The sequence below is a fragment of the Notothenia rossii genome, assembly GCF_949606895.1.
Source record: "Notothenia rossii genome assembly, chromosome: 3".
In the NCBI taxonomy this organism is placed as follows: Eukaryota; Metazoa; Chordata; class Actinopteri; order Perciformes; family Nototheniidae; genus Notothenia; species Notothenia rossii.
Window position 1 is genome coordinate 30,374,858 of NC_136901.1, and position 61,047 is coordinate 30,435,904.

The following is a 61,047-nucleotide window of genomic DNA, read 5'->3' on the forward strand; positions in this document are numbered from 1 at the left end:
GGCTTAATGAGAGGACAGAGAACAAGCTGCTGCAGAGCGAAGACGAGGAGGCATAGAGGAGAGGACACAAAGGACAGCTTAGAAAACCCTGATGTCCCAGCTCATTCAGAGTAAAGTGCCTCATCGTGTTGCTTTTGTCCGACTCTCGTCGCTCTCTATAATAATGACGAGGGATTCATTTGTTTGTTTCTTTACAAGAGTTTGTTTTAACGGTCGTCACCTCTAAGTAGCTTTTCTGCTAGCCCCTGAGGGCGGATGCATTTAAACAGGACCACTTTATTATAGTGTAAAAACTCATAATTTCTAAACTTTTCTCAGCTACTGCATATCCTGGAGTTTATCTCAGGTTCAGTTCAGTTATCTCAAAACATTGCGGCATGCTTCCACCTCTGAATAAAGTATTATTTTACCTAAATGAATGCACTGTATTTTTTTCTCACCATCATCCATTTTATAGTTTTAATGACCAATCACCAATTGATCTAACACCACTGGGTGGAACTCTTGTAGGCCTAATTGGTAATTAGCTTTTAGCCTGTTAAGCTAATAAGCTAACGCATGTTTCCTCTTCCCCTCTGAATAGCAGGTTTTAGTTTTTCATCCTGAAATTTGACAAATGTGTGTTCCTTTCTTAAAGCGGGTGTTTGATCCTCTCAGGCAGGCAGGGGGTCCAGGAGCCCCCCCCCCCCCCCCCCCCCCCCAGGGATGACATCCCTCCCAATGGGATAATTGTTTTTACCCCAGCTGTGATTCACTTGTGCTGCTACATCTAATCCCAAATACTATTCTGTAAAATCAATGCATAGACTTGTCTTGTTAAGGTCGGCCTGGTTTCCTACAGCCCCCCCACCCTCCCCCTGTCTGAGCCTCGCCAACAAAACAACCCCACTCCCCAGCAGCGGGACACTTCCTCCTGCAGCTCATGAGATGAAAGGATGAACACAGTGCAGCACAGAGTAAAGAATCTTTACTAAAGATGGACCAACAAAAGCTGCATATAACATCAAAGTGCTGTTTCTGAAGGGGGGGGGGGGGGGTAGGCACTGAGAAAAATACATGGTGGATGTTCAGGTAACAACACATCTGTGTTTCAAACTGCGATACCTTTCATTAGACTGCACACACTTTCACCTCTTACAATCTGTGTATTCAGACCACATCTCACAATCCTGCTACATTATTTCATGAGGAACAGATCATGAGGTGGTATAAACCAGAGACTGAATTAACTGATGGGCTTTGGCTTGATTTGAATGTGAATAAAAAGGTGTTTGTCCTCTGTTTCAGGTGGATTTACCTGCAACACGATCGCTCTCTGACCCGGTGAAAGCACAGGAACTGGCTCAGCTTAATGAGGTGTGAACGTCTTTAAACAAGGAGCTTCTTGTGCTCATGTGGCTCTTATTCTTAAAAACCCAAATTTCATTTAATAACAACTTCTTCAGCTCCATACTGTTCCCTTGACTGACATCAATAAATGTTACGAACGCTCGAGTGTTACACTCTTCGTCCACCTGCGTTTAGCCTACAGTTGGCTAACATTAGCGGTCGCTGGGAAGTTTAAGCCACTGAGTTTTTTACAAACAATGTCCCGTCATGCATATTCCTCCACAAATGTATATTTTGGTTGGTTTTAATTCACAATGTTTGGCATCAAAGCACTGCAAAACGTTTCTCTGCATTACAAGGATGGTGTTAGCCACCGAAGTGACTGATCAATAACCCGATTAAGAGCCACAAACTAAATAATACTGGAGTTAAAAATGCACTAAATATTATATAAACCCCAGGTCACAATAACTGGGAATTTAATTGGAAGCATTGTTTTGTTCGCGATAGGACCGAACCAGTCCTAGAACCGCTTTGGTGGAAAAGGGGTATGAATGAACAGAAGGCCCAAAAGTCAGTGCACATCAGGATCATCTATTTTATACAATTTAAAGTGTCCAGTGTTTAAAGAAAAGTGGACATGTCTCCATGTTTCAGGCAAGATAAAATGATAATAATCAAATGAAACACAAAATCATAGCCTATAAAATATTCCTGCATGTGCATACTGTAAATGCAGCTAAAAACATGATTAATCTTGCTTTTGATTGCACTGAATCCTCTTCTGTTTTTGCCAATTTAAGCGTAATACTCATACGTTCTTTTGCAGATTAAGAAGAGGAGCTCCAACATGCCCGGTGCTGCTCGTTGTGTAACCGCAGATGTGTGTGCAATCAGATTGTGCCATGCACAGTGTGTTTATTGAACGGCTGCAGTGAGGTGTGAGGAGGCAGAATGCAGAACATTCCCCATTCTAACCAGGGAGTGTCAGCAAAGTGATAACAACTATAAAACAATGCTAATCTCTAATCTAATACAAACCCACATGCACTTCAACATACTTAACACTCAGTCATGAGGAGAGTTTACTCGCTGTACATCAGTGCAGTACAAATCCTTCATGACCTCAGTGCCCCCAGCACTTCCTGCTCAACATGTGCGATGACAGTTAGAATACTAATGTGAACATCTGACAGCAATTTTGGAAACGTGGAAAAGTTTGTTCCACGTTATTTTTTATCTCCCAGCATGCCTTATTCCTTCCACCTGACTGTGTCTCATATATTGGTGTGAGCCTCCATTCAGGACTCCTTTTCCAGGTGAGTGACTCTGAAACACTGAGGGCGTAATCCCCAAGTGTTTGCCTGTGTGAGAGGGGGGGGCCTTGTAGAAACCCTGGGAGTCCGGCATCAGATTCACTACAGGACGGAGAGTCTGTAGCTCGTGGAGGAAAGTTACTACAGTACATCCTCTGGGGAGCATGATTGCTGAACCTTCACTCCTTCTCCATGTTGGAGGAAATGAGCAATGAGCCCTGTCATGCTTCGTTGTGATTGGCTGCAGATAAGGACCACCACCCACATTAGCAGCAGGTCATTATTTTGATTTCTTCAGCAGGTGGTGATGGAGGCGGTGATCAGACTCCGGGGCATCTCCAGATAAACATCGCACACCAGTCCCTGCGACGCTCACTGGGAGCCCCCATATCTCTGCACAACACGTCGTTACACTCTGCGTACTATGGGTTGGTGGGGGGGCTTTACTGCACCAGCATGGGAGTAAAGTGCTCTCTAATGGACCAACAGCGTCGATGGGAGGAAAGGGAAATGTACCTTGATAACCTTGTAGCTTCCCTCTCTTTTTAAACAGGATTAACCCAGAGACAGTGCAGCTTCATTGATATTCACGCATTAAAGATGCATTTAAAAAAGGCACAATGACTAACATCTGTGGTTTGCAGACTTCCCAGAATCACTCTCTTTCAAGAACGTTGCGCCCGTTATTTGTGCATTGTTTCAGCGCTTTGTATGCCATATTCCTATCTTTGTCGTCATGACTACTGGCCCCAGATCAGCACTTTTTCATAAAGTCTGACAGAAGGAAACATCCCAAAAAACAGCACAAATAAAAGTATATAGTTAATGCGTACTGGCCCCAGGTCTGCACGTTTTCATAAATCCTGACATGCATGCAGAGAGAAAATCCTGCCATTTATTACATCACTGCATTTAAGCAAAGTTAGGTAGTCAGTATGTAGTCCTCTACATGGACATGACTTCATATAGATCAACAGACCAGCTGTAGACTAAATCAGAGAATGTTGATCAAAACACCACAAATAAAGCAGAACTGTTCTGCTTTAGTTCCCTTAGTGATGCAGTCATTCATTCAGTAGCATATGAAGAGTTACTGTCAGCACTAATTACACCAAATGAAGCTTGTCTAATGGGAAACAAATGAACAGCAGATCAGTGCTTCACACCTCCCTCAGTCTCAATGGGACAGAGTTATTCCGGCACTGACTGTGCACCGAGAACATGATCTGTAGACATGCATTTTGTCGTTGGTCCGCAATAAATAAAGTTGAATTCTCACACACACCTCCGGCAGGTTTCCTATTGTGTGCCGCCCCACCTCCCCAGGCCTCAGAGGTCATGAGAAATGTTGACTTAATCCTTTCTGCCACTGAGAGTCAAGGAAAAGAGCCTTTGTTTGTCCACAGGCTGCAACAAAAGGAAGGATTGGGAGCAGCGAACACACCACCTGCAATTAAGAGCTTAGCACCTCGCTCTGAGGAAACGTCCAGATTAGTGCGGAGCGACGAGGGAAGCAGAGCGAGGTGTTCCTCTCAGAGTATACAGTCATCTGATAACTGTTGATCACAATGAGGCGCTTTAATGACCTCATGAACAGGCCTCTGTGTGTGTCACCATATGCTGAGTCATGAACACATCTGCTGAGGGACAGGAGGTGGCAGTCATGAGAAACACACACTCCTTTAATATACAGTAACTAAAAACTGTGTGTGTGATGTGAAGCAGGAAGTTCATCAGGATTAAAGAGGGTCACATGACTGGAACAAGTAAAAACCAGTTGATATAAAGTATCCTTAATCAGGAAAGCATGTAAGAGTTCAAGATTAATGATTTTATTTATGGATGGCCTTCTGCAGTTCTGACAGACATTATTACCTATTATTATTATTATTATTATTATTATTATTATTATTATTATTATTATTATTTTTGAGTTAATCAGAACATGTTAGGGCAGACAGTATTACATTTACTTCATATACATTGTTTGATGGAACATGAAATTATTTACGAAAATAGGGCAGGACTTAAAGTAGGATTGATATGGTATAAATATATAATATCCGTTTAAAAGTTATAATACTTGCGGAATAAATGAAATAAGTTTGTGGATAAACATCTTCTTTTTTTTGAAGCAAAGTTGGCATGATCAAAAGATTTATATAAAATATCTACTACTTCAACAACCTGTTTTAAAATATCAAGCTTGATATAGCTTATCTACAGTTGGTGTCCAATTGCACATGCCTCCGTTATGTCTTATGAACGTAATTGTATTTTTATGAAACTTCTCGGTTCGTTATCATGTTCACACAGACTGGTGCTCCACACTCTCAGCTTCATCACTGCACATTATAACTGAAATCTGCTAATATGTTTATGTTCTATAATAAGTGTTTCACTGATGCTGGATGTTTGAAGCTTCCTCAGTGACACCGAGCTGCAGCTCCAGGATCTCTGTGGTCTTCTCTAACTCTCACAGTCATTTCTCCGTGTGGCGCCTGGACCCGGATCATTTAGAAACCCCCATGAAGACATGCAGGTGGCTGCTGAGGGGGGTGCACTGTCCCAGGAGGGCGTGTGGATGCAGCAACATAAATATATGCTATAAGTGCTAAGGAACTAAAATCTTATATTAAATATATTATATTGATTCACACAGATCAGACAGGCCTTTCAATAAAAGAGCCGCATCAAATCTAAAAAAAAAGCCACTATAAATATTTTATGCTCTGCAGGCTGGGCTAACTTTTGTAGCCTGATAGACATGTGAGATACATTTGTTGTTAGTTTTAAAATAATATCTGTGCTGATCTGACACTTTTTAATGTATGCAGAGTTAAACAGCATGCAGGGTGATCATTTCCCTGCAGTAACACCAGGTGGAGACTGCAGCACAAAGTTACTCATAGAATTTAATGTTTTTATATTCAGAAAGATCCACCATATTGTCTTTGGCCACAAGAGGCTGAAGCACGTTCTCATGTTCTGAAAACTAAAAGCATTCATGTCTTCTAACAGGTGAGTTTAATCGCTCTTACAATAAATCAATAACATCAATTATTAAAACACATTTTCCTGTTCATTCCTTTTCTCATTCTCAACTCCTCTCATACAGATGGTTACATCTTTTTCGCAGGTTTAACGTGGTGAATTCAAACAAATCCAGTTGGTCAGATTTATAAAAGATTGTGTTTTGGTTCGCAAACAATAAAAGTATTTATAGTTACCTTTTAGATTCCCTCAGGACATGATATGATATCTTCTGAGGTAAAGTTTGTTTGATAAGTCTTTCCTCTGATAGTTTTTGTAATTGAACAATAGGATTAATAGATGAGCATGTGCCCAACATTCGTCCACTTTTGATGATGTGGAACACTGTGATTGGCTGGTGAACAAACAACCAATTACTGAGCATCTGGGTTGAAAGGTAAAACCACAAATAGCATAATAATGCCTCTTCAAGAAGCAGTAACCAGAAAATAAAGTTCTGAAAGTGATATTTAATCAAGATATAGAGATCTAACACATCTGTTGTAGTTGGTCAAACATGCTAAAGAGTTGTCAGAGAAGCGTCATCTAAATACACTCTGTATAGCTGCAGTTAACTTCCTGCAGCTGTGCAGAGGAGCTGAGAAACAAATTTGCTCCGATTACTTTTAATATTTAGTGTGTGACGATAAAACCATGTTGATGAGTCTAATGTTGGTGGATCATTTTAGTTTGAATAAATGAACAGTTGCTCTAGAGTCTGGATCTTGTGTTGCTGCCTGCAGGCCGCTGCAGTCAGCTGATATGAACTGACTGCTCACATGATGTCTGAAAAAAGGATCCATTCACAGTGTTTGAACCCTGCAGCAGTGACAGGAATGAGATGCACTGAGCCTCTGTGGCCACAGGAAGGCGCCCTGACACCAGTTTACTGGAGACTGCGCTCAGCAGGGATCAGTTTAAAACTACTGCAAATAAAAACACATCATACAATATGAAAATGTGAGTATTTCTACTCTACTACACGATGTGATGTAATGTGTTGTATAACCACCAGGCAGCGCTGTGGAGCTATTTTTATAATATTTTCTATGATGTCATCAGCCAGGTGACACACACACACACACACACACACACACACACACACACACACACACACACACACACACACACACACACACAAAATAGAGCAACATGATCCATCTCACAATTATTGGCTTTAGTGATTAAGATAACATGAAGCAAACTGAAGCAACATCAAGTGTGTGAGAAACAGGAAGTGGAGGAGAAAGGATCAGGGGCCCTACCAGGGGAGGAGGAGGAGGAGTTCCCGGCTGTGAGGGGGTCAGTTTCTCAGAGATTCTGTACAGGAGACAGATCAGACAGTGACTGTGCAAAAATATGAAGGCTACTGAGTCACTGTTTGTCAGTGCTGGACGTCTGCTGACTCATGCCCTGCACAGATGTGACTGTCAGCAGCTGTCTGAGTTGTTTGTGGTTACAGTAATGTTGAACAAGGCGACTGCATGTTAAACATACGAGCACTGAGACATGTGAAGTGTATTCGTAATGTCCCTGAAAGCAGCACTGACCTGAGATCAGGGGTTAAACCTTACAGAACAACTGGCTCAATGTCGATGACACCTGGAGAGTAAAGCCCATCACCATCAGCTTGACTTTATGGTTGATGCTGTTAACAACCCACTAGCAACCCATATCGCACACTTTAAACATTAGCTTTCAAAGTTAACTGTAGCCGTTAGCTTTCAAAGCTAACTGTAGCAGTGATGCTTCAAAGGCTCACCCATCAGCTGCTCTAATGGGCTGTCAGAGAGTCACACCATTTTACTAACTGCGGCCAGTGGGGCGTAGGCATGCACACACAAGGCCTGTCCTCCTGTGTGTGTGTGTGTGTGTGTGTGTGTGTGTGTGTGTGTGTGTGTGTGTGTGTGTGTGTGTGTGTGTGTGTGTGTGTGTGTGTGTGTGTGTGTGTGTGTGTGTGTGTCTCTCTCAGGAGGAGCAGGTTATTCTTACAGAGGGCAGAGAGAGGTCTGCAGCTCTTTAAAGGATCCCACATGGCCTCCTGAGGGCGAGGAGGTGTTATCCAACGAGGAGTGTGAAAGGGAGGAAGGAGGAAATTGAGCAGGTGGAAATGCATTGTGGGTGAAAAGCTACCTGGTGAGTGACCCACTGGTGTAAAGCACAATAACTCAGAGAAGATTAAATGTAATCATGACATGACGTCAATCTTTAATGTCTTTACATTTTCATAAAAACTCATTTTGATCACTTTTTTTGTTGCTTCAAACACACACACATCTCTGTAATTCACTGATCCTCACAGAGAACACACACACACTGTACAAGAGGAGCAGGAACACACAAAGTACACACTGCTGACCTCTGCAGCTCACAGTGATTATCATTGTTCATATACAAACACACAAAGCTCTACAAAATTACCAAAGGAATATACAGTTAGACTTACAGGAATACTTACAGAGAGTTATATGATGGGCATCTCACTTTAAAAACATGATACCCAAAAAAAACACACGCACACCTTATAAATACTTGTTCTAGTAAATCTGCTGCCACACTTGGCTTAAAAAATGTTTGTAGAAACAAAATCATGATATGCATATTAATATTATTATTCATTATACAAACACTGGCTATATGATTTAACATCACAGGGAGGACTGTTTCTCAGCGTGACCCGGCCTCTTCAAGAAGTTTTCTAAGAACGCCACATCAAGGAGTCGTCACAGTGTCACAGGAGTTGTGATCAGTGATGTGTCAGACAGCAAAGATTATTGCAGGCCCAGAATACACACAAAGAGTATTTTATCCAATCATCAATGAGCAAATCACTAAAAATAGACGAAAGAGACTAAACGCTTTCTTTTAGACGCCGAGCAGCTCTCTGCTGTCACACCAAAGGAGACAGGAAGCTAAAATAACGTCAAACTTCACAAGAAATCTCAGCGAGGACCACAGCCGTCAGGAGGGGGGCAACTCCACCCAAATACACCTGTCTACATCTGTCTACATCTGTCCCAGGTAAGAAAACAAAGAGATAAGAAGAAAAATAGAGGACGACTAGACAGGACTACATGTTAGCTCCATCAGGACCACATGTTGGCTTTATAAGGACTACGTCAGGACTACAAGTTGGCTCCATCAGGACTACATGTTGGCTCCATCAGGACTACATGTTGGCTCCATCAGGACTACATGTTGGCTCCATCAGGACCACATGTTGGCTTTATAAGGACTACGTCAGGACTACAAGTTGGCTCCATCAGGACTACATGTTGGCTCCATCAGGACTACATGTTGGCCCCATCAGGACTACATGTTGGCTTTATAAGGACTACGTCAGGACTAGAAGCTGGCTCCATTAGGACTACATGCTGGCTCCATGAGTTCTACATCAGGGCTGAATGTTGGCTCTTTAAGGACTACGTCAGGATCACATGTTGGCTGTACTCGGACTACATGTTGGCTTTACTATTACATGTGGTCTCCATTAGGACTACATGTTGGCTGCATCAGGACTACATGTTGGCCCTATCTGGACTACATCAGGACTACATGTTGGCTCCATGGGGTACCCACACGGAGAAACAGGAAGTAGAAAAGCAGACACACTCTGCTTTGATGCATTACGTCCACTCGTTTTATGATAACTCATTGTTTTATGACTGATTATTCTATGATGACTCATAATTGTATGATGTCTCACACACGGTTCCTTGCACACTTAAACAGGATCAAACATTTCAAACAGTTTCGATTACAAAAATACTTTTTTGTATTTCTTTAAAATATCTAAAAATGTACAGCATTGGGTTTTTTCCTTTTTTTTGCGAAGTCATGCTTAATATGTATGTAATAATCATAATAATAACATTAATATGAATGATATACAGAGTAGTAATAATTATAGTAATAACATTAGCGGGCAGTGCTAACGTTGGGGGAGGGGGTACCTTCACCAGGAGGGAGCACTGCCGCTGCGAAGAGGAGTGTGTAACAGTATAAAAACAGTCGGGGGGCGGGGTGGGGGGAGGGGGGGGGGGTGCTCAATGTGTGATGGAGGCGAGGGGGGCGCGGTCTGTCCTGAGGCCCAGGAGGCTGCTGGGAGAGAGACAGAGGTTACCTTGGAGACCAAACAGCAGCACTGTACACTAATGACAACACAAGGGACACACAGACCTCACAACACACACACCCTAACCTCACATACATCAAACATAATGTCTAATATCTAACACTGCCTCTGCGGTAAACACCAGAGATTTTTAGATAACGACATAACCATGAGAGATGTGATGCTGTATTTTTTAAAGTAAAGATGACATATTCTGTTCAGGTTCATAATATTTTGTGCCTCTACTGTGACATGATTGTTGCCTTATTGCTCAACAAAGTCTTTTTTTTCTCATACTTCCTGTGCTACAGCACCCCTCTGTCTGAAACCAGAGCCCAGTCTGCTCTGATTGGTTAGCTGGCTGGCTGTGTTGTGTTTGGTCAACCGATTAGAGATGTCCAGCCCTTTAGCACATACAATGTGTTGGAGGGCTAGCCAATAGGAGCACGAGTGTTACATAGTGACATCACTATATTACAGAATTAAGCAAATAAGTCCAATTGAGGCGTTTCAGTCTTTGTGGGAGACTTACTGACTTAAATAAAGTTACAGTGACAAAATAAGCACAAATTGATCATTATTAAATATATTAACAAATTATTTCACTGGCTTGAGCTAAAAAAGTTAGGTCTTTCTTCACTCAGATTAAAATAACTTCTGACTACATGAACAAAACGCTGCTACAGTATGTCCCCCCCTCCCCCCTTTCACAGCTTCTTCCTCAGCTCCTCTCCATCAGAGCGACAGAGAGCCTGAGGGGGGAGGAGGTGAGATTTACACCTCCCTCTCTCCTGCTGAGACTCACCGACGGTGCTGCTTCGAGGGGGGGGGGGCAGTCCTCCTCCTTCAATGGGACACGAGAAGCAGCAACACCGTCACAGCCGCACACCATCACACATCAGGAGCCTGCACACACAACGAGGTCCAGTTATACAGAGTGAACATCTTTATCAGCCTCTCCTTGAGCACACTGATTTGTGATACAGTGCATGAAATCAGGGCAGAAAAATATAATGAAATGTTAATTAATGTAATTGTTAGGTGGTCTTTCATGTTCTTCCTTTATAGTTTATTCCTCCTTTTTTGTTTTATTGATTCATATGCACAAATAATCTAAACATTGCACTACACCTGCTTATTCAAACCACACTTCCTTATTGGAGCAATCAGTGTTTGTTAACATGCTACAAGCTACATGCTAATCACAGTAAATACAGCACTAGCAAAGCAGTGGGTGGTGATGGCAAGCTATAACGCCCCACGGATCGATTTAAAAAAGAGGATTTGAGTAATATGATTAATGCGAGCCATTACTTCAATTACTTACAACATTAGAACTTCACACTCTGAAATGTGAACACACTTTTTGTTAAAGTGTAGCCTTCAAACCATGAAGGAGTGACGCTGCTAAAGTCTTAAAGATTTGACAAAGGCATTACACACACAAAAACACACACACAGTGTGACGAACGGGATGTCAGCTGACAGTCTCTCAGACCCGTGTTGAACTCATGAACTAACAGCCATGTCTCCCATGATACCGCAGCAGACCAAAGAGAGGGGGCGACCCTCGACCCCCCCCCCCCCCCCCTCCACCTCACCCCCCAAATGTGAGGCAGGAATAGAAACATCTTGGGGACTGTGTGGAACAATAAACAAGAGAGTAAAGCTCACTCAGTAGGAGGGGGGCTGGTCTGATGCGTGGTGCGTTCAGGGGGCGAGGGAATCAGAGCGTCACTGAGCCGCTCAGTGAGCCGCAGCCTGCAGAGCGCTCTTTGTTCTGCCTGAGACACACGGTGCAGCGGGTTGATCATTGAACACGTCCATGCACATCACTGATGTCAGGGTTAATGAGTTACCTCCAGAAACCAGAGTGGTGTGGGAGAGGTAAACACTGAGCGGCAGTGTGTTCTCATGAAGTGTGTATTATTCTCACACTAATGTTACCAGGGCTGCCATGAACTGACAGCAGGGAGTCCTGTTCAACATCACACTACCGTTCAACACAATGACTATAGTCTGCAGGGCTTGTAAAGTTAACATGTATTTTTCTAGCATTTCATTCTGTGTGATATGAGAATCAGCCACAGTTAACATCAAATGTCTGTTCATTCTTCAAAATCTCATCTCCTGTATGTTGGCTAATAAGGAAGTACATTTAAAACAAATAAATATATATATATATACACAAGATATATTTACGCTCGATTATATGACATAGTTTGTCACTGTGAAGTTTATTTTTGTGCTTTGTACCCTTGTTGTAATTCTTTAATCATTCATTCAAGGGATCCTTGTCAAACATTTACTTGTTGCACACTCACAATGCACATTTTCCTGACAGTTCTAGTATTTATAGTTAATTCTCAAGACGGATGTGCGTGTTTATGTCATAAGGGAAAACATGTTCAAGTTGATATTGAGATTTTGTGCCTCTACTGTGACATGTTTCCATGCTTTAATGTTCAAAAAGTACGGTGGCGCTGAAGTCCAAGACACCACAGCATTTCAGAAAACACTACAGCATTTCACAAAACGCTACAGCATTTCAGAAAACGCTACAGCATTTCAGAAAACGCTACAGCATTTCAGAAAACACTACAGCGTTTCACAAAACACCACAGCATTTCACAAAACACCATTTATATATATTTTTCGAATTTGACCTGATTGAAATTTTTTGTGGGCATTGACCAACACCCAAAATAAACTGGTTTCTAGAATATACTCCTGTCTACAATCCGCCAAGAACCACTTAACCACATATGTGAAAGCCAAATGGGAAGTAGAAGCTAATATTACTATTACAGAAGAGGAATGGTCTAACATATGTAAAATACAATCCACCACCTCCAGCTCTGGCCTTTGGAGAGAAATCTCATGGAAGAATATTATATATCTAACTCCAAGAATAAGATACCATCAGAATGGCAGACCAGAATCTGGACATTGCTGGAGGCAGTGTAGTAATATTATGGCTGATCATTTCCACATATTCTGGAACTGTCCAGAGATCAAACCCTATTGGCTATCTATAATAACGGAAATAAATTCAATTCTTGGCTTTGAGATTCCAAACAGTTTTGATGGGATTTATTTAGCTAATATACCAGTGGAATTTAGTGTTCGGGACAAGTATCTTCTTAAAATATTACTGACAGCCAGCAAAAAGGCAATTACCAAAAAATGGCTTGTGAAAGATCCGCCAACAAAGGGAGAATGGATAAACATCGTAAATGACTTGTTTCGTATGGAGTAGCTGACTTTTTCTCTAAAGGCCCTGTAAATGACTTGTTTCGTATGGAGTAGCTGACTTTTTCTCTAAAGGCCCTGACACATGAAGTCACCAGAGAACTCGCCGACGCCGACTGTTGCGTCACCGTGTTATCCTGCGTCTTGGCCATGTGTCACTCTGGAACAAAATGCAAAGACTTCAGCCGAGCACGTACGAACTGCGCATGAGTGGCAATGAGTGGAAATAGCTCTCCTTACCAGCAGGCGGCGGTAGTGTGTATTCGTCATTCAAAAGAGGCAACAACCGAAGACAGAGAAGAAGAACAGATTGCGTGATCTAAACAAACAACAAATAGCGTGTGCGTTCCATTTTCACTCTCGTCCATCGAAAACATGTTTTGTGCGGTACTGGAGATATCAGCCATTGGAGTGTTGCTTGTGTAAGACATTCTCAAGCAACCGTTTCGCTTCTCATGCACTGATTCGCCACCTGAACAGCCAATCAGAGTGATTTCTTGTCCGACTGCCTGTGGCCGACGCACGGCCGATTCATGTTGAATCGGCCGTGCGTTGGCCATGAAAGGCCAAATAAGGCCGACGGTGCGGGGCACACCAAATTGACAACGGCCAATTTTGGCACCAAAGAACACGTCCCGACGGAACACGACTGTTGCCTCACGTCTCCTGCTTCTTGGCCAACAGTCGCACTGGAACACACCGCAAAGACTTTAGCCGACGGCCAAGTAGCACGTACGAACTGCGCATGCGTGAGTGGCAATAACTCTCCTTACCGGCAGGCGGCGGTGGTGTGTATTCGTCATTCAAAAGAGGCAACAACCGGAAGACAGAAAAGAAGAACAGACTGTGATATAAACAAACAGCAAATAGCGTGTGCGTTCCATTTTCACTCTCGTCCATCGAAAATATGTCTTGTGCGGTACTGGAGCTATCAGCCATTGGAGTGTTGCTTGCGGAAGACATTCTTCGTGCCTTCTTAAAGCGTTTGTTTACATCCCTCATTTCAGTTTCGCTTCTCATGCACCGATTCGCTAGCTGAACAGCCAATCAGAAGGATTTATTTGGCCCGACTGCCCGACCCGACATGAAAGGCCAAATAAGGCGTGTCACAGCCGACGGTGCGGGCACAATAAATTGAGTTTGGGCGACAGGGTACGCTTCGTCGTCCGACTAGCACCGACGCCGATAATCGGCCTGGTGTGTCCAGGCCTTAAGACTCTGTAGTGAAATATTTCACAATTACTGGTCCAAATGGGTTTTGCACATGAAGAGGGGAGTATCATAACCCTGAGATAATTATTTTATGTTTGCTTTACTCCTGTTGGTACAATAGTCTATAATTCTTGCATAACTTTGCTACTGTATGTTTCACACAGATTTGTTGTGAACCCGTTGTGAGGGAGATTTCCCCATATGACAAGAATAATTGTCATTATTGTTAAGACATTACAAAGGAAACAAACAACACATAACATACAGATCAGTCTTCTCTGTGTGTGTGTGTGTGTGTGTGTGTGTGTGTGTGTGTGTGTGTGTGTGTGTGTGTGTGTGTGTGTGTGTGTGTGTGTGTGTGTGCATGTAGGATAAGTCCCTCTTCCTTATTAGAGGGGCCCCAGCTGGCCCTCGGCTCTCCAGTGGGAGTTAGTCAAAAGCTACACAGGAACCACTGGTTTGTCAGCCTATTGGCCAAAAAAAACTCCTCAGGGCAGGAAGCCACACACACACATACACACATCATGTGTTGTCAGATGGAAAATCCAGATTACTCTCCTGCAGGTCACTGCTTTAATGTCCACTGTGATGTGTGGACAGAGCATGAATGTCAGGTTTGACACACACACACACACACACACACACACACACACACACACACACACACACACACACACACACACACACACACACACACACACACACACACACACACACACACACACACACACACACACACACACACACACACACACACACACACACACACACACACACACACACACACACACACACACACACACACACAATCCTTAATGTTGGTGCACCTGTCAGTGTGTGTGCACATTGCACATCATGAGTATATAAGTTATTATGAAGTTGGGATGTTGTTGTTATAGTACTGACCAGGCAGATTACTTCCTGCTGGTTAGATTGAGGAGTAATTATTTCCCCAAAGCCCCTCACTTCCTCTTGTACCCCCCCACAGACAGACAGACAGACAGAGAGAGAGAGAGAGGAAACCCCCCACACAGCAGATCACACAGAGTGTGTGTGTGTGTGTGTGTGTGTGTGTGTGTGTGTGTGTGTGTGTGTGTGTGTGTGTGTGTGTGTGTGTGTGTGTGTGTGTGTGTGTGTGTGTGTGTGTGTGTGTGTGTAGAAGTCTGAAGCAGCAGCCTGAGTGTGTTAGCCTCCCTGAGGGGGGGGGCACAACATGTTGCTTCCTGTCCCGACTCCCGGGAGTAGAGGGAGGAGGACCGGGGACAGGGTGGCTGGCGCCGACAAACAAACAAACACACACACACACACACACACACACACACACACACACACACACACACACACACACACACACACACACACACACACACACACACACACACACACAGCAGTCAGTGTTCAGTGTGTGCACGTTCCTCTCCTCTTATTATCTGATCACCGTGAGTCTGCAGTAACATTAACTGTGTAATTTATCTGAAATAAACCCGTGCTAATCATTTTTTAATAAAGATTCATCAGAGCGACCCTCAGGCTCATGGTTTCACATTTACGATCTCCTCCTCCTCCTCCTCCTCCTCTTCCCTTTACACTCCTCCGGTGTATGTCATAACGTGCCTTTAAATTAAAAAATGTATTTCATCCTGACAGCGGGTGACAAAGTGACAAACACACCCTAATATCTGCTGCACAGTGCCATATTCAGGGTTTTTATGGCAATGTTAGTGTATCATAATCAGGGGTGCACATAACTTTTTTGCCCTGGTTCTCAAAGGAGCACCTGGAGATGTTGCTTGGTGCTCATCCTTAAAATGAAATAAACCGTAACTTTTGAGGGGGTCTTGACTTTATTTGCCACACACGGCACTGAACACACATGCAGAGGTGAACACAGAACACACATGCAGAGGTGAAGACAAGACAACATTAGTACGACCAGTAATCATACAAGCTGTCATCACTACCCTCCTGACTGTTCTCCTGACTGTTCTCCTCACTATCTTCCTCTCCGTCAGACATGGTAGCTGATGATGTAGGCCTACTACTTTCTCTCTGGTTGAGTCTGCGACTAGCTGCTTGCATCCACAAGTCAACAGCTGGTTTTGGGTCGAAAGTCTCTGTTGTCATCTTAGACAAGTGGATGTAATCAAATAAGTATGTGAACATAACCAATAACCTACCATAGCAAATGAATGTAACTTATTTTATTTGTGTTGTTCATTCATATCTTATTTGACCTATTAAAACCCTTCGGTATCATTCAATTGGACTACGCAAATTAGTCATTTGAGACAAAAATGTCCACTGCAAATTACTTTGATAAAAACATTATATTAAAAGGTTTTTTTCACAACTTTTTTGGGTTCAATCTTTAAAGCAACTTCCGCCCTAATAGAAAATACCAAATATGTAATCATTTTCAGGATTTTAACCCTTTAAATGCCATTTTGAAAACATGAAACCGCTGTTTTTTTTCATGATGAAAACAGAGAAAATGAGTTATTTTCCAAAAAATACATATCTGATGACTGGCTCTTTTTTTTTTATCACAGTCTTGGATATGTCAAAGATTAGCAACAACATTGATTTTGGTTGATTATTAGTTTTTGCACAAAATCAGATTGAACAAAAAACTCACACATTAGTCATTCGGGACAAAATGTCCACTTCCAAAAACTGCTCTAAAATGATAACAGATTAATATTTTTTAAAACTTTTTGGGGTTAAATCTTTCAATCAACTTCAGTCCTGATCAAAAATACCAAATGTTAACTTATGTTCAAGATTTTAACCCTTGAACTGGCAGTTTGAAAACATGAATTTGCGTTTTCTATGAAAAACATGCACAAAAAGGCAGTTATTTTCCAAATAATGAATGTTGGGCGGGGGTCGGCTTTTTTTTTATTACAGTCTTGGATTTGTCAGAGATTAGCAACAACATTGATTTTGGTGAATTATTAGTTTTTGCACAGAATCAGATTGAACAAAAAAACTCACATTGGCCACTCGTGTCCCATCCACTCCCATTATAACCACATCTTTTGATCTCTCCGCCATACCGGTATAAAATCATGCATTTTGTAATGTCAGGGTTTTATATTGGAGGAAAATAGTTCAATTTGTCCTTTTTACTGTATATCACCAGATATGACATTTTACCATTGAATTACATGTTTGTCCTTTCTTGGTTTCTTTGCCTGTTGTATAATGGGGCCCATTGTGAGTGATTGTGTGTGAGAATGAGACAGGACTAACGGTACGTCCACACAGCAGCTTTAAAAAAATCTTTCAACGGTTCTCTTCCCATTGACTTTGAATGGGGATGACGTCACTTTGCCTCGCTTTTCGCCGAACTGCATTGTGATGAAGCAAAGCGAAGATTTCCAGGATTTTCAGGATTCAAAAGTTGAGCAATGTTCAACTTTTGAAGCTGAGCTGGAAGCGATAGCCAATCAAATCCCGTTTATGCAAATCTGACAGTACAAGCGCTAGTCAATCAAACCGCGTGCAAGCTGGGAGAGCCAGACCGCAGTTCATTTCCTCATATTCCAAACGAGAAATTACGGTAGCAAATCACCCGGTTCTTTACGACCAGAACTATTTACCGGGATACAAACCGGAGGAACCAGGCATGGAGGGAGGTGGCAGAGACAGTGGGTGAAACTGGTAGGTTTTCGCCTGTTTGGGGACTTTATATATATATATATATATATATATATATATATTGCTTGCATAAAATCCCCGGGGTTTTTTGCCTTGTATGTCGGGGGCGGGAGATTCATGTGATTGGTTGTTGGACGCGTTGCTCGCAAAATATCCCCAAGCTCTCAGACACGCCCAGCTCCAAGATTTTCAAGATTTTTTCAAAGCTGCTGTGTGGACGTACCGTAAGTGTGCCCTCATGGCGTTTTGTTTTGTCAAACAGACATACACAGCGATACATACATTCCTTGAAGTAAATAACAACACCTGGCTGCAAAGCCAAAGCTTCAAATATGTGTAGTTTGGCTGGATGGTCATTTCATTTCTGTGATACGCAACAAGCAGTAAGATGAAGAGGAGCTTCTCTGTGGGACAAGAGGTCTCATGCAACCCGTAACTTCAGCTGCAGGACTCATCCTCTGAAACAGAAACACCCTGAGAAGGAGAATCTGGTGTGGATCTGAACTGTGCTTGAAAGGAGTCAGCACAAGGATAAAACACTTTTTTGCAGTATTTTGCAGTGGACATTTTTGTCTCGAATGATTAATTTGCGTAGTCGATTTGTTACACAGTGAATTAAAGACCGATTTGAAAAATTGGAATTCCAAAATAGATTGAGAAAATAGCCGTGTTACAAAAAAATTAGGCCATTTGCAACAACACAACCAAAGTTATTGCAAAATGAAAAGTGAACCCTCCCTCTCTCCCACGCTCACTCGCACTTTGGCTGTGAGCTGCGGGCGCCAGATAAGCCAACATCCCCCATTTTCATCACTTACAGCGTCCATCGTTTAGGGCAAATGAAACGTGTAACCGTGGTGAAAAGGGTGTTACATTTACTTAATTATGAATATTCTTACATCAAGGCCGAAAATTAGGATGAACACCAACTGTCAAAACATTTGTTTTCCCTCCCAGAACTACCAGCGCAGCGCCTCCCCAGATCTGGCGCCCTAGACGAACACCTATAACGCCAGTGCTACGGGCCGGCCCTGAGTTCATATGCAACTCGCAAATATCTTTCTCTCTCTCTCTTCTCTCTTCTCTCTCTCTCAATGTTGGTACGCAAATGCGCCTTTTTTCAAATGACCCGGTGCTCTTTTTTTGGCGAAGTTATGTGCAGCCCTGATCATAATCATATTAAAACATTTATATTTATAAACACTCAGACTCTGGAGAGCTGGACCTTTGTGTAAATGATAGCAGTACATATGAGGCAATGTCCTTCAGATGTGCAGGAACACCTGATGAACTACATGTCAGCGTGAAGTTAGAAGTGGAGGAAGGCTTCCTTAATTAAAGCCTCACTCATCAATATGTTGAGTTAAATCAAGTTAATTATTTATCTAAGGAGCGGTGCCACGCCTCCACCTCACCTCTGATCACCTGATGAGTTGCTTATACCGGTCAACACATCCAAAACCGATTGTGTCCAAATTCACACACCACCCTCCCTTTTCCCATACATTAATTAATTACCGTTGTACAACCCTACATCCCTTCCTATATCCATTCATCCCTCCTTTAATCTCCTCCCTCCATACATATCCTCCATACATTCATCGCATCCTTCATCCCTCCCTACATCCATTCATCCCTCCCTTCTTACATCCCTTGGGCCCATCATCCCCTCCCTAGACCCCTACATCCCTACACCAATCCCTCCCTTCCTACATTCCTTGATCCAATCAAGTGGATCTACATCCACTGGATCCTTCATCCCTTCCTACATCCCTTCATTCCTCCTTCCTACATCCACTGGATCCTTCATCCCCTCGAACATCCCTTCCTACACCCCTTCATCCCTTCCTACATCCACTGGATCCTTCATCCCTTCCTACATCCCTTCATTCTTCCTCCCTACATCCACTGGATCCTTCATCCCTCCCTACATCCCTTCATCCCTCCCTACATCCACTGTATTCTTCATCCCCTCGAACACCCCTTCATCCCTTCCTACACCCCTTCATCCCTTCCTACACCCACTGGATCCTTCATCCCTTCATTCCTCCTCCTCCCTACATCCACTGGATCCTTCATCCATTCCTACATCCATTCATCCACTGTATCCTTCATCCCCTCGAACATCCCTTCATCCCTTCCTACACCCCTTCATCCCTTCCTACACCCTCTGGATCCTTCATCCCTTCATTCCTCCTCCTCCCTACATCCAATGGATCCTTCATCCCTTCCTACATCCCTTCATCCACTGTATCCTTCATCCTCTTGAACATCCCTTCATCCCTTCCTACACCCACTGGATCCTTCATCCCTTCATTCCTCCTCCCTTCATCAACTGTATCCTTCATCCCCTCGAACATCCCTTCATCCCTCCCTACACCCCTTCATCCCTCCCTACATCCACTGGATCCTACATCCCTTCCTTCATCCCGTTTTGGCATAGTCCTTGCTAGTGAAATAACAAATACATATCTTACCATCACCCTCAGCTCTACGTAGTGTTTTAGGCTCTTTAAGCTCCTTATTTGTTTTTTTCGCCTGCATGTTATAGCTTGCGAGCAGAATATGTTTTGACAGAGTTTAGAGTATGTGGAGGGGAGAGTGAGATCTCATAGTGTGATATCTGCAGGTTATCAGAAGGTGATATTATGAGTTCGTGTATGATGAAATACAGCAGCACCAACATGTAATAATGCCTGATATTAGCGTTTGAATCATGGTAGCTGAACTCTTATAACCACAAGATATATTCTGTTTCACTGCTCTTTGATGGGTGGAGGGGTCTCTGTACCCGAGTCCCCTCTAAATCGCATCTTTCATGTCTCATGATGATGTGGCTTTACACTCCAACCTCTTCATCTCAAAGGATGAAGAGATAGGACTGTGTGTTTGAAGTCCAGCAGTAGAAACGTGACTGATTAGCAGCAGAGACTGAAGGCAGCTGCAACAAGTTTCTCATGAGAGGGGGGCGGAGGAGCCTCAGTAACCCCCCAGATAATCCTCACCTATCCATACAGCTCTGAAACTGTTTGAACCACACTGTACACTGTGTGTGTGTGTGTGTGTGTGTGTGTGTGTGTGTGTGTGTGTGTGTGTGTGTGTGTGTGTGTGTGTGTGTGTGTGTGTGTGGTACTCACACATACTTCAGCAGAACTGCCTGGACTTCCATCCCTGAGGACTTCCATCTGCAGGAGGGAGCCAGCGTATCTAAACACAGAGATACATTTATTTAAGTGCAGTTTATATTAACACACTTTCATTCAACATTACAAAAGTTTGTTTTTTAATCCATAAGGAAAATCTGCTGTTAGCTTAGCTTTTCCACTTGACGGCACTCAATGAAGGGCTAGCTTTTCCCCCCCATTTTCTGTCTTAATGCTTGGCTAAGCTAACGGCTGCTAGTTCTATTTCGTATATGGCTTCGCCCTCTAAGGCTATCGCTATTGGGTAATCCCCCTGCGCCCCCACGCAGCACTGAAACACTTGTAGTCCACGCCCACCCGCAAGGTGGGCCCCTCCCCTCGGGCCTCCTTCCGGTATAAATAGGAAGGAGGCCCGGCAATCTGCTCCCTCTTTTCTTCAGCAATCCAGCACAGTACTGAAGCACAGAACATTTGAGTCATGAGCAACAACTGCGTTCGTGATTGTCCCTCATGTAAGACGGGTTATATCATGAGCTATGACCTACACGCGATATGCGAATCCTGCCTGGGGCCGGAGCACGCGGACGCGGCTCTCAGCCAGCAGGTCGCTTGTTCGCATTGTGCCCGTCTCCCATCAGCCGACAGGAAGCGAAGGGCGGACGCTCTAGCTGCTGCGGCTGAGGAGGACGATTGGCCCGTTCAGATGTCTTTGGAGCCGAGTGCTGGGCAGATGTCGGACGACTCCTACCCCGTCTCCCTCCATGGCTCGCCATGCGGCTCTCCCCTCCCCCCTCGCCCCCGGACGGGGGAGACGGGGTCGGAGCGAGGTACGGATGTGGCGGCCGAGCACACGGTCCCCTTCTCCGTGGCCACGGCGCTGCCGGCGTTGGGTGGCATCATGCTGGAGCTGCTGGAGATCATCGGCAAGGCGGCAGCCTGCAGAGGTTTCCCCGTTCCCCCAGGACGGGAGAGGGTGGCTCTGGTGGAGATATGGCCGGAGTTTTTTCCCGGGTTCAGACGGGCAGGAGTGACCCGATCTGGCCGCGCTTCCCCGCCATTAGGAGGTACCAGGAGGGGGCGGCGGCGAACCCGAGGACCCTGAGGGCTCCGGTGGCCACCTTTGTTCCCTTCACTAAGGTGGAGGGATTCACGGAGGAGGGTTTTCCAACCACCCCCGCTCTGGAGCCGTGCTTGACGGCGTTCTTTGGGGTTAGGCAGGCCAACTTGATCGCCGGACGGCGCCCTACGTTGGCCTCCCCCAAGGACCAGTATGTCGCCTGCCAGGCTGACCGGGCGCACCAGTGTGCGTTTCAGGCATCTGCGGCGGCAAACAACATCGCGCTGCTGGCCAACTCGGTGGTTACGCTGGTGGAGCGTTCCACCACTGTGGCACCGGAGGAGGCGGAGGAGATCGGCAAGGCGGCCAGCACGGCACTAACGCTGTGCGCATCCGTGGCTGTCTCCCAGGCGAGGATCGCTGCGTGGATGACGCAGATCCAGCGCCACCACCAGTGGGGGGCAAAAGGGAGTGAGGTACTCCCGTTTGTCGTCTGCTCCACGAGAGCCGCCGAAGAAACAGAGCCGGCCTTGACGGTTTGGGGGGGGAGTGTGAGGGAAATAAAAAATAAAGCTTATTTCCCAACCTTTTGTCTCAGTCATCAGTTTCAAATGTGTTTCACATCTCCCCCACTCTGGGTGAACCAGCTGCCTATGACCTATCGGTTAATAGCCAGCAGGGTTCGTTACAAAAGCCTGCGAGTTTTAATCCAGAGGCGTCAATTGGGTATGGCAAGGTATGGCAGCTGCCACACCTTGGCTCCAGGGGAAAATGTAAATGTTCGTTTTTAAAAAATAAATTTATGGAATTACTCTGTGTCAATTTGTATTGATTATTCTATTATTTAATACATATAAATTAAATACAAATGAAAATCAGAACAACACAATCGATTTCTCTAGTCTAGATATTATCTTTCCCAATACTTATCGTAACGTATCCCCCCTCCCTATCTTGAAATGTGGTATCTCCTGACGAGAAGCCGCCGGAGGTCAGAGCGGGTCATGTTATCGCGGTTTTTTTAATTTTTCGGCTAAGCTAATTAACTAAAATGAAAAGAAAGCAAAGAACTTTAGAATCTTTTTTTATCAAAAAAAAGGCAGGTGAAGGTGATGGCTCCAATGTTGCCCCAGCAGCAGAGGGAGAAGGACCAGGTAGTGAAGGTGGGATTCAAGCTGTTAACGAGGCTGTTAGCCACTCCAGCACCTGCGCCGGGGATGCAGATGCTAACAGGGAGACGGAGACTACATGCATGGAGGCTGAGAACTCGTCCACACCGACTTCTCGAATTGAATCCGAGTCTGAGTCCCCACCAATTTCTCAGATTGAAAGAGCTGGATCAGACGTGGACAGCGATAAGGAAGGTCAAGGCCCGGGTGCAGCAGCAGTAGCAGCCTCTGGGTCAACTGGAGCAGAGAAGAAGGATATTAGTGGATGTAAAACAGACGGACTCAGGCGTCCTCGTTTGACCCACTTCCCAACTAGAAATGGAAGACGCTTTAATGTCAGTGTGTATCAGGAATATGACTGGGTTGAATATTCTGCGCAAGAAGATGCAGTTTATTGCTTTGCATGCCGTCATTTTGGAGGAGCCTCAACTTTAACAGGTGACAGGCATGGACTGCGTGGGTTCATAGACACTGGATACACATGTTGGAAGAACATGAAAAAAAATCTCCGGGATCATCAAGGGAGCAGTAGACACAATTGTGCTGCATTAGCGTGGTCTAACTTTAAGGCTGTGATCAGCGGACATAAGGAATCCATCGCAAGTCGGATTGACGCAAACAGGACAGATGAGGTGCAGGAGAACCGGGCTCACGTCAAATCCTTGTTCAAAATCACGTCATTTCTGGGAAGACAGGCCCTCCCTCTCCGTGGCCACAACGAGAGAGATGAGGATGAAAATAAAGGAAATTTCCTTGAACTTTTGGACGTTATTGCAACAGATGACAGGAACGTGAAAAGCAAACAGGAACGCAGGTATGCGCACTATTCTTCCCCAGAAGCCCAGAATGATATGGTGAGAGTTATTGGGGAAAATATCAGAAGTATAATCATAAATGAAGTAGGAGAAGCACGGTACTTTTCAGTGTTAGTGGATGAAACGAAAGACCTGTCTAAGAAGGAGCAGCTGGCCATTTTGATCCGTTATGTACATGACGGGATTATAAAGGAAAGAGCCATTGGAACCTATCACATGAAGGACCTGACAGCTGAATCCCTGGCCCAGAAAATAATAAAGGAATTATCGAGTTTAGATATTCAGCTGTGTGTTGCACAATGCTACGATGGTGCAAGTGTTATGCGGGGTAATGTGCGTGGAGTGCAGGCTTTAATACGTGAAAAAGTGCCGCATGCAGCGTATATACACTGTCATGCACATAGACTAAATCTTGTGCTTGTGAGCTCGATAACTGAAATACCAGAGATGGCAGAGTTTTTTGGTGTTGTTCAAACACTATATACTTGTATTGCAAATAGCAATACCAGACACATGCTTTTCATTGAGGCTCAAAAGAAGTTGGGACACAACAAAATACTGCACTTGGAGCGCACCTGTCCCACTCGGTGGCTGTATTGGTATAGGGCTCTACAGAAGATAAAACTGCGCTACGAGGCTATACTAGCTGTGTTAGATGCCACTATTGACGCTCATGCAGAGGGTTCAACTGAAGCTGCTGGACTTCGGACAAATATGCTGACAGTCACTTTTGTTGTGCGTCTTCATGTCCTAGAAAAAATCTTAAATCTCACTTATGGACTGTCTGAACAGCTTCAGACAAAAGACATTGCAATCACGATGGCTTCCAACCTCATACGGAGTACTAAGGCCCAGCTGGAAAAGATGAGGTCAGATAAAGAGTACCAGGACACACTGAGCAGAGCCAAGGCATTTTCCACAGAGCTCGGCCTCCCAAGCAGCGACACTGCCCCTCTGCGACCAGCAAGAGCACGGAGTGTGTCCAAAGCCTTGGCAGGGTTTATTGTCGGATCATCCAGTGGCCAGAGACAAACAGGAGATGACCAAGAAAAAAGACTATACTTTGAAACACTGGACCGCTTCATCTCTGAGTTAGATCGCCGATTTACAGATAATGATGAGCTACTTAATGCTATCCAGGCATTTGATTGTTCATCTCCCCATTTCATGGATGTAGTTAAAATGGAACAGTTTGCACAACTCTATGATGAACTGATCGACACCACCCTTCTCAGTTCCCAGTGTCACACAGCAAAAGCTTTCCTTGAACTTGAGATGAAGGAGGACGTGGAGGAGGAGAAAAACATAATGCTGGCTTTGACACGACTGAAGACCATGTCTGTCGCTTTTTCAGAGGTCATCAAGCTATTCAAGATCGCAGCAACAATTCCTGTCTCCACTGCATCCAACGAAAGATTCTTTTCCGTTTTAAAAAGAGTCAAGACTTACCTGCGGACCACCATGAGCGATGACAGGCTCACAAACCTCATGTTGATGGCTGTTGAGCCTGCTGTCGTAAAATCCCTGGACGCAGATGAACTCGTCAATAACTTTGCTGCTTTGAGGACCCGCCGTTATCCACTTGTGGAATAATTAATAAAGTTCATCTCAAAGTAAGATACCCAAACATCTTATTAATATGATTTCTCTTTCTCTTTTCTTCTCCCTCCCTCCCTCTCCTCTCTCCCTCCCTCCCTCCCTCCCTCTCCTCTTTATATTTTGACTTTAACAGTTTACAGCAGTTTACCTGGTATGTTCACGTGATATTGTTGCAATTACATAGTGAATGAAGTGAACAGAAAGAGTGAAATTGTGTCAGAAAGGCTATTACTGCTGTCTAACCCTGCCGCTTGCTATCCATGGTGCTGAAAACGGATGCGTAACGGCGCATTTGACTGAATTGATTGATTGACGTGCGTAGTTAAGTGTTTGTGTCCATAGTTACTTGCGCTAGCGGGATGTGAGTGAGGCTGCATTTGAAAAAGTTCAAATTTTCCTAACCACACAGAAAAGCTACATAGCAGACTTGTCACTTTTGTTATGATTATTTGCTGGGCATGTATATTGATTGATACTGTAGTTAAGTCATGTGACTAGTAACCTTGCCATACCTTAGCTTTGGCTGAATTGACGCCACTGTTTTAATCTATCGGTTAATTAACTGCAGAGCACGGTAAGTACGCCAGCTGCCTCCAATCTTTTGATTAGTGGGCAGCAGGGTTCGCTGTAGAGGCCTGGTGGTTATAACTTTTCGGTTATTAAACCACAGACCTCGCGGCATTCCTCTGTCCGAGATACGCCACCTACACACGGTCACAATAAGCCCATGAGCGCCGTGGTAACGCCTCATGTGGATGTCACTGCACACACCTCCACTCATCCTCTGAGCGTGTACGCGCTTCATGATGAGAGTCGGAGTGAAACGCAGCGTGTGGAGGCCCCCGCGCAGCCCTTTCGCTCTAGGCCCACCTTGGTTTGCCTCACGGGCAGCGGCGGCGAGGGCTCTGGCGTGGCTCGTCATCATGACGACCACAACACATCTCAAGCATGTGCGCCCGCTCTCAGAGTGTTTCTCAGAGTGGCAGCACGTGTGTCTGATGGACAGATGGATGAGCAGGCTGATCAGCAGAGGATACGTCCTGTCAGCGGGTGTGGCCATGGGCAGAGTTACGTCACACATCTCGGTGTTCACAGACGCATCTCTCTCAGGGTGGGGAGGAACGTGCATGTCGCAGGCAGTGGGGGGACAGTGGCTGGCTCACATGTCCTTCCACATAAACGTGCTGGAATTGATCTCCGTACGGAGAGTCATTCAGCATTTTGCCCCGTTGCTGCAGAATCAGCATGTATTGATTCGCACAGACAACAGAGCCGCGGCAGCCTACATCAACCGCCAGGGCGGTGTACGCTCAGCGCAGCTTCTGAACACAGCCAGACGGCTGTTGATCTGGGTGCGCGCACACTTGCTCTCCATCAGAGCAATGTATGTGCCCGGCGAATTGAACAAAGGGGCAGACCTCATGTCCAGAGGAGGTCCTCGCCAGGAGGATTGGAGCCTACATTCCGAGCTGATCGCCCAGGTTTGGAGCCGGTTCGGGAGGGCGGAGGTGGATCTGTTCGCCGCACGCAGGAACGCGCAATGCACCCTCTGGCTCTCCCCGTCAGCGCGGGACCACCCCCCTCTGGGGGTGGACGCGTTCGCACATCGTCCATGGCCCAGGGGACTGCTGTACGCTTTCCCACGAGTCCCGCTGATTCCCCGGTTCCTGGACCGAGTGCAGGAGGAGCGGCTGTCAATGATCCTAATTGCCCCGGAGCGCACGGGCGCTTCCTGGTTTCCATGCCTACAGCGTACGCTGTCAGGCAGGCCGTTGGAAATTCCGTGGCGCGGGGACGCTCTCTCACAGGTGGAGGGAGCGACCATTCAGGGAGCCAGGGCCGCGTCTACCTGAGCGTCCTACACAGCCAAGTGGTAAGCGTTCCAGCGTTGGTGTGTAGAAAGAAGCCTGGACCCCTTTACGTGCCCCCTGCCTCACGTGCTGTCATTCCTCCAGCTGTTATTGGACAGGAATTTGGCGTTCAGCACAATCAAGGTATGTGGCTGCTATATCATCTTGTCACATGGGTTTCGGAGCCGGGACGTTGTTCAGTCACCCCCTGACGAAACGTTTTCTGCAAGGAGTGCGAAGACTCAGACCGGTATCACGCGCACTGGCGCCTCAGTGGGATTTGGCTTTGGTGTTACGAGCACTAAGCAAAGCCCCATTTGAACCTTTAGAGCAGGTTCCCCTTTAAATGTTATCAGCCAAAGTAGTAATGCTTTTAGCTCTAACATCGGCAAAAAGGGTGAGTGATTTATCCGCTCTCTCTGTGGCCCCGTCATGCCTCCGGATCCAAGGAAATGGCAGTTCGGCTGTGCTACGTACTAACCCAGCCTTTATGCCAAAGGTCATCACAAGCTTCTTTAGGTCAAGAGTGATCACCCTGGATGGGTTTTTCCCGCCGCCTCATAGATCGGAGGAAGAAGCCACATCTCATCTCCTCTGTCCGGTGCGCGCGCTGTCCTGCTATGTGGCGCGCACGGCGGCCTGGCGCCGTTCTCAGCGCCTGTTTGTGCATTATAGAGAGCGCTCGATCGGGCAACCTCTGTCTGCACAACGGCGGTCACACTGGCTGTGTGAGGCTGTGTCACAGGCATATGTCTCCTCTTGGGTGGAGCCCCCGGAGAATATCAAGGCGCACTCCACCAGAGGAATTTCCTCCTCCACGGCGTTTCGCAGAGGAATGTCAGTGGAAGATATTTGCACGGCTGCATCTTGGTCTTCCCCCTGTTCATTTATTCATTTTTATTTGAGGGATGTCTCCCATTCCTCTCTGACGCACCCTGTACTGGGTGTCCTGTCGGAGTGAGTGACGTCAGGGATCCAGCCGTGCGCCTCTCTCCGGCCTCTCGGCACGCGGAGGACGGCCCCGTTATCCCTCTTATAGGAGGGAGGTTCCTTTTTCCTCTGACACACTTTGTACGGAGTGCCTGGTCAGAGGGAGTGATGTCAGGGATCCAGCTGAGCGCTCTCCTACCTGTCTGATACGCAGAGAGCTGCTGTTCCCCCTCTATGATCGCTGGGCAAGGTGGGACCTTCCTATGTATTGTTCCCAGCCTTCACCCCGTCGGGAAGATAGGCATGTTTTGTTATGTTCCAGGGACGATGATGAGCCATTACGCATGTCACAACAGGCAGGGGGTGTTATTGAGCGGGTGTGTCGGTGCTTCTAGTGCCGGGCGGACCCAGTGGGGCGCAGACTACATCATGCTTCGCCCTTAACCCAATAGCGATAGCCTTAGAGGGCGAAGCCATATACGAAATAGAACTGAGGTTACCTACTGTAACCCCAGCTTCTATGAGTAAATGGCGCTGCCCTCTAAGCGCTGGGCCCCACTGGCTCTACGAATAGCTGAAGAAAAGTGATTTTGTATGGGAGCAGATTGCCGGGCCTCCTTCCTATTTATACCGGAAGGAGGCCCGAGGGGGGGGGCCCACCTTGCGGGTGGGCGTGGACTACAAGTGTTTCAGTGCTGCGCGGGGGCGCAGGGGGATTACCCAATAGTGATAGCCTTAGAGGGCTGCGCCATTTACTCATAGAAGCTGGGGTTACAGTAGGTAACCTCAGTTACTATTTCATTACAAAAGCGGCTCTTTAAATCAAAAAAGGGGAATGGGCTGTTTGCTACGCTTAGCACAACGACAAACTCCACATACAGCCCCAGTACATATCTGTAATTTAAACAGCATACTTAAATTTGACAAGGCTAGCTCTTTCCCTCCATTTTCAGTTTTATGCTAAAGTGTGTGTGTGTGTGTGTGTGTGTGTGTGTGTGTGTGTGTGTGTGTGTGTGTGTGTGTGTGTGTGTGTGTGTGTGTGTGTGTGTGTGTGTGTGTGTGTGTGTGTGTGTGTGTGTGTGTGTGTGTGTGTGTGTGTGTGTGTGTGTGTGTGTGTGTGTGTGTGTGTGTGTGTGTGTGTAATGCCAGCTCAGCAGATTCATCTCTCTTTCATATCGTATTCTGACATCATGTGAGCTTCTGCTGTAGTCTCTCTGCTCTGGGCCATTCCTCTTAGATAATCTGAGTCTCTGCATTTTATTTATGTTGAGATGTTCTCCGCAGAGATGAAAGACGTTACTGTAACCCAGATTCTGGAACAAAGCAGGAATAAGAACTCATCAGGGTCAGGCTCCATGAGCAGAAACTCACCGATCGATAATGAACTGAGGTATGAACTCACAGAGGAACGCTGCAGATTAGAGGCCTCGATAACCGGAGAACAGAGGCTTTAATTAACCAAGAGAAGGGGGCAAACCATGATAATTAAGAAAGTGGAGGGGGCAAACCACGATGCAAACACTCAGATGTGTGCATGACGCTGTGATCGGCTAGATACAGTGACACCGTGAGAGTCATAGTCAGCATTTGGTGGTCATCAACCCCTCTGGGTGGTGTGTCTGAGGCAGCAGCTGTGATAGAGGTGGTGGAGGGGGAGTGGAGGGGGTGGTGCAGGTTACCTGAGCGTGCAGCGAGGAGGGGTAGGTGAAAGCGGGTGGCAGTGCCTGGGACAGCTCCGCCGGGTACAGCGGGTATGACGCCCACACATCAGGGCTGCTGGGATAGAGACCCGGCACTGTGAGCTCATCTGTGGAGAGAGAAGAGGAGGGTGAGGAGGGGGAGGGTGGAGGTGCATTACAGCTGAAGCAGCTGCCCCTCGCTACTGACGCCTAGCAGTTCAGAGAGAATTCAGTGCAGTGGGGGGTACAGGTTATTCAGCGCTTTCTGTTCCATTTGATTAAACCCAGATACGCGAGTTAGCATCATGTAGCTGAAAGTGAAAACATTCAATATGTAAGCGAGGCTACCAAACAGCAGGACGCTGAATCTGACACTGTTTTTTTTTTTATACCGCCAATACTGCGACAATTTATTCTCCGTAAGCTTCATCAGCTCTAGAGTGCTTCCACATTGCCGTACTATGTGTTGGTACTTCCTGTTAAAGTTTAATTGCTGTTACTTTGCATAGCAACGCCAGCTTTATCATCCTTTAATTACCAAAGCAACCTTTTTTAAGCTTTAGAATGAACTGTCGTTAAGTTGTATCAGTTGTCCCTCTGTGTCTGGAGAGGAAAACGTGTTTCTGTTGTTATTGTAAAGTGTCTCGTGTGAGCAGGGACACCTTTGAGGCGTAGTAACACTGACTGAGTGGGGGCAGGGATCTCAGACAGTGGATGATTTCCCCCTAAACCCAGTGAAGCTAATGATATTCGGGGGAAACTGAGAGGAATAGTCTGATGTGATGATTGACTTATTGAAGCGAGTAAAGAAGGAGCAGCGAGGTGACAGTGCAGAGTGGTACAGAGTTAAGAGACCCTCCTGCTCTCAGTGTCAGAAAACTGGCTGATATTTAAACATCTCTTATCAGGAACAACAGAAACTCTCCCAGTGTGGTTACGTCATGGCTTCATTAATCCTTTCCTTCCATTCACACTGATACACACCCCTTCTCCCAGATAAGAGTGGTGGTCATGGAGGAGGAATGTACGACCACAGCTGGCCTGTGTTCAGCATGTTCAACTATCAACACACAGTCCCTGACCTGAGAGAAATATTTAACTAAAGAGAGCAGAGCAGCACACACACTGGTACAGAGAGGCCTGCAGCTCTAATAAGGAGAGGTCAACAGCTGATCAATCATTCATCACATCCAGTTAACCATCAGCACAGAGAGCATTCAGATCAGTGTGTTCAGTGAGGAACACAAACACACACACACACGCACACACACTTGGGTATACTCACAGGGGTCTCTGCTGATGAACTGGGGCCCGGGGCTCTGCTGGGAGGGGAGGGGGTTGGGAGTGCCCACCAGCTTGTTCTTGGCCATCTTGGTGTTGGCCTTGGCGAACTCCAGCCGGAGGGTCTGAGGGATCTCTGGATCGAACCGGACCCCCTGTCAACATACAGTGGCAGCTTTATACATCCGTTTATCCTCAGAGAACAACAATCTCAAGTATAATAAACACTGTGGATCATTGCATCATGTTTTAAGATCAGGATCAAAAGAAACTACTAGTTGGGATTATTTATAGCATGATGGGAGGGTGTAGCATTGTAGGGGAGCGTGGGCGGTGTGGAGTCTATTTGTATATAACATTATAAGAGTGATTCTTATTATTACATTATATGCTCATTGTGCTCATGAGATGTTGCTATGACTTTGGAATAAATAGACACAATCACCAATCCCAGGTTCTGATTGGGTTGGATAAGAAGCGAAGGGAAAAGTCATAGAAGAAAGTTTAGCTGCTTAGAAATGATGCAAAGAACCAGGTGCAGAAACTGTAGAGACAAAGAGTTATTGAAAACAGGAGATCACCCTTGCCTTGAACAGTGTGTGTGTGTGTGTGTGTGTGCTTCTCGTCTACGCATAACTGGGAACTAGAATAATGGAAGATTCCCAATATCTATTGCAAAGCAGCTTCAGCAAAACAAATTACATAGGATAGCGACTAGAGTAGGGAGGGAACATTCACAGAACGGCCGAATGCTGATTGGAGGTTGTGTTGTCAAGAGACTTTGTCTAAGTCTATGCACCAACAAGGGAGGCCAAAGTCTAAACCATGGTCCTCCCCATCTAGTCTCAACCAATCCTAAATGTATGGGCAGTGTCCTGAATAATAAAATGTATTTGCCCACGAAGGCTTTTTTTCCGGAAATAGAGTTACAGATGATTACTACGGAGCCCATAAAGGGACATGGAAAGAAAAAAAAAAATGGAGAGAGAAAAAAAATAAAGTCAGGAAAACGGATTCGTTTCTCGTGCGCACGAGAAACAAATCCGTTTTCCTGGCTTTATTTTTTTTGAGAAAGTTACCGATGCACCAAGGAGGAAGTGGAACACACATTAGACAACCATTTCATTGCAGACTGTTATGTTTACGTGGGGAAATGACAGAGCATACATTATTTGAGATGGACTATATTTTGAAGTCAGACTTAATTTTATGGACATTTCGGCCAGGGGTGTAGAGCTATTGGTTTAAGCACCGGATTGGCAAAACAGGAGAGTTTGTAAACCAGTCTGCTTTGATCTGTGAATTAATTTCTGTGACTCGCAGAGTACCTGCTTCCCCCGCAGCTTTTTTATAGGGAAACAAACACTCAGAACACACACACAGAGCCAGTGGCGGACTGCCCCCTCCCCCGTTGACAGTTTACGTCGGCTGGGCAGGGTGAGATTCCCGGGCTGATTTTGAGTCCCAGTCCGCCCATCATGCGTCCTGATGACCGGCGATCTCCTCCATAAAACTAATAAAAGGGGGAGTAATCGGGCAGTTCGGTGTGTGTGTGTAGAGGTGTGTGTGGTTAAAACGGCCTGTGCTCACTCTTTATAGCTGTTCAATGAAGGTAAACACAGAAGGCGGTGCGTAAAAGCTCTTTGAGCGCTGGTGCTGCTCTTCTCTGAGTTACACGTCCCGCTGCCTCCTGGAGTGACCACACACCCCTGGCCAAAATGTCGTTAAAGTGAAGTCTGAGTACGAAATATATCTCAAATAATGCACTGTCATTTCCCCACGTAAATATAACAGTCTGCAATGAAATGGTTGTGTCCTGTGCGCTTCACTTCCTCCTTGGCGCACCGGTAACTTTCTCCACAAAAAAAAGTCAGGATAACGGGTTAGTATCTCGTGCGCACGAGAAAGTCTCTCGTGCGCACAAGATACTAACCCGTTATCCTGACTTTTTTTTTTCTCTCTGTTTTTTTTTTTTTTTTTCATGTCCCTTTAGGGGCTCCGTAGATTACAGCTCTGCTGCCTGTGATTTCTATGACCTGACGGAGTCCTTGGTCAAGTGAAATATATATTTTGCTCTCTTTTAATAAATAGGTGAACTTAGAAGTTGTTTATCTTTCCTGGAATAAAAGAACAGCGGTTGTACATGTTGGAGGAGATCTGAATCACATAGTAGAAACAATAATTATGAATTGACTAGTCCAATTTGGCAAGCTTGCTGGATAGCTAGCTGGATAGCTATCATTCGCTAGTTAGCTTGATAGATGGGTAGCTAATGTAAGCTAGCTAACTAGAAAGACAGATAGTTAACATTCGCTAGCTAATGTCTGCTAACTAAAGTTTGTTAGCTAAAGTTTGTTAGCTAAGTAGCCTACTTGAGTTGGATCTCTAGATTTTTTTTTATAAATGTCAAAACTTTGGATTGTTGTCTGCCCTTCTTGCAGTGAGAGTTATTATAAACTGTCCATATGAGCTTTAGTATGCAGTCTGACCAACAGATATGTTTTGGTACTTTTCGTAGCTCCTGATAGAATGGGCTAAGTACACCACAAGACACTATTAAAAATGTCCTGAGATTTTGGGCTATTGTCATTCATCCTGCAGTCACTAACAGAGGATGGATGTTTCATATATTATTTACACATTTCTGATTGTTTGAATAATTCCTGCAAGGCGTCACAACATAGGCTATTGTTCCCAGTGAGCATAAGACGAGTTTGTTTTAAGACATTTTGCATGTCTCCTGGAATTTCCCCATTTTTGGAGGAGTGTTGAGCACATGATGAAGCTGCAGACGTCACACATTAGTAACAGCAGCAACACAATGAATCACTGAATGTATCGCTGCAGTGCAGAAAGGCACTCTGTAGGATGTGATGAAGCAGATTCATGTAGTGAGGTGATGAAGCAGATTCATGTAGTGATCATGCATGTCCTCCTGCTGCTGCTGCTGCTGCTGCTGCTGCTGCTGCTGCTAAGACTTGTTGTGTTGTGTAGATGCCCAGTGGGACCGGGCTAATATCTGGAACATTTGTTATCCTTTTCCATTTCTGTAACATATACCACTGGCCATGACACATTGGAAGCATCCCAGCTTAAAAAGAGAAAAAAAATTGTCAAATGATTGAGATGCCGACACTACTCCTGAAACACCCAGCTCATGACGAGTGGAGGTTTCTTTCTCTTTCAGTGTGCAATACTTTAAAACTCTAAATCATTTGTCTTCTCAGTGCCTGTGGCCTGAGGATAAAAATGAACATTAACAGAAGTCTTCCTCATCAAAACACAGAGTGGCCGTCTGTCTGCAGGAAGCTTGCCTGACGTTCCATAAGGAGGGCAGATCTGAGGAGAGAACTAGAACTCCTCACCTGGGGGGGTATTTCGACCCAGTCTCATGGCATTTCGTGTTCACCAACACGATTTTTAATCTATTGATTCGTGTTCACCAACATGATTTTCTCCTTTTTTTCGTGTTGCACAGCACGATTTTAAAAGCAATGTATTTCTACTGGTAATGTGTTTCGTGCCTGCAGCACGTCTTTTTCTCCGGCCGGGTCGTGGAAGACCGGAAGCTGTGTGGTTCATAAAAACATGTTCTTACCCAATATCAAGCCACAATTATTGCTTTTATTTTAAATCTTATAATTTCTGACTTTTGTTGCCGTCTGTGAGGAAAATAAATGGGGCTCAGAGCCTCAGAATACTGAAATCTGTATTTTTATATCTTTTTTTCCTTCGAATTTGTTATTCTTTTCAAAATAGCACACTGTTATTTACTCACCAATAACACACAATTATCCTTGCTTTTATTTATTGGTTTAATTCCATAATCTCTGGCTTTTTTGGCGTCTGTCAGGAACTGAATTTCAAAATAAAAATAACCGGAAACAGACATAGGCCTCTAGGAGTTTAGGATGGCCGAAGACACTACACTACCCATAATCCCCAGCTATCGTTTAGGACTACAGTCCCCGTGATTAATCTTCAAGCGCTGGGATTGGATGTTGGAGTGGCAGTGCGCCAAGGTTACGCCGAGCGTCAAACAGCTGTTTGAAATGGAACAAAACCACGCCAGACTATCCAAAACTGGAATCGAACGCCCCCCCCAGAACTACACATGCTGGCTATTGTGTTTCGCAAAATGTTCCATGGGACGTCTCTACTGAACGTTTTCGTTTTTCCCACAATTAGAAGTTGCCAGTATTAAACACATTGGTGTTATCAAATGTAAAAAATATAATTAATAAATGGGTGAAAATTGCTCGTGTCCATAATGCGCAGCATTAATATACAGTATACCCACGTGACAGCTTATTGTTACTTTGTAATTCTACTCCACAATTCAGAGGTTAACCTGATTGCCAAGTGCCAACAATCAGGAGAGATATTTGATAGTTGGTGCTTGAGAAGACTAAACATTTATCTGCAATTTACATGAATGGAAACGAGTAATAAAGTATATTCATTACTCGTTATTCTCTACTAATAGTTAATTAAAGACTCTATAATTGCTATTTTGCACATCCCTTTCAAGATTTCAATATTTTCAAAGGTTATTGACATATCATATACACAACTACGGTGTATGCAATGAATGAAAATCTTGGGTCACAGGTTCCTCAACAGCACATTACAAGACATCTATCAATATGTGTTTGTACCTCCACCATTAAAATGTCATATTCTGCACATTTCTTATACTATATACATACATAAGAGTATAATTCATATGTATAATATCAGTTAAAATAAGTGCTTCAACATAGTTAACATTGCAGAAAAGCAATATATTAGACGTTAAGTACTTTGTCAGGCTTAATATTTATCTGTAGATACCCTCAAAGTTTTTTTCTTATTTAAAAGAGGACCTTAATCTAAAGTATTATTTAATGTTTAAATAAAGGTTCATTCGTTTTTCTGTTTTGCACCTCCTCCTATTAATATCTTTGTAAATCCTGCACTAAACTGTTTTATTGTCGAGATCACTTACAGTATCTTCTTGATTTTTTATATTCTATTTTTCTATCACAGACCTTCTACTTTCCCCCTATGAAAGTATGTACTCTTAATATTTTTTTAATGAAATATAACACATAAAAACAATAATTCAATAACTTGCTTTAACCACTAGGCGGTGCACACAAGGTACACACAGCTATAATAACTTTGTATTATTAGTGTAGGACACTTATGTATGTACAACATCTGAAGATGTGCAGTTTTATTCATGTTTTCACATAATTTTATAGCATATTGCTATACTATTTCAGACTCAGTATTTACATTCTTATATTAAAAAAAAAATCAAAGTCCTTTTATATCAGCTGTGCACCGTTACGGTGTAAATATAACCTATCTACGAATTAGATCAAATATAAAAGTCAGCCGAATTAAGGTTGATACTTCAAGGAGACGTATTGTGTGAAGAGAAATGGAAGATGTTGTTTAATTGTTGATATATTTATGATCCACGTTAAGTATTCAGTTTCGGCGGCATTTCTTCCAGTTTTTCCAAAGGTCTTCTCATCAGGGCTCTATAAATAAAGAACTACGGCAGATCTGTAATATGTAATGCAGCCGAACCGTGTATTACAATACCGTTATGTGATGACTTTCAAAGAGAAAAGCAAGAACACTCGGAATTAAATATTCTTTTATTCTTTTAAAATGTTTTCCGGATTTCCTATCATGTAAACACCAAATCACAGCATGCATTGCGGCTAAAACATCCAATCAGCGAGCTTAAACCATAGCTGAGGATCTTGGGTAATCGCTCGAAATGCCTACGTCTGTTTCCGGTTATCTTTATCTTGAAATTCAGCTCCTGAAGGACGCCAACCAAGCCCGAGATTATGGAATTAAACCAATAAATAAAAGCACGGATAATTGTGTGTTATTGGTGAGTAAATAACAGTGTGTTATTTTGAAAAGAATAACAAATTAGAAGGAAAAAAAGATTTTAAAAAATACAGATTTCAGTGTTCTGAGGCTCTGAGCCACATTTATTTTCCTCCAGACGGAAACAAAAGTCCAAAATTATACGATTTAAAATAAAAGCAATAATTGTGGCTTGATATTGGGTAAGAAAATGCTTTTATGAACCACACAGCTTCCGGTCTTCCACGACCCGACCGGAGAAAAAGACGTGCTGCAGGCACGAAACACATTACCAGTAGAAATACATTGCTCTTAAAATGGTGCTGTGCAACACGAAAAAAAGGGGAAAATCGTGTTGGTGAACACGAAATGCCATGAGACTGGGTTGGGTATTTACTGTGCTGAAACTCCTCATGTGTGGGGGGGGAGGTATTAAGTGGGATTGTCCTGGCTCAGCGCCTCGGTGCTGCTGCAGAGGTGTAATAAGTTTTGAGGAGCTAATGAGTCCGGTCTCCACCTCACAGAGTTCTGCTGCACCCCCTCCCCTTCCTTCAGTTTTATTTCCCATATTTCAATATGCAGATGCAGAATCTAGCTTATCTCCATATATACGACCTAGGGGACGCAGCTTTCCCTGAAAAACACGAGGCGTTCAGCTCCCAACCCCTCTGAGTGACTCTGGAAACAGACGCTCTATTGTTGGAACATGATTTATCTTTTCTTTCTGTCCTGCCTTTGATATCTCCAGATCTGACACAGTCACACTTTAGCAGGATGAGAAACTGTTTCACAGGCTTAAGAAATTATGAGAACATATCTGTAGACCTTCAATAATACAATGGGAAAATAACAGAAAGACAGAGAAGATTTCATATCCTGCCTCATCAAGGCCACTTTCTGCAATAAGACAGCTTAAAATTAAACCCTGGATCAATGTTGGTGTTAAATGAGCTGATGTTGACCTTGCAGCATTTTTCTTTGTTTCCAACAGAAACGTCTTTCTTTCTGCTTGTGATGGGTGGTGTGTGAGTGTCTCCTCCTGTTTAATGCATGTGCACATAGAGATGTGAGGGCACGACTTACGTTCAGGGCGTTCTTCGCTGCCTCGGCCTCTGATCTGCTGTCAAAGCTGACAAAGCCTACCGGCTGGGGAGAGACAGAAACACGCTTTAGGCAAAAACTGAGTCAGCACTTCTGTCTGAGTGACAGAGACATGGTTTTATTATCACACACACACACACACACACACACACACACACACACACACACACACACACACACACACACACACACACACACACACACACACACACACACACACACACACACACACACACACACACACACACACACACACACACACACACACACACACACACACACACACACACACACACACACACACACACACACATACACACACACACACACACACACACACACACACCCTCTCTCTGGTCTGTTTATAAAGAGAGGAAGGCTGGACGCTCACTTTGTCCAGCACCCTTCATCATCCAGCTGAACTATGCCCAAATACGGGCATTTAGAGGCAAACAGAGGGGGGCCAAGAAAGTGCATAAAGAAGGGTTTAGAGGTGAAAGTGAAAGATCTGTGTTATTAATATTTTTAATATGAATGTGGAGCCTATAAGAGACTCATGTCACATCTCTAACTGCTGAAGATTTAAAAAAAGACTGAAGTGTGTGTGTGTGTGTGTGTGTGTGTGTGTGTGTGTGTGTGTGTGTGTGTGTGTGTGTGTGTGTGTGTGTGTGTGTGTGTGTGTGTGTGTGTGTGTGTGTGTGTGTGTGTGTGTGTGTGTGTGTGTGTGTGTGTGTGTGTGTGTGTGTGTGTGTGTGTGTGTGTGTGTGTGTAATCTCTAAATATGTTGCTCCCATGAGGCTCTGCTGCTGGTCCGTGTGATCTTGAGGAGGAGGAGGAAAGGAGAAGAAAGATGAAAAAAGACGTGAGGAGGAGGAGGAGGCAGCGTAAGAGGAATATAAATAGAAAGGTCTGGGATCGGGCTATATATGGAGACGACTGCTCAGGGACCGGGAGACGATCGATTGATTTACAGAAACTTTTTTGAAAAAAAAAACAAAGCGCACATCTGTCAGGAGGAAGGCGGCCATTACGAAGGAATGAGGGTCTCACTTATTACTTTAACAGGAACAACTTAAAGTGAACCCTGAGAACATCGCCTGAGTGGATTTGACTGAGAGTAGTGACAACACGGTGCACTGCGGTACACAGTGACATCACTGCAGCAGGGTGAAAAGTCAAGCATCAAGACGTTCAGGGGGTGTTAGTTGGGGTACCCTCTATTTTAAGCAGAAATATATTAACTCTGCTAATTATCATGGGTGCTAATAGCCTCCTGAAAGTCTTTGACAGCATGCATGCACAAGGAAAGAAGTCCCATAATGCAGCGGGGTTTAGCTGTAGTGTAATCTTTGTTCTTAGATTTGTGGTATTACTCTCGGCACTGTAATCGCTCTAAACCCTCGTAACGAGCTGTATGGAAACAGTGTAATGTGCTCTTGATCACTGACACCTGCCAGCCCGGCTCATTTTCAGTCCCCCCCCACCCCCCACCCCCCAGGCAGAGTTGTCTCTGCTGTTGACACTTCCCCCCCGATCCATCCCACCGGGGTCCAGTGTTTGACTGCAAGCAGACTCTCCACCGCCACAGGCAAGTCACTGCAACAGCTCAACCATCACCAAGATACTTCCTGACAGAGGTGCTAACCCGTCATCGTCCCGACAGAAACACACACAGGGGAGGAAGAGGAGGTGTAAAGCACAGAGGAAGGTGTGACGTGCATCTGTACATACCTGTTTAGATGTGAGTTTTATCAAGGAGCCTTCATATCCCTGCAACACAGAGAGAACAGACTTTATTCAGCGTATGCTTCACCAGCTCTAGGGCACTTTCACAATGTCTTTTATGTGTTGGTATATCCAGTTTAAGCGTCATTGCTATTACTTTTGCATAGCGTTGTCAGTTTAATCAATCTTTACTTGCCAAATAAAAAAATTTTAAGCTTTTAAATGAACCGTTATTAAGATATTACCGTTTTTTTGTGCAAGAAACTAACCATTTAGATTAGCAATATGTGATTACTTTATCCAAAAACATTAGTTTGAGAATTTACAGCGACGTTTGGAGCTATGAGGAGCTGCTGGCTGTATGAGAGAGCCCGGCCTGCTTAAAAAAACATAAACAATGTTTGGAGAATGACTCTCCCTGCCTGAACGGTAGACACGGGTCAGAACTGTAAGACCATAGGATGTAAATAATAATTCTGATTTAAATTACCACCAACTTGGCGATAGCTAACTTTTGGGCCATTGACATATTCATCCTGCACTCACTAACAGAGGATGGGTGCTGTAAAACCCCTGTGATCGGTAAATGATGTCAGAAAATGTGTTCTTTACAATAGTGCTAACGCTAAACCAGAATAACTAACACATAATAGTTAGTACCAGGCAAAACGGGGAGGGGCTATATAAGGTGAATATATATAATTTCTATAAAAACATTATTATTACAGATGTAATCGGACCTGATATAAACCATTTACCCACAGTACATACCATCAACATTTTTACATGCATAGCTGATATGGCATTATTCCCTTTAAGCCACTAAAGCTCATAATGGTTGGGCGATGTTGCAGAAGGCTTGCAACAACTCCAACATGCAGTGACCTGAAGTAACCTCTGATTCTGTGTGTGTGTCGGGACAGAGTTTCTGAGGTGAAGCAAACAGCTTTGTTTTTCTGTGGCAGGCAGCATTTTTCCATGACACACACAGAGGTGCACTTCCTGTGGATAAGACATATTGAAGCCGGGCTTTAGGAGCACTTGCAGGTCTGCCATGTTTCCTCACCATTCATGGAGTCCATGCAGAGAGGAGCTTCCAAGAATAGCTAAGAAAATACAAACATACCTTAAAAGGTCTGAAGAGGAGGTAGAGCTCGCGAGGCTTGATATCCAGCGGCAGCCCACTGACGAAGAGCGTCCGGACCTGAGGAAGAGCAGAAGCAGAGCGAGTCATTGACCTACTCAGGTATTAATAGCTACCTGCAGACACAGAGCAGGTGAGAGCACAGTCTCTAAACTCAGCATCACATCTCAACTGTTCAACTCTCAGATGGAGCCATGCTAGGGAGTCACTGAGAGTGTGTTTGAACAAGAAGGAAACCACATAGGGAGTAGTATATAAGTTATCATCATGTGTTGATGAATACAAGTAAACTCTAAGCAACACCTGCATTCATTACTTTCATTTTTATTTTAAACTGCATATGTAAGCAACAACCTAAAAGTGAACCCTACAAATAAAGTTGAAAATATAAATATGTCAATGGCACTGAGCTAGAATATAAAGTTAAGAAATAAAGTAAGACAGGAAAGTAATGGAGACTTCCTGCCCCAGTTAAAAATACAGTTATCATGAATGTCTGAAGGTAACAAAACTCCTATTAATCCCACTAATTAACAAATATCTATTTCTTTAATCTACTTTCTCTGATAGTTTATGGGAATATGATGTCATCAACAGCAAGTCGCCCATCTTTGGAGGAAACCAGCGGCTCCAACCCGTTGACTTAACCTGTACAGCCCCAGAATGCACCACGGTTCCCATTCCATGTAAGCGAAAATAAAAAGCCACTAATCAAACCTCATACACATCACCTGACTGAAGTTGGCTTGGTGCAGGCTGTGCGCAGTTAGACATCCTCACAATAATGACACAGTGCGTTGTAAACATGTGTTTACGACTGAATATAGAATAAAGAGCAGGTATGATTACACACAGCAGGTTTTTTAGACAGTCGGTACACACAGAGCTGCTGAGCTAACATCACGCCTCATTCCCACAGGTAATCTGACTCCACACACACACACACACACACACACACACACACACACACACACACACACACACACACACACACACACACACACACACACACACACACACACACACACACACACACACACACACACACACACACACACACACACACACACACACACAACACCTTAGCAACTGAGAGGGGGGGGCAGACCCCCACCTTCACTATTACCTCACCTCAATCACACACTGACAGCAGAGAAAATCTATTTCATATAAAGAAAAACGTTTAAAAGGTGCAAAAAACACAGGCAGTGTTAAAGTGTGTTGGCTCCGACTGTAAATCACATTACAGTTATGACATGTGGAATGTTTCTACATGACGTGGTTCCATCTGAAGACATCTCAGTTAGTGCCAAACTCTGATTTAACCTCTGCAGACTGAACAATGGGACACTTCCTGACGTCATTTGTTGTGACACACTAGTGTTTAAGTGTGTAAGTAACACACTCCTGCTGTAGTGAAGTTTCCTGAAGGTCGCAGATGGACAGATAACCCTGTGCCTCTGTTTTATTGGCTTTTAGGAGATATTGGTTTTACTGCTTCCTCGTGAGTCACATACCTTCATCTCCAAAGTGCTGAAAACCCACTGAATCATTGACCATGTATGGCGTGCGCTCACACACACACACAGCAGGATCAGAAGCAGCAACAGGCAGTTCCCTGGCAACGCCTGAGCGGGGTGCAGCGGGGCACGGAGCCCCCGCCCACAGACATCACTTCCTATTAGAGCCACTGCTGCAGCCATGCCAAGGAGATCAATGCACCTCCACCCACAGACCCACCTTTACTCCACCAGCTCTCTATCAGATGCCCTTCTGTTTCTATAGAATTTCAGCTTAACCCAAATTCAAATAAAAATGTAGAATTGTTTTATTAACCAATTACACACACACCGACCAGTAATGGATGTTCCCAGAATAAAATAACACATTGTACGTGATAGGCTAAGGGGTGGGAAATTGCTTAACAGTTGACCAATAACAACAGAGCCGAGCAAAGGCAGAATGAGAAAGAAAAGCTTTCTGAACATTAAAGCATGGAAACACGTCACAGCAGAGGCACTAAATACTAATATCAAAATGAGCACAATAGGGGCCCTTTAAACCAGAGCAATAATCCCTCAGCAATAAACTGAAATCCAGCCTGCCTGTTATAACAAACTATTGCCGTCATTATTAAACTGTTCCCTTTGTTTTCACCTCCCAAAAAGTCGATTTGAAATGAAGTTTTTTTTAACTGAAACAAACCTGTCTGGTTGTCTTACTGCTGTCTGAAACTGTAAGGGAACCAAGCAACCAATACCATTTATATTAAGTTATATTAAGAGATTTCAAGACTCACAAAAATGTCCCTTTTCTCCATCACAGAATGCACTGTGTCTGTCTCTTGATTAATAAAATGGCCTTGGTCCTTGTCCATGTGTCGTTTGTATTCATTATGTGTAAATGTGTTAAACCTTTTTCCTGAAAAGCCTCATTACGCTGCGCCGCTATGCGTGACTCTCTTAGATATCTGATGCTACTTTAACGGAGCGTTATTTTGACCGCTAGTCTGGGCTGGGATGAGGGACGCGACCTTGGAGTACCGTGAGATGATTACTGTGTGGTTCCTCCTCCCGAGTGTGTGTGATGGATGCAGCTCTGACCTTGAAGAGTAGAGGAGTCTACTGTAGCGTTGCAGGGGGAAACAAAGATGTGTAGCAGAGAGCTCAGAGCTACATTTCTACTAGCGTTGGCCTCTCTTTGTTCCTGCTCTGCGTTATTAAAACCGTGGACTGACATGGCTCTCCATCATCCTCTCAGAACGACACACTGCAGAGGTGTGGAGTGTTTGTTAATCTCTGCAGTCAAGTTAGACCTGCGGGGTCACAGGTTAGTGTGCAGGTGAGAGGTCTGCTACAGCTCAGTTAATGTTCCAACAGGTTAACCTTTAAGAGACATTTCAACAAATGACCTCTGAGGAGCACTTCACTGCCTTTCTCCTTCATCCTGCTCAACAAACCAAACGGTGTGTTACTCACACACACATGTGCTCTTTAGGAGTCACATGTATGACACAGAGTTCAACTCTTCCTCCTGTGTGTGTGCTTCGGTGCGTCTCCATGAAGGACTCACATTCCTCCACAGACTCATTAACTGAGCCCCTCCTTCACTGCCTTTGTTGGCGCCTGCCCAAGTGGACACCTTCCACTGTTTGCTCTTCAGGTTGGGTTGGCAGAGCGACAAAAACACGAGACGGAGAGTGCATGAGGACGTGCATGAACCCGTCATGTGACCTGCTGCATCAGTGACTGCACTTTTTAACTAAAGAGACAATATATTTCCTGTCTGGCAATGTTTACTACTCAATCTGCCTCTTTCAAATAAAAATACAGATTCATATGCACACAGAGGACGTGCTTCCGCATTGTCTTATTATGTGTTAGTCCTTCCAGTTAAAGGGTAATTGCTATTGCTTAGCATAGCGTCTCCAGCGTTATCAACTTGCCCAATAAACCTTTTAAAGCTTTTTAATGAACTGTAATTAAGTTATAACAGTTTTTAAGGTGAGAAGCTAACTGTTTTAATTATCAATATGCGATTACTTAATCCCAAAAATGTTTGAGAATTTGAGAATTTACAGCGATGTTTTGAGCGATGCTGCTGGACGTGTGAGAATACCCAGTCTGTTAAAAAAAAAAGACGTCAACCATGTTTTTATAATGACTTTCACTGCCTGAACGGTAGAGACAGGTCCGCACTGCAAGTCTAACCATAGGGTTTTAAAAAATATTTCCCATTTAAATGATTAGAGCCAGAAATATTGAAAAAGCTAGCTAGATAGCTAACATTCAGAAGCTAGCTTGTTAGATGGGTAGCTAACTAGGGAGGTGGATAGAAACATAACTTAGCTAGCTTGATAGATAGATAGACAATGACAATGGCCCAAAATCATATTAGATTTTGGGCCATTGTCATAACAGATGATAACACCTTATAATTTCAACATTTAGGATACAGGACTGTCTTCACTCTCAGTTTCCATGTTTAATATTGTATCTGCAGCGCTGCCTCTGACCGCCGTGAAACGATTGGACAGTCGGACACGAACAGTTTCTCTTTGTTCCTCGATCCTGTCTTGACACCCTTCCTATGACCATATAAGGTCCTTCTGTTCACAGACCTTGGCATCATGCTGTCAACGTATGGACCATAAGGAGAAGGAGTCAGTCTACTGGGACTAAAGAGAGGAGAGAGGCAGACTATAAACAGCAGCCGGGTGGAGGAAGGAGGGAGGAAACCAGATAAAGAGAGGGCAGAAAGAGGGTGGAGGGGAGGGGAGGAAGGAGGAAACGGAGAGGAGGGAGATTGAAGTGTACAACGAGATGAGTTAGAGACATTCTTTGTGAAAAAGAAGGTGGATAATTATAGCTGTGAGTAAGCAATATTAAGTGGAGTGGACAGAAGATAAAGACAAGAGGGCTGACACATTATTACAAACAAACTAACAACAAAGCCTTTTAAGGAGACTTGGATAATTTTAAATAAATATATATTTATATATATAGCTGTAGATATTTCAATTCTCCTTCATTCTCCTCACATCAGTGAGCAGCCGCTCCTGACGCTAAGCCTTGTTGTTGCCTTTTCAAATACCTCTTGTCGCGCAGCTGACAAATGGCCAAGAGAAGACGCTTTTATAAATAACCTGCTACCTATCAGACACAGAGCCGCTGCTTTATTCAATGTGTAATGTGCCTTTATATTCTCACTGTCTACACTATCTGCACCAGTATGTTTTCCTATCATGGCCACTTTCCCCTCTCATAGCGTCTCCTGTCACACAGCGTTAATATTTCTGCGTGCCCTTTTCAGAGATACGTGCCCACTGCCCGATGCACCGCAGCTCCTCCACCCACGTCTCCGGGTGGAGAAGGTCACGCTGGACACATGACCTGCGATTTGAAGAGGACCTGCTGTAGACACAGTCCAGATACACCGCGGGAGACTCGCTAAGCTCTGCACGAGTGATACTCGGATTCTCTCCGGGCGCTTGTAAAGATCCACTTACATGTTTATGGAGTCAACACACTGCTCAGATATGAGTTCATCTTGCAGAGGAACAGAGAGGCTTAACTCTCTGTGTTCACTCATTTGTCAAAACTCAGGTGGACCTGCTGGCGCTCCTTAAACACACAGCAGTTAGCCTGACAGAGTGGAGGTCAAAGGTCACATTGCGATGAGCCGAGACGCATACAACAAGCTCACCACCTGCACCGCTTAACACAAAGTGGGCTTGAAGTGATCACAAACTAATAACACTGCTGCTGGTACAGGATGATTGCCACTAATACTGATCGCAGTCTGTATTTAATTAGAAAACAGTCCTCAGACTGTATAAGCGGGGACTGTTAAAATGTCTCTCGCATAACAAGATGAAGTGTTGATGTGATTAGTTTAAGTTGGACTGTGCTTGTTCCTGATACCAGGAGCACGTCCCCTCTCTCCGTCATTATGAAAACACTGAACTGAAGAGGTCAGAAATGTGCGCTGAAGAGCCCGAAGCCCGGCTCCTTAAAAGGCCTGGAAACATCTGACGTCCAGCATGTGAGGGGCAGCATGTCAGCGGCACTGCATAAGAACCAGAACACCTGATAATAAAGGACCAGAACACCTGATAATGAAGCTTATCACTAGGTTAGCTGCTGGAGCGGCATACCTGCTGTGTTGCAGGTCCATGTTTGGAGATTCTGTTCCTCACCAGATTAAGTGTGATGGTGTGAGGCAAAGCAGAGAAACAGGCTGAGGAGATTTAACTCCGGACATCAGTCTCGATTCACCTTATGCTTCAATGACTCTAGGGCGGTTTCATATTGCGGTATAATGTGTTGATACTTCCGGTTAAATTGTAATTACTATTACTTACGTCGCCAAATGTATAAATCTTTAATAAGCGTAACATGTATAGGCGTTTGAACAGGGAGTGGGAAAAGGAGCGGGGCTTCATACGGTGAATTCAGAGGTACACAAAACATGTACAACAATTATTATTCATCCAGAATGTGAAACCCTAAGGAGTCCAGTGCAGTGTATAAAGTGAATACAGTCAGTGTGAATCTGCAGCACGGCACAGCGTGGCCTTTTCTCAGTGAATGTGCAGTTACATCAGCCGCTGTGTTTGGGTATTCAGTTACACAGTGACCACATGCACTGAGCCTAATCTAATTCTCAAAGAGAAATATCAGATTTAATCTCATATACCTTTCTGACATCACCAGCACATGAGAGGGAAACTACAAACACACCCATAAAAAAAGACAAAGACTATACAAAAACTGTGCAGCATGTTGGAGGAATTGGTGTTTTGCACAAACATCATTGACTGTGAGAAGATGTCACTCACTGAGATGATCTGTAATGAGGGGAGGGGGGGCAGCAGCTGTGTGAAACTCACTCGGAACACACTTTATTCTAGTGTGTGTGTGTGTGTGTGTGTGTGTGTGTGTGTGTGTGTGTGTGTGTGTGTGTGTGTGTGTGTGTGTGTGCGTGTGTGTGTGTGTGTGTGTGTGTGTGTGTGTGTGTGATGTGTGTGTGTGTGTGTGAGTGTGTGTGAGACACACATTAAGATTCATTCGAATGGATTCATCTATCACCAGTCCTCTCTTTATCCTGCGTACATCTTCAGTTGGTATATTGCCTTTGTTATCTCCAATATCAAATGTTCAACTCAGTTCTTGTATTCGTCTGCAAATTATAATGTACATTTTCTGCATCGGTCGATTCATTGTTGCAGATATTCTACCACTTTTAACTGCTTTGAAGTAAACCTATTCCAAAAATATAAGATATTTGTCCAAAACAAAATGTTCCGCATCCGCTAAAACTTAGAAATCGACACAGAAGGACTCAGAATCAGCCAGGAGTACAATTATGGCAATGTTCTTTTTTCAACTGCCATGTTTTATCCTGAAACGTACGGAAACGCATTCAGCATCCTCAATAAACCCCCAAATCACTCCAGAACTGTAAAGATTGGCAATTTTTTTACTATTATCCCCCAAATTCTAAATACTGCTAATTAACGCAATTTATGCTAATTGCGCTAATTGACCAACACATTTAAGTTAACATCCAGCAGTTTCTTATTGCTGGGGACCCATACTGCACAATCCTAAAATAACACTTTAGGGTATTTCCGAGTTCAGACTGCTGTCAACTTTTTTCAGAATAAAAAAGGACATACAGTATGAGGCAGGTCACAAAGATTAAAAGGCGAAATAAAAAGCCTATATTTTTATAATAAATTAAAAGGTGCACATATTTTAAAGTATGAAAGAGTGCCTTTATGAGCCCTAGCCCTATAATAATACTAATAAAAGTATAACTCTGACAGGTTTACCCGCAAATAAGAGTATTTAGGAGTATTTTAGTGATGGAGTAATGATTAATGTAGGAGTCGCGTGCGGATCGTACCTCTTCCTCGTGGTTGGTGAACTCACTCGGCTCGGTCTCCTTCTCGCTTTTGTTGTTGCTCATCCTGACGACTTTATCAACGGGACTGTCTTCTTCTTCTTCAGTCAGTTTGCCTCTGCTCCTCTTCCTCCCGCTGCAGGTTTCCAGTACCTCCGACAGACTTCAGTCCGTTTACAGCTGCTAGTTAGGCGACATCAGTGACGACACGGATTCAAAGTAAAATCTGAAGTTGCGAGTAAAATCAGACAGAAAGCTTCTCCTCTTGCTCTGCTGCTCTCAGTGAAACACGCTGCTGTTAGACTGCTGCAAACTTCTCCCAGCTGAGGAGGAGGACAAGGAGGAGGAGGGAGGGGTTTAGGGTGGGGTTAGGGTGTAGATGCACCGTCTGCTGCTGCTGCTCCATCAGGTTTATAAATGCTGTAATAGCAATGCGTGTTATTTTAGTCTCTGCAACATTCCTACAATATTTCTCTAACAGCAGCTGCTTTAATATTCCTATTTATAGTCTAAATATTGCTAATGTGTCTTTAGTCAGCTGATTTTACATGTGCGTTCATTTAAACAGGTATTCTCATTGACAGACACAGAGATAACACACATGCCTATGTTCACTGTCAATAGAAAAGTGTGATTGCAAACACGTTAGTAAAATGTTAAAGGAGGAATAAATAAAACATTGCTGGTTACCCTCACAAAAACATTGCATTGTGACATTAAACAATTATATTGGAATCTCTCACTTAAAGGTCACCTATGATGCAAAATCCCCTTTTTTTCTGTGTAAAGAGATTCTGAATGTTTCAGGAAAAAATATTTGCTCACTTTTTGTCCTGATTTATATAAAAACCTGTCTGAAAATGAGCTGATCAGATTTTGGCCACTTTATGATGCCATAACGATTTTTTGGATTGTGTAACCATTAGCCAATCACCGACCAAGGTAACCCCCTCCACCTGATCACCTGAATTTCCTCCCAGAGCACCATTGTGGTTTTTTTAATCAAATATCTCACAGAGGGGCGTGGGGAGTGGCTCCTTATTTTCATCTAAAGTGACAGACAGAGAATCAGCACTTTTGAAACAGCTCTGAAACAGGGGGGGTTTATTGTGATCTGTTTGGTATTTCGAGCCAAACACTTCAGAGACATGGTTTGTATAGAGACCTATTGATGAAAAACAGTATAATAGAAGATCTTTAAAAGGACAATATTTCATTTTGTGCTTCAAACTACGTGGATGACACGGTTGTTGGAAACTTCTCTAAAATTTTAGTTTTATCGGCTTATTTTAACAATGGGATCGCATTATTCCTTCCGAAATAATTGCAGATCTGCTGTAAACTAGCTAGCTTACCAAGCTAACCTTGTCATTTCAGATATATGGAAATAAAACACTTACAATTATGAAAACAGACTCTGCCAAAAGAGACATTTGGCCATCATTGTAATCCCCGAAGGTCAACAAGTGCTCCGGTCCCAGCTGTGTGTGTCACTTTTTAGTGTCCCCTGGTTTCCGTTGTGTTTTACGCCTCTTGCAGCATTTTGTATTTACAGCACTTTTAGTAAATGCTGCGCATGTTTTGTCAAGTTGGTGAAGATGTTTCTTCATTCGCCTGTGTTTTGGCACATTTGTGTTTATTTATTTGCATAGTTTCTGAAGATGCAGCGCGTTATCACCTGTCGGCCACCATATAAACAATAAGAAACAAAGACATTAAGCAAATACACAACTCCACAAGAAGTACAATACAGTTTGTGTAATTTTTCCACATTCAAATTACATATACCGTTGTTTTTTATGAATGCTTCTTCTTTTAGATCTTCTTGTAGATTATTACCTGTTGCCTGTGTGAAACTCGGCTGCATCATGTGATGTGTTAGTGTGCACACTCAGGAGAGTTTCAGCATGATGCATCATGTGTGTGGACAATTATCAACAGGACTGTGTGTGTATATTTACAGAGAAGATCAGAAGACAACACCTGCACGTTGCTCAACATTTGTTGGTGGTAACTGATCCGGTCTGATTTATGACCTGTGGGGGGTGGGGTGGGGTGCCATCTGAAACCCTCCACACCTATGGCGGTCTGCGGCTCAGACGGTACACTCCAGCAGCTTCCTCTCTGATGCTCAGTGCAGCGGACACACACTCGCAGTATGTGACAGCCGGGCAGAGTCATTTCTGCTGAGCATGCACCTCAAAACAACAAAAGAAGGAAAAGCAGTGATGCCCCCCTCCCCTCAGATCACGTCTACATCCATCACAGATACATCTGAAGGAGCTCTGCAAGGAGATAAAAATGGAAATGCTCCCCTTGCTTCTCGACAAGAAGGAATCAAAGCTGCTGCTGGAGTCTGGGGAGGGGGGAGATGGGAGGGGAGGAGATGGGAGGGGAGGAGAGGAGAGGGGGAGGAGACGGGGAGATGTCCCAGCTGTGTTTGACAGGTCTCTGTGTGGTCTGATGCTAAGAGAGGGAGCCCCCCCCCTCTCTCTCTGTGTGTGTGTGTGTGTGTGTGTGTGTGTGTGTGTGTGTGTGTGTGTGTGTGTGTGTGTGTGTGTGTGTATATGTGTGTGTGTGTGTGTGTGTGTGTGTGTGTGTGTGTGTGTGTGTGTGTGTGTGTGTGTGTGTGTGTGTGTGTGTGTGTGTGTGTGTGTGTGTGTGCGTGTGTATATGTGTGTGCGTGGCTAGGAGACAGTCTGGTCACGCTGTCCTGGTAACATCTCATGGCTCTGACCCCCCCCCCCCACATGAAGGAGACGTCTCTGTGTTATCAGAGAGTAACCAGATAAACATGGAGATAAAATGCTGCAGGGAGTTATTTTAGTTTAAACGAATAACAGAGACGGTTATCTCGTATCTGTAGGCTTAAAATAAAGCTAACCACCAGTGGGTTAGCTTAGCACAAAGATAAGCTAGTAAAGTCGAAGACGATACCCTGAAAACACTTCCCCACCCACTTCTCCATCTTGTTTGCGCTCACTTCAACAGTTTCTCATGTCTGCAGGCTAAATATGAAGCTATCGTGTTAGCTTAGCATCAACATGCACATGATCACATGTCTGGACTGTGTCATCTTCAACAAAGCTACTTATAGCATCTTTGTTTAACCTTATATCTTTATGTTCTGTTCACTGTCAGATAATGCAGATGAGCTGGAGAATGAGAAGAAAAGGGCCCAGACTGAGGAGACAGGTGTGTGAGCAAGATGTTGGTTTGAGGAGCTGCTGCTAGCTAGGAGAAGGAAGAAGAACTCTGTGGCAGTATCAGTGTGTTTTGGGGAAACTGGTGCATAGCATGTGTGCTAACCTGAGTTTAAACCTTGACTCAGTGTGTGTAAAGGTCTATAATATTCCTCTAAACTGCTGACATGTCTTAAAGCCGTGTAGAGGAAGTAGGTGAAGTTACATTCTCTTTCTGTTGTGCAGTGGATCCAATAAAAACTGAAAACCTGAGTCCTTCAGTTTTTATCACACAATAAACCTCTGACCTTTACTGCTCTGAGGGTACATCTCCATCTATTACTGTTATCTTTTAGTGTTTATGGTGTGCTGCTGTGCAGTAAAGGAACAAAAGATGACTTATAATACACATGCTGGCCTTGCATTCTGTGTGTGACACGTTTTGGATGATATTAGCATTCTGTGCCTCTCCTGTGACATGTTTCCATGCTTTGATGTTCAAAAAGAAAAAAAAAAATCTTTTTTTTTTGCCTGTGCTGCATCACCTCTTTTCACCCTCTGTCTGAAACCAGAGCTCCCAGTCTGCTGTGATTGGTTAGCTGGCCGACTGTGTTGTGCTTGGTCAACCGCTTATAGATGTCCCGCCCCTTAGCCCATGACGTACAATGTGTTGGAGCGCTAGCCAATAGAAGCGCAAGTGTGTGTGTGAAAACCACAAGAAGCAGGATAGGGCCCCTTTAAGCGCATTTCGCTGGGAACACTAAAGTAAAATATGAGGATGCTTGTATGTTAACCACCACAGTGGAGTGGAGCTGGTGGTCATGCAGGAGGGGGGGGGCTGTGTCAGTCTCCAGCTGCTGGTCTGTTTCAGAGGGGACCACAGAGTCCCTGTTGTGATGAGATTAATGGTTCCTGTGGTCTGCAGAGGAGGTGACTGCACCTATAGGTCACTCATCACTCTGTAAAGATGGAGCGGACCTGCAGGCAAAGGTCAGCTGTCACTAAGCCTTACCCAACTGCTACTAAAGGGTGAAGAGCATAGACTGTATATATGGTGGAGAGGGTGGAGCTCCAAACCTAGCTGATCGAGTCTCTACCCAGATATATGTATTTATATTTATGAATGTCAGTTCACTCAGGATCTTTGTCTTTAAGATAACTGACTGTATTAAAGGCAGAATGCTGAGAGGATGTTGGCACTAACAAAGTGCTGCAGTGATTGAGTTTCACAACACTACAGTAAGGGGTCGGGGGGGGAATAACTGTGTCCAAAAATAGACAAGCATTTCTGTTATGAGCTGCTATCATCACAGTCATGGTGTAGACTAAAAGACCCCCCCCCATGAGACCGTCGTCACTCTACATCCTGTAACTGTGCCCAGCATCTGTCCTCCGACACTTTAAACACCTCCCAAAAGAAGGAGGAGGAGGAGGAGCAGGAAGAGGAGCAGGAGGAGGAGAAGGTGAATAAGTTATAGTAGAGAGGCCCCAGCTGCACTCTTACTCAAATAATTAGCCCCCCTCATCCATATCTGACCCCACAGCAGGTGGGGCTGGGTGCAGCAGCTGCATGCTGCACCCAGCCCCACCTGCAATACACTGTGGGGGTACCTGGCATTATTCAGGCCATGCTGCTGGAGGAGTGTAACCACACCAAGCTCCATGACAACTGGGACTGTGTACAATTACTTTACTTATAATACGAATAATTAAACTGTTATCGTGTACTGTATTGTGTATTGTGTGAGCGGACAGCAGCTCAACCGTTCCCCCTGGTGGTCAAACTAAGGTAATGTAAAGACAAAATATATAAATAAATAAAAGCTTCAAATTAATAAACTTGCTTAGCATGACATTTGACGAGTGCTTGATACAATTATCATTTTGAAAGAATTAAAGATATTAACTACTTTTGTAAAATATATAACATTTAAAAACTATTATAAATAATACAAATAAAACAACATACATTTGAAAAATGAAGATAATATTTATTGCAATTTTTACCAGAACAATTATAAAGACATTTAAATGTAATTAATTAACAAGGAGATTTACAATGTCAGGTCTGAAATACATCAAACTATCTGAAAAAGAAGTGAAAAAGCAGAAACTGCTGAAAAATTATTCTCACGGGTGGAGGTAAAGAAGGTGGAGTTCACAGGTGGAGGTAAAGAAGGTGGAGTTCACAGGTGGAGGTAAAGAAGGTGGAGTTCACAGGTGGAGGTAAAGAAGGTGGTGTGAGATCTTCACATGTGGATGTAAAGAAGGGGGAGTCAGTTCCTCACAGGGGTGGTGCTGTTTCCTCTCACAGTCTTCTTCAGGTGGTGGTAGTTTGGCAGGATCTTCATCAGGAAGTCCAGCTGCAGAGTCTGAGGCTGCAACACAGAAACACCACCCTCAGTGATAAGAACACCACCCTCAGGTATATAAACGCCACCCTCCGTCAGCTGTGTGGGTGGTGCAGGTGCAGCACTGACCTGAGGCTTCTCGCTCTGCAGGCGGCGGTTGGTGCCACAGCCGTACACCACCGTGTTCTCGGGAACCACCTCGCAGGTGTTGAGCTGGCAGCAGGCGCCCACGATGCAGCCGTTGCTCAGCACCACCCTCCTGCCCAGGTCAGCTGCAGGGGGAATAGTTAGACACATACACAGGTTACACTTTTATATTATATACAGAGGTGGGAGAAGTACTCAGATCTTGACCTTGAGTACAAGTAAAAGTTCCAGAGTCTAGGAATACTCTGTAGAAGCAAGAGCCCTGCAGTCAAAAGGTTACTCAAGAAAAAGTACAAAAGTATCAGCATCAAAATGTAATTAAAGTACCAGAAGTAAAATGCACTAGTTGTGCAGATTGACCCATTTCAGAATAATATGATATGTTTTGAAGTAGTGATGCATTAAAGTGTTATCAAAGTGGTTAAGAGGCAGCTAGTTTGAATCACTTTGTATACTGCAAGGTAGCTTGTGAATTTACTCCAGGTGATTTCACATCATTAATACAAATTTGTAAAGTAACTAATGGTATTAAATAAATGCAGTGGAATAAAAGTACACAATTTTCCTCTGAATTGTAGTGGAGTAGAAGTACAAAGTAGAATAAAATGAATCTACTCAAGTAAAGTAGTATCTCAAAAGTGTACTAAAGTACTGTAGTTGAGTAAATGTACTTAGTTACTTTACACCTCTGATTATGTATTATATACATTTTATGTATATACAAAGTACAAAGAGAGGGATTTCAGTACTCACCCTTTGACTCGATCACGTTGTTGTCTCCGATGTTCAGGGCCTGAGACACTGATCCTCATTATGAAGGATTTAAATGTAAACACGATTATAAAACAGATGTATGTTCAAAGACTGAATGTTTGATTACCACATGACTTTTTGTTCTAAAACTGTCTTTCATATGAACATTTTTGTACAGTGTTTGCATATCTTATTTTAAACTTAGGACTTCATTTATAATGCAAACCTGAACCAACAGCGCCCTCTGCTGGACAAAATTGATATTAATAACAATAGAAATTCATTTTTTCTGTTACTTCTCAGCTGACATTGACTCAGACATTACTGCAATACTCAGTCAGATGCTATAGATTATATTATATTATATATCACTTTAGAGGATACCACATCCCACTTCAAAAACATTGTTGGTCCCGATGGTCATGGTTTTCTGCTCCGCGCCCTCAGAGTCCGGCAGCTGGTTTTCCGGGTAACTGCACACAGGAGGAGATAAAACATGAGGTTACAATAGTATGTTATTATTACATGTTATTGTATGTGTTCTCCTCCTGCCTGTTGATGATGAGCGCCTGCTCCTCAATCAGGTTCCCCTCCCCGATGATGATGGGCCCCGCCTCCGCGATGATCCGGGCTTTGGGGTGCACCACGGTCCGGGCTCCTGAGGGAGTAGCAGCAGGAGTGATGGAGGATGCTGCGTAAATAAATGATAATAATGATAATAATAAAACTCACCGATGGTCACATCTCCTCTGATCTCGCTCTCCACACACACCACTGCTCCTGCTGCGATCTTAGCGCTGCGGGAGAACAATATTTAAAATCACAATACCTACATAGAATAAATATACATAAACAAAAACATAAATACAGCTGATCAACAGTCAGTCTGCTGGCATTTTTGTATACAGAATGAATACATTAGTTAGTACGTTAGTATACCCACAGAATAACAGTCTGCTAACACATTAGTATAAGATATTTACTGCCAACACAATATATTAACACAGAATATATGTATATTGATACACAGAATAACGGTCTGCAGAATCATCAGTATTTAAGAGATAGACACGGTTATTATTTTTCTGATATTTATAAAGGGTTTTACCTCTTCTGAGCGGCGATCTGCTTGCAGTCTGACATCCTCACAACAATCAAGGCGTTATCGATGTTTGATTGTAGATCCTGGCTCCGAGCTCATACTCGATCAGCTTTGTCTGACTCACTGCTGCCCGGTTATGGCTAGAAAGGATCCGTCCAGCGCCGTATAGATATGACGTCACGTTCTCGTTCTAACTCTCGTTGTAATCGGAGCGGCTCGGCTGTAATCGGAAAGGGTCGGGGTGGGCGGGACGCGGGAAGATCGCGGGAACATCGAGAAGAGACGTCGTTCTAACTCTCGTTGTAATCAGAGCAGTGGTAACCACTCAAAGTCCTCAAGAGATAGGAAACGACAGCAGTGTGGGACCTTATTGCGGGAAATTACTGAGCACACATACCACCTACAGGATGAGACGTTCATGTGTACAGTGATATCAAGACTAAATGATCTTTTGGAGGACGTAAAGCAACACACCCCACATGACAGTAGTCTTCCTCTCACCTTCACGCCCCCCCAAACACAAAAGGCAGAAGAGGACCATAACACCTCTCAGTACCAGCCATCGTAGACACCCTTTTTCAGGCCGGGTGGGTCATAAAGCTGAGGTCATGAGATCCAACTACAGAGTGGACAGCTTGAACAAGATTTTAAAAGCTAAGTCCCCAGAGTCTAATGCGGGAGGAGCAGGCAGGGGTACGAAGAGGAGGATAGATGCTTTAGGTAAGAACAAAGTATATTTACTTTTGCCATCTCCTCTATATTCACAAAACACAGCCAATCATCCATTCCAATCCTATGTGACATGGCACAGTTCATTTCACTCCAATAGAAATTGGTATAAAAGTGACCATTAGTCTTCTCATTGTGCTTATTGCTGTGGATAGGTGTTAACTATTGTTGTTGTATTGTATCATATCAAAAGTTGTTTTCATCCAAGGCACCACCGCCAGGTGAATGTTGGAAGCTTGGAGATGAATGGAGCTGGAAAGAGGTGCTAAGTAAAACAACCTTTTGAATCCATTGCATGTGATTGATGTAGTTATAAAAAGTATATCATAAGCTCTCATTACAGTCTAAATATCTAACAGCAAAAGGAGGAGAGGAGATGGGGAGAACAGAGGAGAGGAGACAGCAAAAGGAGGAGAGTATGAGGAGAGGAGAACAGGAGAGGAGAGGATACAGCAAAAGGAGGATAGTCTGAGGAGAAGATGAGGAGAGGAGAACAGAGGAAACAGGGAAAGCAGAGTAAAGAGCAGAGTTGAAAGAGAAGTTGAAAGCAGAGCAAACAGTAGCAGGAGAAGTAGAGCAAATGTAAAATTAACTTTGAAAAGTATCAGCAAGAAGATCAGAGTTGCATAATGTTATTTTGTTTTATTCGTTACTGTTATATTAATGTTGTATGTTCATTTTTGTACATAGGATAATAAAGATGATCTTAACCTTGAACTCGATTCATGACCTCATTTCATTATTAAAACCTTAATATCAAATTACAGACTGGATTCAAATTAGGATCTCCAAATGTGTTGATGTAATGTTTGTGATAAACTGAAGGATAAAGTGTTCCTTTATGTGTTGAGAAAATTCCCCTCCCTCTTAAGCCAAGTAAGGTGTTTAAAAAGCCTCTTGGATCAGCTGGAAAATACATCATCACAAAGCTGAAAACAGCTGTTTCACTTTACTTTTGAAAGATACGACAGAGACAAAGCTGCACATATATGATGATATTATAGAATATGGTGCATTGCTGCAGATTAAACTACCCAACGGGATATAAAAGAGGTAAACACATCTACAGCAGTAACATGCAACATACATTTTATTGCACCAGGAGCTATCTTGGGACTTTTACTGCAACAACGTTGACTTGCCTGTGAATACAAAATAAACCATAGTGTTGCTGATCTACAGTGTTGTAATTCTTCTTTCAACAGCAAGACCGCTAACAAGTATTTACATATTTAATATAGTTTAGTTTCTCGCCATCCCAAACGTAAACATTCAGCCACGTGACTGTGCTTCCGAGCTGCTCCGATTACAACCGAGCCGCTCCGATTACAACGAGAGTTAGAACGAGAAGGTGACGTCATATTTACATTAGACGGATCCTTCCTAGCCATAACCCTGCTGCCCTCTGCTGGACTCACCAGGAACACATTCACTCAACCATAGTGCCTCAATTTATTGTATTTAGCTATGTCACTATTCATATTCACAAAAAGGTTGTCAAAAATAATTTAATCTTCTTTTTCACTAAAGAAATACATTAGTGATAATTTAGTAGTATTTTATTCTCCCCGCCTCATAGGAAACTCCTGTGTTTATTGTCAGGAGAAATATATGAGTTTAAACCATAGACTGTTTGAGATTAAACTCATATCTTATTCATTTCGAATTTCATCGAAGTAACAGCCAGACACAGAGATGTATTCTGCCTCTTAGTTTTTAAATCCAAAATAAGAAATCTGTGTGGAAGGACTGATGGCATAGTACGTCTTAAAAATCATATTAAAGTTAATTACAGAATTAATTGTAAAAAGAACCAAAAGTAAGTATGGATTGTGAAATATACTACAGATTTGTTCTGGAACACTGGTGGTTAAATAAGCATTTAAATAAGCAGACAGGAAACAGAATATGACAGAATCTTTAATTCTTGCATTAAGAACAAACTCATGATGACGGCGTCTGAATAAACTGAAGTAATCACACGATCACCACATGAGTGATCCTTTGGATACAAATACCCATAAGGCAATATTCTGTATTAAATATGTTTATAGCAGGGTAAAACATATAGTAAATAAAAAAGATAATGGTGAAAATAGTCAGGCTCGGAGAAATCAACAATACCTGAGTAAAGTCAACGTCACCCATTAATGATTAATAATGGCGAATGACTGTAAAATGAATAATAAAACGTGTCTTGGAGGGCTGGTGTAATACTGATTGTGGGGCCTAATGCTAAAATCATTTAGGAATAAAACATTTTTTAAACATTATAATTATTATAAGATAAATTGGCTGATTCTCCTGCTGGAATAAATATTTGCATAAAGAAGTGTTTCTTAATACCATCATCTCACTTATACCTGACTCTCTTTTTTACAGAATTATAAAATGATCTCCCCATCAGTAGAAGGATTTTCCAGCGACTTTCCTTTTAAAAAAACTCATGATCTAAAAACACTTAAAAAGAGGCAAAGCTTGAAAACCTTGTAGATGCTAGAGATTGTTCTGCTTTTATTGTGAAGGGCAGTGGGTCAGAACTTGTGGCTGCCTCTGAAGTCGGAGCCCGGTCTGGAGGGCCAGAAAGTCCCACTCTGCCTGTAAAACACACAGAGGAGGGAATATATATTTACTATTATATATTTTACATTTTCACCTTATGTAGCCCCACCCCTTTTCCCACTTCATGTTCAAACGCTTATGTCGTAGTTCGTTAGACTTGCATTGTGAACCTGTGTCTACCATTCAGGCAGTGAGAGCAATTATACAAATAAGACCAGTGTGGCCTTTGTGCTTAATGCTAAGCTAACACGCTCCGACTCTTGAACGAGGAAGAACTCGCCTCATGTTCTCGTCCTGCTGGTCTTCAGCCTTCAGCGCAGATCTGGAGATCCCCATTCCTGGAGGGATGCGGTCCGGATAGCGCACAGCGATCTTCATGCCATTCAGATCAGAGCCCTGAACACACCAACACAACATGTTTGTTCAGCAGGAGAAACAGCAGCAACACTCACAGGGACCTCCTGCTGTTAGAGCAGGAGGACACAGGGGGTGACAAGGTGTGCGCTTCAAAGTATCTATGAAGTGTAGTGTCATCTTCCAGGAAGTAGTACTCACATGCAGGCGTCTGATTGCTTCATCACAGTGATCTCGTTTGGTATAGTTAACGAAGGCGCATCGTTTGTTAATGAGGAGCTTCACACTGTGGACCGGCCCCACGCTGCAGCAGGAGACAGGAAGGAAGGAGTCAGGAGGTGCTACCACAGAGGATAGAGGGAAGGAGTACCAGGAGGAGGAAAGGAGTAATGTTCTCACTTGTTAAACATGTTGCTGAGGATGGCCTCAGACAATGGGTACACCAGGTTCCCCACCCACACTGGAAACAGCTCCCTGTGAAACACACATACAACACGTTCATACTAATAATTTAAAAAATACTAATAATTGTCTAGTTATAGATAATCATAATATAATAAATACAAAAAGTCATATTTAAAAATAATAATAGTGTAGTAAAAATATTTAGTGTAGTAAAAAATAATAATATAAATACAAAATAATGATAGTGTATTAAAAAATAAATAATAACAATAATGACTGACTGTTCAGCCCCGCTCTTCATCGCCTGGTTAGGAACGATCTTCTGTTGACTCTGGATGTTGGACATATTCTGGACTAAAGGTTTGTTCTTTAATAATTGTAGAGCACTGTGAGAATGGTGAGGATGAGGAGCAACAGGATAGAGAAAAGGAGAAGCAGGAGGATGAAGAAGAGGAAGAGCAGCAGGGCTTATGTTGGCAGAGAGGACTGGAGACACTCCGTTGATGTTAACAAGTTGAGCCGGTTTGAGGGGGACACCTTGAATAGTTCCTGTACACAAACACACGATGAACGATCCTAAATATATGTATTAGGGCTGCACAACATATCAAACATCTATTGTAAACGTTATATCAACATTTGTGGTATGCATATTGCAAGACTGCTCGAACTGCAAAAAATAGTAGCCTATTCCATGTGCCATGCAGTCACTCTCTGCATGTTAATACATCTGGCCAATCAGGCGAAGCCCTACTGCTCTAGATGCCCCGCC

At 43.7% G+C, this 61,047-nt stretch overlaps 3 protein-coding genes and 1 long non-coding RNA gene across 8 annotated transcripts; 1 reads left to right on the top strand and 3 right to left on the bottom strand.

Moving 5' to 3' along the window:
- Window positions 1-7,856: 7,856 nt before the first annotated feature.
- Window positions 7,857-49,017, bottom strand: rbpms (RNA binding protein, mRNA processing factor). Of its 4 annotated transcripts, none has more exons than XM_079667774.1 (9): window positions 48,694-49,017; window positions 41,266-41,343; window positions 40,146-40,184; window positions 38,397-38,459; window positions 31,444-31,594; window positions 30,159-30,286; window positions 21,060-21,123; window positions 10,598-10,698; window positions 7,857-9,776 (listed from the first exon to the last, which is right to left on the bottom strand). In XM_079667774.1, the coding sequence occupies exons 1-7, from the start codon at window positions 48,754-48,756 to the stop codon at window positions 21,061-21,063; spliced, it is 585 nt and encodes a 194-aa protein (XP_079523900.1). In that variant the 5' UTR covers window positions 48,757-49,017; the 3' UTR covers window positions 7,857-9,776; window positions 10,598-10,698; window position 21,060. The 4 variants fall into 4 exon arrangements, with proteins under 4 accessions (XP_079523900.1, XP_079523901.1, XP_079523898.1 ...); XM_079667775.1 differs by having other exon boundaries at window positions 7,857-9,779; XM_079667772.1 differs by having other exon boundaries at window positions 21,054-21,123.
- On the top strand, window positions 41,277-44,767 carry LOC307031046. Its single transcript, XR_013805858.1, has 3 exons — window positions 41,277-41,416; window positions 41,854-41,969; window positions 42,763-44,767. It is a non-coding gene; the product is annotated as an uncharacterized lncRNA (long non-coding RNA).
- A 4,825-nt stretch (window positions 49,018-53,842) lies between the features above and the next one.
- Window positions 53,843-56,380, bottom strand: LOC307033602 (dynactin subunit 6-like). Its single transcript, XM_079672134.1, has 7 exons — window positions 56,232-56,380; window positions 55,856-55,920; window positions 55,676-55,781; window positions 55,508-55,596; window positions 55,124-55,171; window positions 54,353-54,495; window positions 53,843-54,250 (listed from the first exon to the last, which is right to left on the bottom strand). The coding sequence occupies exons 1-7, from the start codon at window positions 56,264-56,266 to the stop codon at window positions 54,149-54,151; spliced, it is 588 nt and encodes a 195-aa protein (XP_079528260.1). The 5' UTR covers window positions 56,267-56,380; the 3' UTR covers window positions 53,843-54,148.
- A 2,481-nt stretch (window positions 56,381-58,861) lies between these two features.
- LOC307034459 (uncharacterized protein) lies at window positions 58,862-61,041 on the bottom strand. 2 transcript variants are annotated; one of them, XM_079673295.1, is made up of 5 exons: window positions 60,557-61,041; window positions 60,270-60,344; window positions 60,072-60,174; window positions 59,793-59,912; window positions 58,862-59,548 (listed from the first exon to the last, which is right to left on the bottom strand). In XM_079673295.1, exons 1-5 carry the CDS (start codon window positions 60,619-60,621, stop codon window positions 59,489-59,491), a joined length of 423 nt encoding a protein of 140 aa, XP_079529421.1. In that variant the 5' UTR covers window positions 60,622-61,041; the 3' UTR covers window positions 58,862-59,488. The 2 variants fall into 2 exon arrangements, with proteins under 2 accessions (XP_079529421.1, XP_079529420.1); XM_079673294.1 differs by having other exon boundaries at window positions 58,862-59,552; window positions 59,797-59,912; window positions 60,557-61,039.
- Window positions 61,042-61,047: the final 6 nt, after the last annotated feature.

Coding starts and splice junctions, on each gene's coding strand:
- rbpms (XM_079667774.1), bottom strand. CDS start 48,756: ATGAGCAACAACAAAAGCGAGAAGGAGACCGAGCCGAGTGAGTTCACC. Junction 30,287..31,443: donor GTTCATCAGCAGAGACCCCT/GTGAGTATACCC, acceptor CTCTCTCCACAG/ATGAGCTCACAGTGCCGGGT. Junction 21,124..30,158: donor CCTCCTCGCTGCACGCTCAG/GTAACCTGCACC, acceptor CTCTGTGTTTAG/ATACGCTGGCTCCCTCCTGC.
- LOC307033602 (XM_079672134.1), bottom strand. CDS start 56,266: ATGTCAGACTGCAAGCAGATCGCCGCTCAGAAGAG. Junction 55,921..56,231: donor CAGATCGCCGCTCAGAAGAG/GTAAAACCCTTT, acceptor GTTCTCCCGCAG/CGCTAAGATCGCAGCAGGAG. Junction 55,782..55,855: donor CAGAGGAGATGTGACCATCG/GTGAGTTTTATT, acceptor CTACTCCCTCAG/GAGCCCGGACCGTGGTGCAC.
- LOC307034459 (XM_079673295.1), bottom strand. CDS start 60,621: ATGTCCAACATCCAGAGTCAACAGAAGATCGTTCCTAACCAGGCGATG. Junction 60,345..60,556: donor ATGAAGAGCGGGGCTGAACA/GTCAGTCATTAT, acceptor TGTGTTTCACAG/GGAGCTGTTTCCAGTGTGGG. Junction 59,549..59,792: donor AGGACGAGAACATGAGGCGA/GTTCTTCCTCGT, acceptor TTTTACAGGCAG/AGTGGGACTTTCTGGCCCTC.